Below are 72,089 nucleotides of genomic sequence, written 5' to 3'. Positions count from 1 at the left end.
CATCATTAGAAAAAAAAAAAATAAGAAAAACTATAAAAAGTAAAACAGAGTTTCAGTTTAATTGGGCTTGTCTGTGTGTTAAAATAATGCCTGGTTGTTTGTATAGAGAAGTTGAAAGAGAAGGAGGAATCAAGAAACTCATTGATAAGGTAGATTGAGGCATCCAGGGTTGTGATATGGAGGAGATTGTATTAAAGCGCATGGGATAAGCAGTATTTTCCTAAGAATTCATTTTTTACATGTTGTAACCACAACTGGACAAACCAGCTTACCCCAGCAGCTATGTAGGTAATGACGGGTGGGAGCCCAAGAAACGGTCACATACAGTTTCTAACTCCGGACCTTCTCTTGCCTTGCTTTGTAGCTCCTCTCCATCCCTCATCCCAAAATTCTTTCCTCCTGCTCAATGAAGTGTGAAAAATATTTTCTTGGGCAAATTTAGTCACAGAAGAGCAACTGAAAACTGATTGGATTTTTCCATGGGTTAGGCAACAGAAAGGATGTGCAGCAGTTGGTAAAGTTTTTCTCGAAGAAATTGGTGATAGAAGCAACCATGCAGAACTGCTAGTACATCGAGCCAAAGTCTATCTTTTTAAATAGCAAAACAAGGTCTCATTCCTGTTGTGATTCTCCAGAGGACTCTTAGACAAGTGACCAAAATGAATTTGACATTGAGAACATAGGTGTATGTGTGTATATATATTTTTTTCCTTCTATTAGAACTCTAAATGTTTGCCAAGCAAAGCCATACTGAAATCCATTGTCAATTCAATCTAACTGAGCAGTGACTGACAGCACCTTCTCAACTTAGCTCTTACCTGTTTCTGATTGAGTTATTGCCTGGGCTCCTGGGAGCATGACCTGGATCCTCCCAGTGTACTAGTCTAGTCTCTTGATCAGAGACAGAAACAGTTCATCAGAAAAGAACCACATTTTGCAGAAATGAACATGCTTTACTTCAAGCTCAGTATTACACTCTCGCTATTGGAAATAAATTCACTGACCTGGACCAATGTATCATCTAAATCCCTTTTTTTCTGGAAAGCCAAAGACTCTCTCTCTCTCGGCCCATCTAAGTTGAGCATAATGCTCTTTCCATACCACTAGATATTTTTCACTGTGAATTCTATGAATATAACAGGCAATTATAAAATTGAGTAAATCACTTCACTAGGCAATGCCCGGTCTTATCTAATTCTATGAAAGAGACAATGTTTTGTGAGGTCCCCATTTCTTCTCTCTAAACACCCATCCCTGTGCTGACTTCTAACTATATTTTAGGGAAAAAGACCATTCATTTGAGTTTCAAACCCTAAAACTCTTATATCATGTCTAAAACTCTGAAAGATGGCTTCTATTCACCCCCTCAGATAAAATCCCCAAATTCCACATTTCTCAATACACAAAACTGTCAGAAACCCAGGAATCTTTGATTTTTGTCTTACTTTGGTTTAGCTTTCATTTTTAACCAATTAGGGCTAAAACCCTCTCCTATTACAATAAATCAAGGTACATGGCTCTAAGGAAATGGGTCTTTCTCTCTGAGTTCTAATCATTGGAACTTAATGCTGCTATTTTATTTTCCACTTGTGTCTTGATCTAAAGTAACCTCTTTCGTTCTGTCCTCAGTCCATTTTTAAACTTAAATGCTATGAAAAGTAGATTTTTTAAAAAAAATTTTTGGTTATGTTATGTTAGTCTCTAAAATTCACTACACGGTGAAATATAAATACCATAGTTAAAAATGAATTATTCCATAAAGGGGAAAATATTTAATGAAGGCAATGGAGATATAAATCTGTATTTTAGTGTTAGGTGTAAAATACACAATATTTTACTATAAGTCCTGGGGAAAAGGCAAGTCAGAGCAGTAAGGAGAAGCCTATGAACTTGTATTAGCATCTACCACTCCCAGTTTAATACGGCATTGCCTATTTAGCTCTCCCTTTAAATTTGCAATTCTTAAAAAATATTTTATTTAAACTTTTCCCCATATATTTTAAGAAGGAAGCATATATTTTAAGAAGGAAGAAGTAAAAAAGACAGAAAACATCACATATTATAATAAAAAATTCAGATTTTTTTTCCAGAAACGTATTTCTATAAACAATCTGACCTTATCTCAAGGCTGGATCCTCTCAGTGTATTATTGAGACCCCTTCCTCTCCTTAAATATGTTCTTTATTGGATGAGTTTGCAAATTTTAGACTCACTGATGAAGAGGGAAAAAATGTCAAGGAAGCATATTCTGTTTCATTTGTGATAATATCCAAGCTAAGTCTGAATATAAAGTTGCCACATATTATTGAATTTTTTTAAAGATTTTATTTATTTATTTGAGAGAGAGAGTGAGAGAGAACATGAGAGGGGAGAAAGTCAGAAGGAGAAGCAGACTTCCTGCAGAGCTAGGAGCCTGATGGAGGACTCAATCCCAGGACTCCGGGATCATGACCTCAGCTGAAGGCAGTCGCTTAACCAGCTGAGCCACCCAGGTGCCCACATTATTGAATTTTTCAAATACACAGTTGAGGCATTTAACTGAATTAGGTAAGTGCCTAGATAGATAATAGATAGATAGATAGATAGATAGATAGAAAAATAGATAGATTGATCTAGTGAGCCAGTTATTGTATTTTAAAATTTTCTTATACAAATCTTTGAAGTCAGGAATAAAGCTATCTTCTTTCAGAGGGGATGATCATTTGTTCCTGAAAGATACATGTGGGCATTAGAAATCTGAAAGATACACGTGGGTATTAGCAATTCAGTTATTGACATTATTCTAGGTTAACAGGATAATCTGTACTCACCCATAGTTTATGTGAATGTTGGTCTTCTTCAGGTTTATCCTTTATCCTTACTTCTAGTAAGGACAACCCTTTGGATCCCAAATCCCAAACCAGGGTTTACCAGAACCTTCATCTTTCTTGACCGTACATTCCAATTTCTGTGCTCCTAACCCACAAGGCTGTCAGGAAGTATTCCCAGCCACATTTAATAGATTGGCAATCACTGTAGGTAAAAGCTGAGCTTCCGTTTTTAAATGCTGGTGTCCCAGATATCAGATTAGTAATTCTTACCACCTTGTGAGCTCTCCAATGCCCTTCAACAAAAATTTCATCCAACTTTTCTATATGCCCTCCTTGGAAGAGTTGGTGAACACTACCTAGATCAACATTATATTTGTACTTTAAAAATATTTTCTCTATTTCTAAATTTCCAACAATGAACATGAATTACTTTTTTGGTCAGGCCATGAAAAGCATCCTTCATTTATTTGTTGTTTTTTAATAGTATGTGAAACTTTATATGATAGTAAATTTAAAATATTTTTCAATACATTTATAGGTAGTTACCGTATTTTTTGTATTCAGTAACTTACACCATTTGGGGGGAAAACATGCAATGTGGGCTCTTGTTAGAAGAAAAGGAATTTTTTTTTAAGATTTTATTTATTTATTTGACCCATAGACAGAGATCACAAGTAGGCAGAGAAGCAGGCAGAGAGAGAGGGGAAAGGAGGCGCCCTGCTGAGCAGAGAGCCCAATGCGGGGCTCCATCCCGGGACTCTGAGATCATGACCTGAGCTGAAGGCAGAGGCTTAACCCACTGAGCCACCCAGGTGCCTGAAGAAAAGGAATTTTAATCTGTTGCTCTCTCTATATTCACCAGTAAGAGTACTCCAATGTAGAAGTTGAGCTGCATGAAAGTTATTGACAATTAAAGAGCTATTCGCCATCTATTCCAATCTATTCTCTATGATTCAGCCAGCCACAGTAAAAGTTCTAGAATTAAAATCTAATTGAATTGTTAGCTTGCTTGAAACCCTAAAAAGGGGGCACCTAGGTGGTTCAGTGGATTAAGCCTCTGCCTTCGGCTCAGGACATGATCCCAGGGTTCTGGGATTGAGCCCCACATGGGGCTTTCTGCTCAGCAGGGAGCCTACTTCCCCCCGACCCCCGCCTGCTGCTCTACCTACTTGTGATCTCTCTCTTTGTCAAATAAATAAATAAAATCTTTAAAAAAAAAAAAAGAAAGAAAGAAAGAAAGAAAGAAAAGAAAAGAAAAGAAAAAGAAACCCTAAAAAGGCTTCCCCCTCACTCTCAATAGAAAAATCCAAATTTTTGAGCAGAACTTACCTGGCCACTCCACTCTTGCCTCTTATATTCTTAACCTCCTGCTCTATGTCAGCATAGAGAACTATTGAGAGTCTCCCCAACTTGCCATTCCTTTTGCTCCTGGCTGTTTAAGCTCTCCTGCCAGCAAGGATATGGCAGCAGCAAGAGCAGCTCTCCTAGACCTAAAAGCAAAAGGTACTTGCTGAGAGCAGCTGCCTTACTCAAGCCTCTGATCTCTAGATTTTCATGAGAAATAAATCCATGTCTATCCTGCTTAAGTCACTATACTATGAAGTCCATTTATTGCCAATATTAAATAATATTTCTAAATAAGAGAAACCTTTTTTCCCCCACACTTTCTCATTCCCCACGTTTCCAGTGATCTGTTGCTTCTCCCACGAACTGTTCCCTGTTTCCTTACACAGGTGAGGTTCCTCTCACAGTAACGCCATCACAGGGCATACCACTTGTATTAAAACTTCCTGCTTACTTGTCTGTCTGCAACACTAAGTTGAAATCCCTAAGGCCAGAGACTGTGCTTCTTCATCTTTGTTTCCCAGCACCAAACACTAGGCCTGGCACATAATAAACACTTCATAAATACATTTTAAATTAATGCAAGAACAAGGAAGGATTACAAAGCCTAACTCCACACTATTAAGAACCTATGAAAAGTGATTATAGGATGAGTATCCTTGAAATTTCCCATTTTTATTTACAGACAAATATAGGTGGGGTGTTTTGAAGAGAATTATACCTCCTTGATCACCAGCTAAAAACTGGCTATTTTTATAATAAACTACACAATGGCATATATATAATATGATTTAATTTCTTCATTCTTCTTCTACCCTACTTCCAAATATCTTGGCCTCTGAGACAAACTGAGATTTACAACAAATTAGATTTATTCCTTTGAGCTAAAACAGGGTTCTCTGAAAAGACTGCTGAAATGCAAGTATGTTTAAAGACTTCAAACCATTAGGGCACATATGCCCCTTCATAGGGATTAAATTATCAGAATGCATAGAAGATATCAGAGCCCTAAGGAAATGAGATAGAGAACTTGATGATTTTGATAAGAAGAGGAGATTGGAATGAATGATACCTAAAGAGGGAAGGTATGCAACATATCTGCACCAAAGTCTGTGCTAAAGGTCTGAAGAAGGCACAAAGCATTAGGAAACGCTGGCTCCCACTGGAACAGACAGGCTGGGAGCTAGTAGACCAATGAGCCATACCATATTACTTATTATTTGTCCTGAGAGATTACATTATAGGTTTCTGCTATTGTTTTCCTTGGGTAGAATTACTCAAATGGTTGGATTATATTCACATAGCCAGTATCTCATAGTTTCTTTGTCAGAGGCATTTGTCTTAAAAGGGAATCTTCATTTCTATGCCCAAATAGGTATATCCTAGTAGCCTCCTGGGATCAAAGGGAGAAATTATTCAAGTCCTTAGTTGAAGAGCACAGACCAGATATAGGTTATGATCTATCCAAGGGAATCCTCTGGGGGCTTCTCCTGATTTTGCACTCCTATGATGACACTTTCAACAAGAACAGAAACTCACGCCAAACTTAATGCATTTTTATGATCAGAATTGAAACAAGAGTGGCAAATGTCTCTCATTTTTTTACACTGGGTCATGACTATAATCTCATGGCCCTGCTCAGATTTCAACCTCTTGACTGGAAGGGCAGGTAGATGATACAAGAGTTCATTCTTGTTCCACCTCCAATTTGTTCACTGCAAAGTGAAGAGGGGTGTCTCCATCATGAAACAAGGCATGTGCCTCTCTTTTTGCATTTGACTCCCATATGTGGGCAGTACAGTGGATGGAGTTGACCTTCCCATGCTTTAATCTATCTTTCAAGTTATTTCTAGAGCTTTGGGTCCTGCTGCGTATGTGTGTGCATGCACACACACACACTCCAATAACAATCACAAGCATATTTAGCCCATAAGTATGCTATTTGTCAAACGCAGCTCTCCTGGGGCTTAAAGCAAATAGCATCTCCAAAACCTGGTTCATATGTGCCCTAATCTGAAATCTTATTCTGAACAGTTAACAAGAAAAATTTAAATAAACTTGTTGTAGATACCAGATACAGTGTCCCATATTATTTTTTAGACATGAGGGATTGTGTAAGTCTATAGAATTGAGCAATAGCCCCTTATTTCATGCAAATTGGCACATACATATTTCTTTGGGATAAAAGCCTGCAACACAGGGGTTCTTAACCTTTCTGTCTCACAAAAGCAGTTTTAGAGGTATGGACACTTTCTCTCCCAAATTATAAACACACCCAGACAACTTCTGTATTATATCAAGGGCTTTATTTAATTATAATTTGTACTCTAATGGTAACCATATATTTTGCAAAAATTAGATTTTACTCCTGGTCAAATCCTGTCAACAATGACCTTATAGTTTAAGGTTTTTCTTTCATCCTCAGATTTTATTATTCTGGACATTGTTTGAAAAAAATACAGAAATGACCACTTTTTTGATAAAAAAAATGCTTCACATAATTATGAATGAATGAATAGATGGATGAAGAAAGAATGAATAAGGGGCTGTAATTCATACTATCATTTGTTACCAAGCCATTGCCGGAATATCAATACACATATAAGAATTATAACTGATTTCTCAAGTATGTTTTTGTGTTCTGAGTTGAAACAGAGTTTCTCACAGACCATTCAGGAAACTTCTAGAATCTTTTCCTCAGAGATTTTGATCCATTTTATGAAAAACATTTCAGATGTCTGCGCTGTAACCCAGGGATCTGCTATTACATGGATCACATCCTTTTGGGGACATATCACAGAGTGTCCACCATACTGCTAGTCTCAAGAATCTGGGCCTTTCATTGCTCAGATGTGTGAATCTTGCCTCTTATTAAGAAACAGAAGACAGAAATACATGATATCACATCATAGGCAAAAATGTCAGTATGCCCTCCTGATTACTAAAAACAAGAAACCTACCTAACCAAGATCTCGGGGTCTCCTCCCTCATTCATTGGACAAGGACTTACAGAGTGTCTCTTCAGCATAAGGTCCTAAGCTAGACCTATACAGCACTTGCAATCTTGCAAATCCAAGCAGAAATCCCTGGTGAGCTCAGTCTGGTTGGCATCAGATGGGAATTACAGCCAAGTGACTTCTCCTTATTGTAACCCTATTATCTCTCTCTCCCTCCATCTATCTCTCCTGTGCTGTGCATGGTTGGGCCTTATGGAAAGTTATCATTTGGATGCAAAACAATTATCCTAAAACAGTTAGCCAGAGTGGTCTGGACACACAGATTTATCTTCCCTCTCCTTCAGTGAAGAACATCTATCTTCCATGACCTCTTGATTACTGAAGCCTTCAAAATATATTCTTTGGTCTGTGACACTGTGCTCAGTGCTGGGCTGAGCATTAAATATCACCCTCTATGATTAATTGGAAGTTAATTAAATCTATCACTGAAACAATGGGAAGGCAATGAGCTATGTAATCATTGCAATAGTAAATGAAATGATGTACAGGTCTCTCCATCTCGCTTATTGACAATGATGGAGGGGTGGCAGGCCTCGGATGCCTGGTGAGCCTTGCTGCTTGACCTCACAGGCGGCTCTAACTTTCACAGAGCCGAGGGACAAGGCAACTAAAAGCATGTTCTGACCACCTCTGCTGAATGAGGGAGCCCCTCTTTCTGAGGCCTCCAAAGTATCCATGTCAGGGCTTTTCTGTCTTCAATAGTCAGTGAGATAAGGTATGGGAATGACTGAATGGGCCATGCAAATACTAGTTGTTACCAACTCTGAACAGCTCAAATTTCAGAGCTTCGAATTTCAGGGGACCTTCAAGTGCAATAGAATAGAACATCTACTGAACAGTGAATGTTTTTGTCTGTGTTTAAAACTTCAGAATTTTTAAAGTGCTTTCACAGACCTGATACCGTGTGGCCCTCAGAAGCCCTCATAAGATGGGAGAACTATGAAAAAGAGAGGTAAAGTGTCTTGCCTGAGTTTACCTAACCGGTTAGTGACAGACACTGGAAAAGCTAGATACTAAAATGACAGAGCCAGGCCTAGCCAAATCCTTAGTTCCTTTTTCCAAACTTAATTTGTGGATGTGAGGACATAGGAAGCCATGAGGTTTGGAAAGGTAACCTAAGTTGCCAGATTGCCAAAAGTCCTCTGGGACCCAGACTGGCATGCTTCAGCATTTGGAGTGAATATCACTTTTTATCACAGGGAAGCCATCCAGATATTAATCTTCCTCAGTCTGCTTGAGCTGCCATAAAAAAAATACCAACACTGGGTGGTTTAAACAACAGAAATTTATTTCTCACAGTTCTGGGGGCTGGAGGTCGGAGACCAAGGTGCCAGCAAGATTGTTGTTCTAAGGAGAATTCCTTTCTAACTTGCAGACAATTGCCTTTTCTCTGTGTCCTCACATGGTTGGGAGAAAGAAATTGAGAGAGGGAGAGAGGTGTTCTCTTCTTCTTAGAAGGCCACAATCTCTTCAGATTAGGGCCCTCTTAGGAGCTCATTTAACCTTAACTACCCCCTAAAGAGTTGATTGCCAAGTACACTTACATTTGGGGTAGGTTTCCAACATGTGACCAACATTTTAGAGGGACACAGTTCAGCCCATGGCATAATTTGAAAGTATGTTTTTAAAATTATCACCCAAGAATTATAAACTAGGATAACCTCTTTAAACTCTAGTCACCAAAATTTTAATTTCTTCTTTCTTTTTTTTTTTTTTTTTGGTCACTAGATAGAAGAGAATTTTTAGTCCTCAGAATTAACTTGGAATCACCCTCCCCTTCTTTTCCTTCCATCCCTACTCCTTCTTAATGGGACAAGCCTCAAGTCCTGGTGGCATGCCTTTTCAATTTGATTTGGATTTGGAGGAAGTCCATCCCTACCGTCTTAGATACACACCAGGTATCAGGGGAAAGAAGATAGTTATCAATGTGTCATGGTTCTCATGGACCCAAGGGACCCTTAAAAAGACTAAGGCACTTTTGGGGCATCAATTGAAAACTAATTAATTAAATAAAGGTCCCTTATCACAGTATTAAATTTTAATATTATTTGGTTGAAAGATGTTCAGGGGAACTTCTTATCAATGGTAGTCAAAAAAGATGGGCATCCCCTAAGGCATTTTTCTTTCTCTTTCTTTCTCTCCTGCTGACACACAATCAGGTCCATCTGCCTAACATTGTCTAAGTAAATACCAAAGGCTTTAGGAAATATCACTTTGAATCTGAGTACAGTTTGGTCCTGCTCCAGCCCTCCCAGGAAAACTACTAGCTCACATGTAGTACAGTGGCTATACAGAAAGCAAATCAGAGTCCATTCAAAAAGAGTTTCTAGAGAAGCTAGAGGTGAGCACATCCTGCCTCAAGGCTTTTGCATTAATTCTTTCAGTGTGAAGCAATCTTTCCCCAAATACCTGGATAGCTCTTGTCCTTACCTCCTTCAGGCCTTTGCTCAAATATGCTCCGATCAAGTTGGGTTTTTTCTGACCATACTATCAAACGGTGCCTTCTTTCAGTTGAATTCAAACATGTTACCCTACTTTATTTTTCCTTCAGCATAGTAATCACCACTTAATATTATGTTCTTCATTTACTTAGTTTGTATCTTCCCTCCTAAAATACCAACTCTAAGAGGTCAGGGGCTTTGGCTGTTTTCTTCTGTACCTTGAAGCTTTGCAAACAGCATGGTACACATTAGGATAAATGAAAGAATGAGTGGACTTAAGGGCTAAAGTGAAGGCCAACTGATAGGTCAACCTCACAAGACCATAAAACAGCTATGGAAGCAGAAGACATAATGGAAGTACCTAAGATCTGTTATAAACTGTAATCTTCAGGCTACTACCTTAATCTTCCTGGACCAGAGTTTACTTATCTTTAGTGAGTGAGGTTTGAAATACACATTTTTCCCTGCTCTAACATTCTATGAGCTATGATATAAACTTTAAAATGATGATGTAACATGCTGCCAGTCTCAGGAGTCCTGATCTTGAGCCTGCTAGGAGGGGCCAGGCAGAAGTAGTTAGAATATATGTTTCATGGTTATTTTTTGAGGTTCAGATTTTTTAAAGTTGAGGAGCCAATCTGAGCTATCCCAATTCCTGCAACATAGCGGTAACTAAAATTTGATGCTGCTATTTTTATTGTGAGTCTAACCCTGTGTTTTTCCCAGATATTCACCTTCTTGGTCTTTTGTAAAAACAAAAGTAGTGATTTTGCCATAAATTAAGCAAATAAAGACGTTCAGTCTAAAATTCTATTCTTTTTTTTTTAAATGAACAGTATTAAAGAGAGAAAAAACTGAACAAAGAACTTCCCTATAAATATTTTACATGGTGAAAATGGTATCAAAAAGATAAATATGTATGGCACATTTTAGCTTAAAGAGTACCTTGGACTAATAAGAGCATAATTACATTGTGGATGTCACTCCCAGTCATGACGGAGTATTATAGCCAAGAGAGTATTATTTTCTTTTTAATTTTTTATTTCTTTTCAGCGTAAAAGTATTCATCATTTTTGCACCACACCCAGTGCTCCATGCAATCCATGCCCTCCCTAATCCCTACCACCTGGTACCCCCCAATCTCCCAGCCCCCGCCCCTTCAAAACCCTCAGGTTGTTTTTCAGAGTCCATAGTCTCTCATGGGGAGATGGAGAAGAGAATATTATTAAAATGATTGGAGAAGTTTTTGTTTACTTATTTGGCCTATTCACTTAAAGACTCCGGGCAAATGTACAAAATACTCATTTGAATTGCAAATTGAATCCATCAGCTGAAGTTACGTATTTTTTAAAGTCGGATTTAGAAACCCAGGCCATTAATTCATAAATACTCTTCTGTAGAGTATATGAATTAGCCTATCACATAGATAATGACATAACATTATTGAACAACATAAAATAACTTCCTTTTATTTTCCCATAACATCTGAGTTCCAGGTTTCCTGGCTCTCTCATAATGCCTGATGGTGCCGCAGGGCAAATACGTGTGAATTGCGGTTGCAATATGAAAAGTGACTCCGGAAAAGGCATATTAGGGCTTTCAAGCTGATTCCCTGTCAATAGCCTTTACATCAAACCGCCTCAGTGTCTAGGTCAAGCAATGCTTTTCATAGATGACGGTGCTGTCAGGTCAACACAAGATCTGAGCACTGAGATGTGTGTAGCTGGTCTCTTACATCAGTCTCAGTAACAATAATTTCCTTGGGATGCGGTGGGAGACACAAGGAGGGAGGAACCAACCTGACGTTACTTTATTGTGAGTGTGTAGGATCATAAAGACCTTTCACAGAGAAATGGAACACTTGAGGGTTGATTCTAGGACTGATCTGTGAGAGATGGATGTTTCCAGTCTGCCCTTTTTGATGCTATGATGAGACTTGGAGGTTTGAACTGACAAAAGCATAGAAGTTAGAGAAGCTATTATGTAAGTACACATAACTTCTTCAAAATAACTAGAAGGAAAACAGACACATTTGCCCATGTCCAAAGCAAATCTTTCAGCACTCAAGGGCAAAACAAACTTTGGCAGTCTCCTTAGTCCATTCAGTTAAAACAAAATGATCATGCTATTTGGCATTGTGTGGCCTCTGAAATAAATAAAGGGGTAAAGAGGAGAAGATGACATTTTTCACTTTCAGTAGCATAAGTGAACATCCTGTTGCACATAGTAGGAATCCAAAACGATCTGAGTCATTATTTTTACAATGGTATTTATTTTGAGATATTGGTCCTAGGTCTAAAGCTGAATTCATTTTATCTCAGAATAACCAACTGAAAAGTAAAAATTTGGGTTAAACAACATTTTTTTTTCTGTTTGATGCCAAATAATTAACATGAATGGATTATTAGACCAGATTGACACTGGCATTTAATGTCATATTGACATAGCCATAATCTTCTATCTTGATTTATCTATTAAGAAAATAAAGACAACAAATAAAGATCTCCAGGCTTCCTTTCAGCTATACAACATCTGTGAGACCTACAATCACTTTCAAGCCTCATACTTCTTACAGACATTAATTTTCTCAGATATTAAAAAGTAAAAGAATGTGATTAAGATAAAGGGCTTCAGTGGCAGTCAGCTCTGAGTTCAGAAACTGGCATGCCACAAATTAGGTATATATATATATATCCTTGGACAAGCTATTTAGCCTGTTGGAGTCTCAGTTTTGGGGAGATGATAATATAGGGGATGATACTGGGGATCGTAATATAGGGACATCACAGGATGGTGGTGAGAAATAAATGAGATAATGCAGATAAAACACTTAGCATGGTGCTGAGAGCATAATGAAGGCTCAGTAAATGTTAACTATTTTAATTTTAAAAGGCCTTTAAAGGACAAAGTCAAAACAAAAAATATCATCTTCAAGTACTGCTTCATAAGTTTGGATTTCATCTTGGGAAGAGAAATTATTTCAAGAAATCAGCATTGAGGGACACCTGGGTGGCTCAGTTGGTTGGACGACTGCCTTCGGCTTAGGGCGTGATCCTGGAGTCCCGGGATCGAGTCCCACATCAGGCTCCCAGCTCCATGGGGAGTCTGCTTCGCTCTCTGACCTTCTCCTCGCTCATGCTCTCTCTCACTGTCTCTCTCTCTCAAATAAATAAATAAATAATCTTTAAAAAAAAAAAAAAGGAAATCAGCATTGAATATATAGATTCTCATAGAAAGTTACTATTTTCATAAAATTGAAGAATGAAGATCTATAAAATTTTCCTCCTATGAAAACATCAGACAATGAAAGCTTCCTCAGCCTGTCTCACTTCAATCTCAGTCAGGAAAAATTGTAAATGCCCAATTATGGGAAGTGTGAAAGGGATAAACCTTCCTGTTCCCAAGGAAGTTAAGAGCATGAAAATTTCTTCACAGAGGCCCCTCTTCCCAAGGGACAACTGAACATACTTTTAGATCTTGCCATCGGGGTGATGCTTGCAATGCAACAACTCCATGCTCACAAACCGAGTATTCTTGTTTTGTGTTATTTTGTTGTTTTATTTTGCTTTGTTTTCCAGTGTAATGAGAAAAGACCAAATAGGACCTCACTGGGAATTTTTAAAGCTCCCTGCCATTAAAGATATCACTTCCAGGATGGCTCCAAGGACATGCTGTCTCACTCTAGGCCCACTGGTTTTTAACCCATTATATCAGCATTTATAGCATGTTGGCATCAGACATGCTCAGCGGGGAAGTGGGAGAGCTGGGCCATGGCTGAAAGCACTCTCAGTGATTCTCTGTGCTCAAGTGTTTTCTATAACATTTGGAGCCAACAAATAGAATATTTGACATAACAAACCTCTCATTCTAAAACTATGACCCTCCCACTTTGTTTCTAAAATCAAGCAAAGTCTGATATGGGCTTCCTTAATTTTGATGGAGCACAAAGTTGGAATCAGGAAGATCCAGGTTCAATTTCTAGCTCTTTGCACTGAATGCATAGACGTGTGCACTGTGTGCAATTAATACATACTTTATATGTATTAAGTGATGAGAATGATGCATAGTTAATAACAAACATTGAAGAAATATTTGTTTCTCCTACTATATTACTACTACTATTCAATCTAAAAAGGAAAAAAATTAACTCCTCTAACCCATTCACAAAGCTGGTCCCTAATAAACTTTCATATGGCTTATTATTTTTTTTTCATGTTGGTCTTAATTACAAAGGTTCTTGTCTTAGAGATAGTACTCAGAGACTGGTCCAAGGAAGAACCAAAGAGATTTACTCTCAAATACATCTTTGTAGCTTCATCACCATAATACCTAAGCATTCATGTGGACAACATCATTTCATCATAAATGAGAAGGTCGTACTATTGAACTGTAATCCATCCATTGATTTATGGTCCCAAGTTCCTCCAAGGATTTTCAGAAATGCCTGTGACGTTTCCTAGTGCTGGACTTTGCATTTGGATCTGTGATTTAGATGACAGATGTGTGAAATCATATGTAGCCAGACAAATCCCGGGTGATAACACATTTCAGGGGGCTCAAGCAGTGATGGATTAAGGCCCAATCAACCAGATCAGCTAATCTGAGCCCTCCTCAGTGACATTGGCCCTGATGCTTTAAAGGAGCACCCCCAAATAAATTACTTTCCAGAAATAATACTTTCTGCTCTGCATCTGATCGTACAGTATTTCCTTTTCCACAATAAGTCCCAATACCATTGGAGAAGCCCTACCCATTTCTGGAGAATTGATTATTATGTCTGGTATTAACATTTGCCTCTACTGACTGGTTAACTTTACTTTTAAAATCTAGTATTCCAAGTCAAAATGGGATTATTAATATGGACAGTTTGACTGATATTAACCATTTTTGAAAGTCTGACAAATGTAGAAGCTGCAAAGCCAAGGACTTAATAATAGCTTCTTAGATGCTGGAGAAGTCATTACAAAGGAACCCAGCAACTCACATCCAGATGATACATAAAATCAAGACTTTCCTTGGAAGAAGTTAATATAAGAATATGACACTGAAGCCTTTCTTAAGAGTGAAACTTATGGCACTATGTATAGGCTTATGATCAAAATAGATTATCTTACATATATTGTTATGGAAATAGGAAGGAGACAAGAAAAAAATCACACTTTGGCACAGCAGTAAGAAATATAACACAAGATACAGAGCTATACAAAAATAAAAAGCAAAGAGTGTTCTGAACCCCTCCATAAGAATCTCTCTAAATCTGTGCAGTTCACGCACTACCTCAAGAGTGTGCCCATTTAATTTCATAAAAGGTAGGCTTGAATGCTGTACTATTCTGTCACTTCTCTGAACTTCTTAGTTGATTTTTGCTCTCAGAATTAACTTCAGACATTTTTTCTCTTTTCTCGTTGCTTACGGTGTTACCCAAAATAGCTCCCTGCATACCCCAACGTATGTCAGCTGCAGGCCTCAAAGCAAGTCCATGCTGCATGCCTTCAATCATCAAGAAATTATCTGTGGTAAGGATCTGATGTCATTCATTATGTTTTGTGAGGCTGAGAAGCAAATAAATAAGTGTTTATGCTTTTATCTTTGATTTTTACCTTGTTCTTCATTTGTTTCCTTACCTTTCTTTTCTACTGTGAAACTTCCCTATGCTATTGTCCCTTGGATCCCCTTAATGCTGACACTGCTCAGAACATTAGTAGTAGTTCACCAATCTAAATCCCCTTTTAAAACAAGTCTGCCACATAACGATTTATTTTCTTTGTTGAAGTGCATTAAAACAAGCTTTTACCAGGATGTTTCAAACAGTAGAATCTCACCCCAATAGCTACATTGCTCTCTTCCTCCCTCATCCACTACTGGCACTAAAAACAAAACAAATCAAAAACAAAAACCAGGCTATACCTGCAGTAGTGTAGGTATGAACCTGAATCCTGACCCATAAACTCAAAAGCAATCAGAGTGAACTAAACAGAAATCTGAAAGGGGCAAGAATACAAAGTATTCTCATCCACTTTATCAATCTTGCTTCTATCTGCAGGACCCTCTCTTTGTGGACTTCTTGGAGTTTATATGAAGACAGATGTACGTATTTTTCTGAAACAATATTAGAAAGAAAAAGTAGTGACTAGAAGCAAGAGTAATAATGTGAAGGGAACAAAGGCAAAATTTGTAAGTCAAGTAGAACTATTCAGATTAATTTGGGGGGGAAATATTATCATCTGATCCAGGGATCTGTAAACTATAGCCCAAGGGCCAAATCCAGCCTTTTCCATATCCATTGATCTACTTGTCTCTAGCTGCTTTTGTTCTACAAAGGCAGAAGTGAGCCATTGTGACAAAAACAGTATGGCATACAGAGACTAAAATATTTACCATCTGGCCCTTTACAGTAAAATTTTGTCTATTTCTAATCTTCAGAAGATGACATATAGTATTTAGAAATTAAGCTACATTTGCACACTTGATATTCTTATAATCTTTGAAAAATTACGCATTAAAATTTACCTGCCTATGTTTAATATGGGAAAGAATGGGTGGGGGTGTGGGGGGTACCTGCACATGCATTTTGGGAGGTGTCCTAAAATGAAATATAAAACATGTTTGCTAGGACAGCTTCTTGAATACTGAGAGGTTTAGCATACTCAGAGAGTCATTGGTATAATAATGGAAAGATTCAACTTGGAACCAAGAGGCAGAAGATAGAGTCCCAGTTATATCACCTTGGACAAGTCATTTAACCTCCCCTTTCTCACCTATAGAGTAAGAACTCTGAAGCCTGCCTCCCAAGCCTGTATAAATCAAATGGATTTATCTATGTGCATGTAAATTCTTTATTGAATTATAAATTACAAAAATATAAGTTGTTGTTATTGTGCAGTGCAGTGCCCAGAATGCTTTTCATGTACATGATATTCTGAGCAAGGATATCTCAGCAAACTCATTCACATAGTTACGACTTTCCCTTAACATCAGTTGCCACCCCCTCCCCACCCCCATGAGCTCTCTATATTGTATTAAAGCACCATTTCAAAGAAAGCATCATTTCAAATTAAGAAGTCTATAACCAAGGCTCAACACATAAAATACTCAGTCTAGGTCCACATCTGGGGGAGTAATTTCAAAATCATCTTCATAGAAGTTGGGTCATTTTCTCCCACCTACCATTTGCAGTTCATCTCATGGCATTTCTACACCTGACATTTCCTCCCTTAGCTGCAGCTTCGTTTGTACCTGTCCCTCTTCACTCCGTCTCTCCCCACTGTCCCCTTTCAATTCCACCCCAGTCCCCTTTGATCCTTTTCTCATTTCTAATTCTGAAAGCCCTTTGAGAAAGGGGGAGGGGAGGAAAACAAAAGGTTAATTTTCTCCAGCCTGCCCAGGCCGACTTAATGTAACAGAAGGCAGCAAATTGTATTGATTTAGTGACATGCAACTGTCCAGAAAGAGCTATTTATACATTATTCAGGACAAACACTGTCATAATGGACAAACAGCAGCAGCATCTGGGATGTTAATGTCTACAAATAAGATTATTCTTTGAAAGGATTAGGATGAAGCATTTTGTGTAATTAGATTTCTCCGTTTCAGGAATGAATTGCCTTTTAGCAGTAAAAGCTGTCACTGAGGGAGCCATTAGCTCCTTATAACTGAATTAAATGCATAATTAGTGACATGATCACATTAGGATTTGTTTCATTTTTAACTAATCTGAAGGGGGAGGAGAGGGGGAGTGTTGGGGAGTGGAGGCGGTGCCATTTCCAGGTCACTGCGGCCTTCCTCAGCTGGGATAGGCCTCAGCTGGCGTGCTGAAGTTGGTAAAAGTCAGGCGTGTGTGAATCAGAGCCCAGGCCTCGCCACGGCGACGGCCGGGCTATTCATCACTGGGTGGTGGGTGACAGTGACTGATGGGCTAGGCCCAGGCCTGGCACTTCACCAGTGCAAGAATCATACGAGCCAGGGAGCAGAATGACAGCTGGAGCGCTGTGTCAAGTGGTGGAGAGACCAGAGCTATTAATAATGTGTGCCACATGATCTCGGCCTCGAGAAAACAATGACTTAGACATTGGTGAGAATAAAGATTTTACATTTAGTCCAGGGGTGACTCTTCTCCTTGGCACTTGTAGAATAAATCGCTATGCAATCAGCATGTATGAAAATCAGGCAATGCATATATTAGAGCCCAGCCAGTGAAGGAGGGGACATGGGTGGGGATTTAAAAATCCACACATTGGCTATATGTGCTGTTAATCCCATGCTCCTGACATTTCTGTAAATGCCTTGAGGTAGCAGGAGAGAGTAAGTAAGAAGACAATAAGGAGGGCTTTCATGTTTGCTCATTCACTTGATCCTTCTGCACTTCTTTACAGAAAGGCTACTGCCCCCAGTGCAGCTTTAGAGACTCGTAGAGAAATGAAGCTGTATGGTGCATTGTCTCTGCCCTCAAGGAGCTTAACAGAATTCAAAGGGACTGACTGAGTTTGCCCACTGTAATAAGTCAATCAGAGAAACACAATTATCATATGGTTTCATTCATATGTGGAATATAAGAAACAGGGCAGAGGACCATAGGGGAAGGGAGGAAAAACAGAATGGGGAGTCATCAGAGAGGGAGACAATCCATGAGAGACTCTTAACTATAGGAAGCAAACTGAGGGTTGCTGGAGGGCACATGAGTGGGGGGATGGGGTAACTGGGTGATGGGCATTAAGGAGGGCACCTGATGGAATGAGCACTGGGTATTATATACAACTGATGAATTATGAACACTACATCTGAAACTAATGATGTACTATAAATTGGCTAATTAAATTAAATTTAAAAAAGAAAAGAAAAAGAAATTTTATCATTAAAAAAAAGAATTCAAAGGGAGCTGATACACCAAATGTGTGTTGTTGGAATACATTGACATTTTATTTACTTTGGAGCGCTTCTAATTTTGTTTCTTAGTCTGAAGGTTAGGTTGAGAAGAAATGATCAGAACAACAATGGAAGCTTGGTAAAAATGCTTCCATTCAAATTGCTTGATATTATACGATACTTACCTCAGTAAAGGCAGCACTAGGTTATGGTAACCTGGGGGTGACTGCAGTCATTGAGTTTGTGAAGGAGCTCCCTCCTGGCCTGGGCTGAGCACTCTAGTACTAGGGAAATTAGCAGTTGTTGGTTATTGGGTTCCATATGGTTTCAAGTTTCTGGCTGGAGTGTTGGAAGTTTCTCCAAGGAACAGAGGAGAAGAGCAACGAAAATGCTCCAATCCTTCAACGATTCCCTCCCTTGTTCCCCACCACTGAAGCAGATACAATAACTTCATTTAGAGATCCATGATGGTCAGGATTTACCAGCCCACAATCATCTTTTGATAGGTTCATCTTGAAGCCAAGAGAAAAATTAGAATCCAACAATTAGATGAATCCTTTTCCAGGACCAAATGCTCAGGATTCTGTGATTAAAATGCACTGTTACAGGTGACTAGCATAACACAATTAAAAAAAAAAAATGTGCTGTTACAGAAAGAAAGATTTTAGCTCATGACTGATAAAGATAGTTGCAAGGAAATGTCCCTGGTGACCATGATGATTTGGTGAGATGTTCTTTGTGTCCTCCTAAGGGAAGGCTTGAGTTCTATTAAGTTTCTGTTAACCTTTGCTATACCAGAAACAGACCACATCAAACCACCTTAACTAATGACTCAGCGAAAGTCACAAAAGAGAAGAAAGGAGAAATTCTTCTTAAAGTTACTATTTGACAGAACTTAACTTTTAAAACAGGCTTTTGTGAATTGCTTGAGAAAACAGAGAGCTTTCATGATGTTATACCTAGAAAATGTATGTAAAAATTCACATATAACCTTTATATATTGGTGAGCATTAAGATTTCCTGTTCTTTGAGGCAAATATTGACCTTGACTTCACCTCGGTCAATATTTACCTCTCAGGTCAATAGATCTTGATGTTCACCTCAACAGAAGTCAATATCTACTTATTATCTCATTTCTATCTGTCAGGTAGCAGTGTGTAATCAGTAATGTGAATTTTCTTCCCTTATGCATTTCCTGAGGTTAAAATGGGATTAATTTTGGACCTTATGCTTTCCATTTGCTAAATACCTTCTTCCCACAGGAGTGAATAGAAGTTTTGTACAGAATTTTAACAATGTATTTTCATCTTCTTCTATGGCCTGGTCTCTGCTATCCATCCCAAATTAAGGAAGCACATGGGTAAAATAAAATATTTTCATATGAGAATTTCATTCATTTATGCAATAAATATTTACTGTTCATCATATATCTGATACCAGACTATATCTGGGCATATAGTTGGGATATAGTAGACATCTGGCCCATGCCTTCAGGAAGTGCAGTACTTCCCAAATCTCAATTTGGAAAGATGTCAGGCAGGCTGTAGTAGCATCACTAGAAGAGTGTTTAGGGTCTTTTTGTTTGGGTTTTTTTTTGAGAGAAAGTATCATTTTTACAAAGAGCAGCCACATACTCAATGGTGTGCTGGTGAGCAGGCCTTTACAGAAAAAAAGGGAAAAGCCCCAATTTGTTGCATTTTCTCAACTTCATGGTGTAAATGCTCCCATCATGGCCAATTTCAAGCTACCATTGTGAAATCACTGGTTGCAAAGAGATGGATAGAGTCATAAGCAAATTCACACCAGCTCCAGCAGAGAACTGCCACCCTTTACCTACTATTATCTACCGTTAACATTTTATCCTCTTTGATTTCATACTGTTGCTTTATGCTTCTCCTTCTCTTCCTCCTCATCCTCTTTTTTTTTTCCTTTCTTTTCTCTCTGCATAATTTTTTGGGGAGGAGGGGCTTTCTAAATACACAGAGTCCAAAACCTCAAATCTGTAGAGCTGCGGTGAGTTTCAGGATATGTTAAAAATTCCACAGGTGATACAAATGCATGGTCATGCTAAGCAACACTGGCCTAGTCCAAGCAGATCTCATATAATTTCACTTATTCAATTTTGAAATTTGGAACCTTATAGATTCCACCTTGACCTTTATTCAAGAAAGAACCAGATGAATTTTCCTGGACTCTTTCACCAAGCCATGGCACCCAGCCTTCTATCCATCTGGTTTCCATGTTTGGTTTGGCATAATCTATCCCTTGCCTGATCATTTGCTATAAAATCTGGTTTGAAGTTTTCCCTGTTCACTCTATTCATGTAGAAAAATCACTCCAAAAGGCTCTGTACCTACTCAGAATAACAAGAATCTAACCATAAACTGAAAGTAGTACATAAGGGAATAAGATATATTATTCTGTTCAAATGATCAAGGACTGCCTTTTAAGTCATTGATAAAGAACTTTAGATGGGCTTTGACATTTTTAATGCTTGTTAATTTACTCCTGGGAATGTTTTTGTAACTTCTGGATAAATTTAAGTGTTAAGCTCTGCCTTAATTTATACAGTTTCAGTAACAGGTCTATTTACCAGACTGTTCAAACTATAACTTTTGGTTGACAAAATTCAATTGTAGACTTTCTCCATGAAAGCGCTCAACCACAACCTAGGGATGTACACACTGCAGTGGTGAAGCCACTGTCATGTGAAGAAGTGCTGAGATATAAACATCTTTATCCTGCCAGGTGGGTATGTCCTTTGAATGTCAGGACATCAGGCTGTACTCAAAATGCCTGGCAGGTATACCTTGGAGCAGCATAGTTTTGAGGAAGCACAGAGGTTTACTATTCCAAAAGACTTGCTGGCAATCCAACTATGTTGCCTCAAAAAAGTTACCTAGACTTTTTGAATCACAATTTCTTTATTGGTAAGTTAAGAGCAATAATAATACACACCTCACATTTCTGTTGTGAAGATTGAGATATCATAAAGAAAAATAGCCTAACAAAGTCTAATGGATAAAAGGACTGTAACAGATTTTATTTCCCTTCCCTATGCTTACCACCACTGCAACTACCACCCAGACGGTGATCACACCAATGGCAGTAATGTACATATATTTTAATGTATCACATATACGCACACATACACTCAAATGTACATACAAATGTACAAATATCTTTATAAAGTGGTGACTAAAAAATGTAGAGTGATGAGGAAATGATGGTGGTAATGATGACAATGCTTTAAAAAAGAGAAAAAAGAGGATGAATAGAAAGGGGAGCTTATAGCAACAACAAAAAAAAATCATCTGTTAATAATCAAAAGAACAGATTCATTGCTTGTATAAAAAGGGTGTTACAAAGTTATCAGAATGGTTTAATATTGGAATTCTCTAGGAAACAGAGCTCAATTTTTTTTTTAGAAAACGGTTAATTCTATTTGTTTACTTACAAAACACCAAGACAATAAATATTTTCTCTAGGTAAAGACTGACTTTATGAAAATTTAAATCTCCAGGAAACAACCAAAAAAAACTTCTCAAGTGGTGAAACTAAGGATGGCCACTTGTGAACACCAACCAACTGAAGAGCTATCAAGTCGTTTTCACACTAACATTTTCTTAGAGGAAGGGCTAACATAGAAATGTAATTTTTATGAATGAAATTTAGATTCATTCAAAAACATCATAATACTATTTATACTTTTAAGAAACAGTCTAATATTTGTGTATACTTACTTGACATGGTTGTTTAAAGTTCAATATTAAGGTCCAAACTAAATTCTGCAAAGAAATTCCTTAAAACCTACAACTCTCAGAGATGCTTCTTCCATATACCCTGGGAGGGCTCATTCTTTTCAAGAACTTCAACAACCTAACATGTTTGAGGTGTGTACAGAATGATTTCAGTCTCATAATCTGATCTGCCAGTGGTTTGGATGACTTGTTTCCACTGAGGGAGGACTCAGATATTATAGACATTCCTGCAAACTAACTGTTCTCCCTCCCTGCTCTGCTTCATTTACCTGGAGAGGTAAATAATAGCCACCACAGAATTTCCCAGCTACTTTTCATTGTCTTATTACTTTATTTTTCATCTAAGATGTACAATATAGAATTCAGTCGCAAGAAAAACAGCTTCCAGTGGCAATGATACTCATTTCCAATAGATCTGTTAAGTCCGACACAGTTAAAATGGCGATCATTTCAGTTTTAAACTGACTGTGACGAAAATCAATAGATCTCTTTCACCTCTGAAAAACTGGGTTCAGATCTGAATTTGCTCTCAAGTGAAATCAATTTGGTGGCCTCTTAACCCAGTGTCTGGGAACCACTGGTCCCCATCACACAATCACCCTGTTGCTTTTATTCAGCATGGTTGCCTTTACTCTAGAGAGACGAGGGATCATAGGTGAGAGAAAAACCAAGATGGAGTTGAGGATGAAAGTTGACTTAGAGGAAATCTGACAACTACCAGTCAGGTGACAATAGTGCTTTATGGAAGCAGGTCAGGTTTGATGAGAAGGAGGGGGAAGAAAAATGGATTCTGTAACTTGATGTCAGGATTCACATCTTCACATAGAGCTTTACTCCTTCACTAATTCTTAGTATGCTGCTCATTTTTCCTTTTCTCTTTTGAAACTGAAATGAGACTTACACTTAAAAATTCACAGTGAAAATAAAAAATTTTAAGATTTATAAAATGTTATTTATAGTTTTAAGTCTTCAAGAACCAAAAAGTTAAAAACACATCCCAAATCTAAATTCAGCCAGGTTTTTGTGTGACAAACATGCTCTGACTTGGTGTCTTTGGTACTGATGTATCAAATAACAGGTATATATTTTAAAATATAACACATATTATATATATATGATAATTCTTTTCTTTTGACAAAGTTACCAGCCTCTATCATCAATTTTGAACAAGGAGATATTTTCAATTGGATGTTTCTTTGAAATATTTTAATTCTTTTTGAAATTAAATAATTCAGTTTTTCAATACAGTAAAGTGTTTAACTTGACTTCTTGCAAAAATTATGCTTTGGATTAACAGTCAACCGGTAGCTAACCAACAGAGATACTTATCTTTAATAAAAATAAAATAGGAACTGAAACTGAGAGTTTTAATTTCATTCTTTTGGAATCTCTTATTCATACTCAAAAGAATTTTTTTTAATTTTTAAAGTTGTAAAATCACAATACATCTGGAGATTGAGCTTTTATATTTACTTGCTCTTAACACATTTACTTAAATAATTACTACAATCATGTTCTTTCTCTAAATTGTATTGTAAAATCTAACTACAGTTGATCTTTGAACAACACAGGTTTGAATTGAGTGGGTCTGCTACTATGCAGATTTTTTTTCAATATAGCATAGTATTTCATATGTATTTCCCCGTCCTCATGATTTTTTAAAATAACATGTTCTTTTCTCTAGCTTACTTTATTGTAAGAATATAGTATATAACATGTTTAATATGTAAAATACATGTTAATCAAATGTTTATGTTATTGGTACGGCTTCTGGTCAACAGTAGTAAAGTTTGAGGGAGCCAAAAATTATATGCGGATTTTTTACTGCAAGGGGGTTGATGCCCCTAACCCCTGCATTATTCAAGAATCAAACGTATACAAACCCATTGAAGGATCCTTGTGGTTTTGGGGATAAAGTCTGTTCTTCTTCACTGGGCTTATAAGGCTCATAATCTGTTCTTTTACTTTTTCAGTGTCCCTTGTACTTTAAGCATAATCAATATTATACTTCTTTTAGAGCCTAAAACTTAACAAAGTACTTTCTTGGCTCCTAGCCTTTGCAAACACCATTCCTTGTGGTTCTGATTCTTCTGCCTTTCATATCTTCACATGACCAATACTTATTTTTTTCTCCTTTAAGTATATAATTCAATGATTTTTAGTAAATTTACAGAATTCTGCAACCATCATCAAAATCTGGTTTTGAACATTTTGATCAACTCACTAATATCAGCAGTTTGCACTCAATTGCCGTTCCCATGCCCGGCTCCAGGAACCAATAATCGGCTCACTGCTTCTGCATTTTCTGGACTTTTTATACAAACAGAATCATAAAGTATGCAGTCTTCTGTGTCTTTTGTCATTCAGCATATTTTTGACGTTTATCTATGTTGTGTCATGTATCAGTAGTTGGTTCCCTCTTATTACTAAATACAATATCCATTTTATGTATCACTTTTGTTCATGTATTCACCAGTTGTTGGTCTTTTGGATTGTTTCCAAATAAACTATTATAACTAATGCTGCCATGAATATTCATGGAAAAATCTTTGTGTGAATAGATGGTTTTCATTTCTCTTGGGTAGTTACCTATGAGTAGAATTATGGGTTGTATGATAAATTAATATTTAACTTTTTAGGAAACTGCCCACCTGTTTTCCAAAGTGGCCTTACCATCATATATTCCCACCAGCAGTGTGTGAGGATTCCAGTTTCTCTGCATCCTCACCAACACTTGATATTGTCTCATTTTGATTATAGTCATTATAGTGGATCTAGTACATTGGTATTCATAATAGTCTTAATTTGCATTTCTAGAACTATTGATGTTGAGCATCTTTTCATGTGCTTATTAGCTACTTGTTATACCTTCTTTAGTGAAAAAACTTCAAGTATTTAGCTCCTTTTTGTTTTACTTTAGTTTTGTCACCTGATTATTGAGTTATAAGAGTAATTTATTTATATGTTCCAGATATGAGTGTCCTTTATCAAATATATGCTTTGCAAAAATTTTCTCTCCTGTGCCTTGCCTTTGCATTTTCTTAACAGTTCCCTTCTAAAGCACAAAAGATTTTTTTTTCCAATTTATTTATTTTCAGAAAAACAATATTCATTATTTTTTCACCACACCCAGTGCTCCATGCAAGCCGTGCCCTCTATAATACCCACCACCTGGTACCCCAACCTCCCACCCCCCCACCACTTCAAACACCTCAGATTGTTTTTCAGAGTCCATAGTCTCTCATGGTTGAAGCACAAAAGATTTTAATTATGATAAAGTTCAATTACTAATATTTTTCTTTTATGAATTATGTTTTGGTGCTATATCTGAAAACTCACTGCCAAACCCAAGATCACAAAACTATTCTCCTATGATTTCATTAACAGTTTTATAATTTTTTAAAGATTTTTATTTATTTATTTGACAGACAAGAGATCACAAGTAGGCAGAGAGGCAGGCAGAAAGAGAGAGAGAGAGAGAGAGGAGAAGGAAGCAGGCTTCCTGCTGAGCAGAGAGCCCCATGTGGGGCTCTATTCCAGGACCCTGACTGAGATCATGACCTAAGCCAAAGGCAGAGGCTTTAACCCACTGAGCCACCCAGGAGCCCCTAACAGTTTTATAATTCTATTTTTACATTTAAATCTATGATCCAGTTTGAATTGATTCTTATTTTTTATATGGTGGGAGGTAAGATTCTAAATTCATCTTTTTTGCATGTAGGTATCCAAATGTTTCACAGTCATTTTTTGAAAAGGCTATCCTTACCTACACTTAAGTGGCTTAGTACCTTTGTCAAAACTAACTGACCATAAATATAAGGGCTTATTTCTGGACTTTCAAATCTGTTCCATTGATAGGTTTATCCTTATTCCAGTACCACACCATTTTGATTACTGAACTTTGTAGTAAATTTTGAAATTGGAAATCATAAGTCCTCCAACTTTGTTCTCTTTCAAAATTTTTTTGGCTATTCTGTGTCTTTACATTTTTATATGAATTTTATGTATGAATTTTACACAGGAATATGTCAATTCCTGCAGAAAAGGGCCTGCTGGAATTGTGATAGCTTTTGCACTGAATTGTGTATGTCAATATAGGAGTAATTGCCATCTTAACATTATTGAGTCTTCCAATTCATGAACATGGGATAGCTCATGATTTATTTAAATCTTTTAAAATTTTTCTCAGCTGTTTCACAGTCTTTAGTGTACACATCTGTACCTCTTTTTATTAAATTTATCCTGAAGTATTTTATTCTTCTTCATATTATTTTTAATGTAATTATTTCTTTAGTTTCATTTATGGAGGATTCATTAATACTACATAGAAATATAATTGAGTTTTGTATCAAATAACCTGACTGAACTCATTTCTTAGTTATAGTTTCTGAGGATTCTGACTGTAGGTCAAAATCTCATATGTGATCTTTTAGTCTGAACCATGAACAATTACAGACTTTGTCTGACTGGCCTCGAGGAGGGCAGCTTCCATTCTCATACCAAACTTAGTATACAGCCAGTGCATTGCAGTTTTCTCAATCCTGCAGTCAAAAACTCAGTTCCCCAATCTGAGCTAGCCATGCTCATATGCCTATCTGTTCCTAACCAAGGTACTTCCATGGAGAAGTGTCCTTATTGGGACCTAGAATGAGGCACTTCACTTTCCCTGTACCTTTTCTGAGACCTCCTTATCAGGGGCCTTCGCTGGGGCACTTGGGGCCATTTTGACATTAGTGCCCTTCTATTCCTCGCTCTTTACCTTCTCCTTTCCCCCTTTCTCCTGAGTCAAGGGTCCATGAAGAAGCAGGATCCATTTGTACTCCATCCACCTGACCCCTGTCCAGGGCCATTCCATGAAGAAAATGGAACACTGAGAGCATGTGCCTAATTTTGCCTCTTGCTTGCTAGGTTAGCAAAGACTTGAGTGTTACCTTCAGTTTGTCTAACTGTCCTAATTGACCAACTCCATGTTTTCATGCAAGAGGTTTCTTTGTATATTCATAGGATTTTAAACATATAGGATCATGTCATTCTGAACAAAGAGCATTTTACTTCTTCCTTCCCAATCTAGATGGCTTTTATGTATTTTTTTTCCTGTCTGACTCTACTGGATAGAATATCCAGTATAATTCTGAATAAAAGTAGTGAGAGCAGACATGCTTGCTTTGTTCCTGATCTTAGAAGGAATGCATCCAGTCTTTCATTATTAAGTATGAGATAGCTGTAAACTTCTTATAAACGTCCTTTATCAGATTGACAAAGTTCCCTTCTATTCCTAGTTCGTTAAGAGTTTTTATCATGAATGGATATTCACTTTTGTCTAATTCTTTTTCTGCACCAATTGAAATGATTGTGTCACTTTTGTCCTTTATTGTATTGCTATGGTAAATTACACTAAAGTTGATTATGGATGTGAAATCTGATTTGAATTTCTGGAATAAATTCCACTTGGTCATGGTATATGACCTTTATATACATTGCTGTATTCTGTTTGCTAATATTATCTTGAGAATTTTTGTATCTACATTCACAAATTATGATGGTACATAGGTTTTTTTTTCCCTTGTACTATCTTTGTCTGATATCTTTGATATCAGAATAATTCTCAATTCATAAAATGAGTTGGAAAGTGTTCCTTACCTCTCTATTTTCTGGAAAAGCTTGGGAATGATGGGTATTCTTTATTCTTTATCTATTTGATAAAATTCATCTGTGAAACCATCTGAACCTGGACTTATCTTTGTGGGAATACTTTTGGTATTATTCAGATTTTCTATTCAAATTTTCTATTTTTTCATATGTCATTTTTGATAGTTGTGTCTAAGAATTTGATCATTTTAACTAAGTTTTCTGATCTATTAGTATAAAGATGTTCATAGGATTTTCTTTCAATCTTTTTCATTTCAGTGAGGATAGTAGTGATGTTTCTTTTCTTTTATTCCTGATTTCCTTGAGTCTTCTCTCTTTTTTGCTTGCTCAGTCTTTCTTGATAAAGGTTTGGCAATTTTTTTTAATTTTCTTATGAAAGAACCAACTTTTTCATTGATTTCTTCTATATAGTTTTTCTGTTTTCCATTTTTTGATAGATGTTTTATTTCCTTCCTTCAACTTGTTTTGGATTTAGTTGGCTCTCTTCTTTTTCTAGTCCCTTAAGTTATATTTTGTGATCTTTCTTCTTTACTAATATACGTTTTTAACACTATAAAATTTTCTCTGAATATTGTTTTAGCTATACCATAATTGTGTTTCTAATTTCAATCAATTCAGATTATTTCCCAATTTCCCTTGTGATTTCTTCTTTGGCCCATGGGTTACTTAGATGTTTTTCTTTTTTTTTTTCCACATTACATACAACTCTATTTTCATAACAACCAAGCATGCATCGTTATATCACAGCATTCATGGGACATGGCCTCTTAACCTAAATTTACAGTAAAAAACATTTTCAGAAATAAGTACTTATGAAAATGACAAGCTAAAATATGTTCTTAAGGGAAACAGCTCCAAAACCAGGACAGAAGTCTCCTCAGTTTTTCATCTTCTAGAAACAGCTTCACAAAGCATTTAGGAAATCAGCCTAGAGGTAATCATAATAAACCACATTTCTCACCCATTCTTGAAGCCGATCTTTCTTGAGAATTGATCAAACAGCACCTGTTATTGAAGATAGTAATAAGGCCTGACCCTGGTACTTAAGTTTTGATTCTCAATCAGTTTTCTGGCTTGGGCTGTCAGGAGTTACTTCCTTCAGAATCTTCATCCATGAATTTAAGTGAGTAGGCTTTAACATTATCTTCTCTTGCTCTGCAACCTTTTCAGGCAGAAAGAAGTTGTAAATATCCATCTCAGATGCATTTGCTGTAGCTTTTGTTTTTAAGAGATAGCAGTCCAATTTGACATTAGAAAGGCAGAAATGACCTCTGAAGGCAGCCAGGGTGGTGTGGGTACACACAAATGGAATACAAATGAAATACAAATGGAAACCAAAAGAATCCCATAGGAAGTACAGAATAAAAAGTTGTTAAGGGCCACCTTTGAACAAAGTTTCAACGCCAGCTAGGAAGGGAGCTTCCCAAACCAGGTTATTTGTTACTCTGGAGAAGACCACATCCCTGAGGGACCATGAGAGTCCCATACCAGTTGCACAGATTCAGCGAGCACAGTATGGCACTGTGCACATTGGGACACTGTGTACCTCTTGTGCTATAGGCACAGACTGCCTTTCTGTGAGCCTGACGGCGGTTCCTCACCCCCAAGGGCTGTAGGGTCAAGCAGTGAGAACCCACTCACCCACTGTGTGTCCCACTCCATAGAAGCTGTCCAAGAAATTTTGCCAGTTAACTTCTTAGAGCCATCACAAAAGTCACCCCACTGCAGCTTTGCTTGGTGTGAGCAATGCCATCACAGGAGAGCTGCCATCTTCCTTCAGCCCATGCCTCCATTTCAAGCACCTGGATGTGTTTCCTCTTTGTTTTCCACAGGTTCCTATACTTCCAAAATTTCTTCAGTTGTTGATTTTTTTATTTAATAGCACTGGCCCAGAAAATATACTTTGTACAATTTTTGTCAATTATGCCTTGACAAAGCTGGAAAAAAATTATAGGAAGGCATGACACAGTGACTAAAATATTCATAAAGAGATAAAATTACTTTCAAAGTTCAGTCAATTTATCCTGCTTTTGCTTTCTGCTGGGTCTCCAGATGTCTCCCCTGAGCATTCTCTAGGCTTCACATTGAGCCAGGGGCCAGTACAATAACTAGGCCTTTTCTCCTCTCTCTTAGGAATGTGCATAGCCTTTTATGAGCATGCATCCTCAAAACCACCAGGGATATGTGAGAGCTTATCAAGGCTCACGGTGGCTACCTCATTTACCCAGATCTCCCTATTTAATTTCTAGCCAGTGTGTTGGTCTGTTGCTTACCCCACCCAACTCAATGACAACTCAAGCTAGCTGTGAAGCTGGAATTCTCTGATTGCCACTGAGATTGCTACTGTTTATAATTCACATGCACCTGCTCCAAATCAAGTCAGCCTCCTCAAGTAATTCCTACACCTTACCCTACACTGGTAGAACCTCTATACCAATAGAGCTGAAGAGCTAAAACCCTATTGTTACTTAAATTTGAGTTGTTTTTCTTGGATAAATGTTTCTAAATTTGTTGTATATCTATGGTCAATTTCTAGAGTCCTTAAATGGATGTTTTTGAAAGATTCATCCAGTTCTTCCATTGATTTTTGAGAAAAGGACTTAGCTAGCACCATACTCTGCTATTCCAGAAGTTCCTTTCCAATACCTACCATTTTTGCATGTATCTAACACCAATTCCTTTAATATCATTTCCTAAGACTTAAATCCCTCCTCAAAGTATCTTAACTTACAACCTTGTGCTGTTTCAAAGGATTTTTCACATTAGTCACAGGTAACTGTCTGTTTATTTATATGGCTTCCTCACCAGACTCTAAACTCACAGAGGACAGGGTATATGTCTCTTCTGTTCACTGACTACTGCAGCAGCTAGCATAGCATTCGACACATGGCAGACACTAAATGAAAATAATGGATTTACTTGGATTAATTAAATGAATTTAAACCCATAGACTCATTTATGGAGAGTAGCTATTGTAATTCCAACATGGAGACAGAACTGAGGTCATTTGATGGTTTCTAGCCATAATCTTTGACTCAGACTACTTATCCAAAATGTCAGATGAATATCAATGAATATTGCTGAGGGGAAAAAAAAAGTTCTGTTACTCAAAACCTGGCAGCTCAGAAACATTACAACGCATTGTATTCCCCAGTGGGAGGGTCACATGGATGATCAGCTACACTGCAAGAGAACTTGCAGTTACCACCACTTGATTCATGAAATATAGCTAACATTGACTTATTTGGGCTGGCAAATATCAATATACCTTTGAACATAAGAGTATCAAGATGCCGTACTGATATATTTCAACACACACTAAAAGCACTGCCCTAAATTGTGTAAATATCTAGTGCAGTATCTTCATAATGGTGGGAATAAAACCTGTCAAGGATTTTTGGTCTCATCTTTAGTTTTTAGCTAGGAAGGCAAAAACAGACGCCAGTGTCATGCTTATTTTAGAGCCTCTCAAAGACATGCCCTCTGTTTATTATCAGAAGGAGACTGGACCAGTGACAGAAAAGGACAGAACTTTCTCAATAACTATATGGTTGTATACAGGAAGGACTCAGTGAATGCTGTTTGAACAACATTTATTGAACACTTTAAATTTTATGCCATCAGTTTTCAAACTATGCTCCATGGATTGCTACAGAAGTGCCTCAAAAAAAAAGTAGCTAAGAATAGGAAAAATTGAGTGAACAGGTGCCTGACAGCTTCTATCCTTTCACCCCCACTTTTATGTGTTTTATATATTGGAGTTTTACATATTGGAGTTTCTCATAATGTTTTTTATTGGATTCGTGGCCATAAAATATTTGAAAACTACTGACTTGTATTATGTAAACACAACTGCTTGATATATTAAAAAAAAAAAAAAACTTTCTGATGGCCGGTAGACATATGAAAAGGTGCTCAACATCATTAACCACTAGGGACATTCTAGTCAAAACCACAATGAGATATCACCTCACACCTGTCAAAATGGCTAGAATCAAAAGACAAGAAGTTAAGAGTGTTGGCAAGAATGTGGAGAAAAAGGAACCCTTGTGCACTATTGATGGAAATGAAAATTGGTGCAGCCACTGTGGAAAACTGTAAAGAGATTCCTCAAAAAATTAAAAATAGAAATACCATGTAATCCAGTAATTCCACTATTGGATATTTACCCTAAGAAAATGAAAACACTAACTCAAAAAAATATTTCATCTCTATATTTACTGCAGCATTATTTACGTAGCCAAGACATGGAAGCAACCCAAGTGTCCACTGGATAGATGAAAATATATCATATATATGGATATATGATATATTATATATATATACATAGATATATTCCCCAGCCATAAAAATGAATGAGATCTTGCCATTTGTAACAACGTGAATGAACCTAAAGGGTATTATGCCAAGTGGAATAAGTCAGAGAACATTAAATACCATGTGATTTCACTTATATATGGAACCCAAAAGAAAAAAAAGAATAAACAAACAAAAACCAGAAACAGACCTATAAATACAGAGAACAAATCGATGGTTGCCCGAGAAAAGGGGGTGGGAGGATGGGCAAAATGGGTAAAGGGGAGTGGGAGATCCAGGCTTCCAGTTATGGAATGAGTAAGTCATGGGGATAAAAGCTACAGCACAGGGAACAGAGTCATGGTATTGTAAGAGCATTGTATGGTGACAGGCAGTAGCTACACTTGTGGTGAGTTTAGCATGACACACAGACTTGTCGATCACCATGCTGCATATCTAAAACTAACGTAACTTCGTGTGTCCACTATACTTCAATAAAAATAAACAAGTAAATAAAATAACTTTGTTACTGGATTATTGTGATTATTAAATAAAATGTTATATTTGAAAATACTTTACTAACTCTAAAATGCTTATAAAGCTAGATATTATATATGATTGTTGTCCTTGTGAAATTTGTGGCCCAAGGGAAACCACAGGGAACATATTTACAGCATACATATGTCTCAACCTCTTTGTCATTTATACTTATATTTTTCTTTGCAGAATTTTTTTTCTTTTGGAGGCATTCATAGAATCCAGTGATTTGGTCCATTATTGTCCCTTATTGTCTCTACTAAGACAGAGTCTGCAGGGACAGAGTTTCATTGCCTATAGTGCTATCATAAAACAATGTCCTTCAAGAGAAAATGGGAAGAGCTGGAGTTTTTTAATTAAAATATCATAGTTTTACTCTGTCTTTCATGTTGCGGTAACACAAGTTAAGGAGGAACAATGTTTGTTTAAATCTGATTTTATCTCACAGCCCCATGCCTTAAGAGAAGAAAAACAAGAAACCATGTTATTTTGATAATAAAGAATGTTCTCTTAATTTCCTATTGTTGTGTACAAGATTTAGTGCTTACTCTTTAATTTCAGTGTCAGAATGTGAACTGTAATTAATTTTCATAAAATGGAAAGCAATAAAGTCAGATATTGCTGGCTGTAGAGGTTGAGATTGTATAATTTACATTTAGGGGTGGTGGGGGAAGAAACAGCCCACACATTAAATGAGTAATAACTCATCTTGGCTTCAACTTCAGGATTATGAAAGTGGTCAAGAAAGCTGCTCAAACAAAACCCCCAAATCTATGGAGTGTTTGGAACCTTCTCAGAAAAGTCTACCAAACTTGATGTCACCTCTTCCTATACCAACATTGGGATTGTTTTTATTATCATTAATTAACAATAATAATATGCATGGACTTAAATTACCACCTAATGAATCACCTAAAACCTTTCCTAGGCATTATTTGTAACAAACTATAGATAATAGACCATAACTCTATATCAACCATAAAAAAAAGTCAGCTGCCTACTCATTATAAATGCAGGTTCTCTTTATCTTACCATCAGAATTTCCACACAGAAGGTATGTTTGAAATTGGGAAATATTTGTATGGTGGTTATTTATAAGTTTTAGGCTATATACTAAAACAAATGATGCTATATATAAAACTAGACATATGTAAAACTTTTCCATATTTAAAAGAAAGCATATTCATGTTGGAGGAATTCAAATAAGCACACTTTTCTATCTTCTGTCTTGTTTGATTAAGGACGTGCTTCTTAGGGAATTAGACTATGGATTTTTCATTAGTCATTAGTCATTAAAAGAGCAGAAAGTTAAAACAGAAACTTACTCTAGAAAGCACTGGTACAAACTTTACAGTTTACAAAGACCTTCCACATACTTCATCTCAATGTAATCTTTCTTTTGCTTCTAAAGATGTATTCATTTACTTTAGAGAGAGATAGTACCAGAGTGCAGTGGGGGCCCGGGGGAATCTCAAGCAGACTATGTGTTGAGCATGAGCCTGACACTGAGATCACGACCTGAGCCGAAACAAAGAGTCAGGCACTTAACCAACAGCACCCCCCAGGCACCCCTCAATGTAATCGTTCAATAGCCCTAAGGGGAGAACAGAGTGAAGTCTGATATTCTATGTTTCAAGAAGAACACTGAGAAGTAGAATTGCCCCTCCAAGTTCACACCACCAATAAATGACCAAACCAAAAACTGAATGTAGGTTTAGGACTCTCTAAATTCAGTCCTGGAACCAACAGAGACAATAGCTAATAAGACCAAGAGAGAGTTCATTATTTCATGTGGACCATATCCTGCAGAACTGGGCTTGAATGTATTTTCAAATATAAAGGAAAAGAAGATGGTCTCCAGACACTAAAAGGGGAATAAGGACAGCAACCTCAGGTATTATTTTGAAAATGAAGGGGAAACAAATGATGATGATGATGATGATGATGGAAGAAAACAATAACCAAGTTGCAATTATTTCCAGCCTATTGGAAAGTCCACAGCCATGAGACAGGTTAATGCAGAAAAGACACAGAAACTATATGGATCTTAGTTTTAGGTGCAATTAATTACCCACAGTTTATTTACCCCATAGAAAGGAACAAATTGGACATGTTCAGTTCCCTATGGCTCTTACTGCTGGGAACTGGAAAGTAGGTGACTGGTCAACTGGTGGTTACAATGGAAATAAAAAAGAGCCCCACACTGGAGCAGTGAAAGATTACAAAATAGTAAGTGATTATTTTATATACACATTAAAATTAGTGTATGTGTGAGAAAAAAAATCTAGGAGAAAATTAAATCACATTGTTAATTTCAAATTTACTGAGAGGTAGATTTATGGGAAACAGTCCTTTTCTTAACCTTACATGTCCATATTACTTGATTTGTAATGAACAGTTGCTGCTTTTATAAAAGGAAACTGAACATGAGGATTACATTTTGTAAAGACCTAAGTTGCAATCTCTCTAACTTTCCATGAAATATATTAGTTGAAGTGAGAACATTGCTCAAATTAGGTGTCAGCAGAGGCCTACATTCTAGTCTCAGCTGACATAAAACTTTCTCCAAGAGGCCTCCCCTGACATAGATCACACACCACTGCTCTAAACGGGGTTCCTACACATGCCCCCTGCTAGCCCTCAGTCTTCTTTCTCCATGTTCCTTCTCACAGCCTGTAACTACATATGCATGTGTAAGGTTACCAGCAAGCTGCACTTAAACCCAGGTAAAAGGGATTCTATCCTAGGCCTCTTGCTTTAGAGAACCACACATACCAACTATTTTTTTTTTTTTAGACTCCAAAGAAAGATGGTTGAGAGTTCAATCTACTTTTGAGTGAATTATGGAAGAGGGATGCACTGAGCAAGCTACACCATGCAAAGCATACACCAAGACAAAGCATGCCAGGCTGAGAGCAAAGGAGCCTGGGTTGGTTGAGGAGGAAGAAAACCTTAGCCTCTGCCCTGGGAAATGAATAGCAAGAAGCCCCCTTGTTTGAAGTTGTTGGCCTCAGAACACCCAAAGTGATAGGGTTTCCCAAATGATTATATTCCATCCCTCTCCTCTACAGCTGCCTAAAAGAGGATGAGAAAGTGAGTCCCAGCCCAGTTCCCTGGGCACCTGCACGATGTCTATTCCTATGCCAGTTTCTGATTCAGTCACCACCCTGGACACAACCCACCTTTATTGCCCCATGCCAGAAGCTCCTTGTTGCCACTCAGGGTCAAAGTTGTAAGGACTGACTTGGGAGAGAGCAGGTCTCCTTTAACCTCCAAGTTGCAAGGAAATTCCCAGAGTTTGAGCCCTGAGGTTCCAGAAGAAAACATGAACTGGGCCAAGGTCAGAGCTTATCACTACTAAATATTTAAATATCCGATACATGGCATCCACTTGGCCTTTTGCCCCAGGCCCAACAAATATCAGATGCAGAGGTGATTATTATTTTAATGACTGTCTTCCTTACTAATGGATATGTTCTATAAAATAAAAGATCATACTTCCTTTATTTAAAGCCTTTGTATAGGGTCTAGCACAGCTGACTTATTTTATTTAAAACCCTAGTATAGGATCTAGCATACAACAAAGACATAGAGTGAACAAACAGCTAAAAACAATGTTGATACATAATATAGCCATGTGCCTTGTCCTAAAAACACTTGTGAAAAAAGTTAATATCTATATAAAAATGTTGAAAAGCAAGTAGAACACAATGTGCATTAAACCTATAATTAAAACTGGAATTCCTGTATTCTAGATCAGGGATGACATTATATGTTCTGATCAGCACCTACCACCTTGCAAGCCCCTAATAACTGAGAAATGGTCATTTCAATTCGGCCAGCAGCCAACTTCAGGTAAGTCACTTTCTTACAAGATGCTCTCTACCAATGGGCAAATGAATGCCTCAGAGTTCAGCAAACACTTACTAATGAACACTTCCTTTTCATAAGTTTTGAAATAATATGATGATTCATATGCAGGAGTTTGTAGGTATAAGTTGGATAAAAACAGTGATACATATTAAGGGGAAAACATATGTGAATCTACTGGTGGAAAGAAAAAGTGTTAAGGGCAGCTAAACTTATTTTTCATTTTCAATTCATTTCTAGAGCCTTGAAAAAAACATTTAAGCAACAAAACAAGAAATACTGCCAGAGCACTGGCAACCCCAGAGTAAAAGAAATGGAGCAATGTTAGCAACAGTCTGATTCAGACTAACTTAACTATTTTATACTGCTTTATGATTTATAAAGCTTTCATTACCATTGTCTCAGTTGATCTCGCACATACCATGTGAGGTTACTCACTGTCCTGTTTAATGATGAGAAAACTGAATCAGACTTTTGTTAGAATGTTGGTTGTCGAGGGCATGGCTTGCATGGAGCACTGGGTGTGATAAAAAAATAATGAATAGTGTTTTTCTGAAAATAAATAAATTGGAAAAAAATTTAAAAAAAAAAAAAGAATGTTGGTTGCCCCTCCCCAGTATCTGCCTTCTCTTTTCTCCTTCCCTTGATTTGTCCACACCTCCACCCTCATCTGTATTGCCTTAGATGTTGGGGAAGGTGGGCCCCATCCCCAGCCTAAAGGCCAGTTCTGATTAACCAAGCCAACTATGGTAATCCCACTGCCCTTGCCAATGACTGGCTTAGGCAGTGCTATGTGATGCAATTCTAGCCAACAAGTATAAGGATAAATCTGAGGAACTTTTGTCTCTCTTGGAAACAGACAAAGCATGGAATACCCTTTTCTGCCTATTTGATTGGGATGTTAGAGATTGCTATAGCCATTTCACATAGAGGTCAATGACCCAAACCTGATAGCTCTAGTTCTGATCTTTCCCCCATACTTCAGATAGTACATCCATCTGCCTGTTTGATAATCCCATCTGTATATTTAATTGGTACCTCAAAGTTGGCATATTCAAATCAGGTTACCATCTCAGTAAATGTCACTACCACTCATCCAGATGCTCAATGGTGAATCTAAATCTATCAAGTCCTGTGAATGCTCATCCTAAAACATAGCCTGCATCTGTCCATTTCTATGCATTTTCAGTGTTACCATTCTCAGTCAGGTCCATTGTCTTTTGCTTGTGTTATTGCAACTCCCTGCTTCTGCTAATCTTTCTGCTTCTGCTCTAGCCCTCTTCAAAATTTAGTCTCCATGCACCAGCCAGAACCAACTCTGAGAAAAGTAAATCAAGTCATATCACTCCTTGCTGAAACCCCTCAACTGATTTTTATTCACATGCAGAATAAAATCCGAACTCCTTAAGGCAGCCTATGTGGCCCTATAATACCCCAACCCCATTAGGTCTATAAATGCATCTTCTATCCTTTTCTAGCTACTAGAACACATCAAGCTGATTGCTGCTCGAAGCCTTTGCATCCACTCCTTCCTCTGCGTGGTATGTCCTCTCATTCACATTGTAGAGTCAGCTTCATCTTGACAGGTTTCAATTAAAATCTCATATTTTCAAAAGGGTCTATCAATCTGAACTAGCCCGCACATGCACAATTCTCCATCATATCACTCAGTTGTATTTTCTCCAGAGCCCTAGTATTATCTCATTCATTGATAATGTGCTTAGTACCTTTTCTCCTCACTATAATACAAACACTATGAAAACTGTAATATTTTCTGTCTTGTTTATCAGCTTTACCAGGGTTGAGAACAGTGGCTAATACAAAGATGGCATTCAATAAATATTTGTTAAATCAATGAATGAATGCTTGCCACTTTGTTCAATGCTAGAAATGTCAGAATAAACATTATCCCTTCTATGAACATTCTGCTCAATAATTAATTCTAGAATTTTGCTAGAGATATTAGGCTCAGAATTTAGATAATGAAGTAGGATATCTACCCAACAAGAAACACTTTCATTAAATTATTGTGTAGGTAAAAAAGTGACCTCATTATTTTAATCCACTGAAATTTGAGAGCTTTATATTATAGCTTATACCTACACTGATTAATACAGACATTTGTGGGGCGCCTGGGTGGCTCAGTGGGTTAAGCCGCTGCCTTCGGCTCAGGTCATGATCTCAGGGTCCTGGGATCGAGTCCCACATCGGGCTCTCTGCTCAGCAGGGAGCCTGCTTCCTCCTCTCTCTCTCTCTGCCTGCCTCTCTGCCTACTTGTGATCTCTCTCTGTCAAATAAATAAATAAAATCTTTAAAAAAAAAATACAGACATTTGTGTGGTTTTTTAGAGTAGTTGATGTACCCTGAGTAAGACAGAAGAAAAGGAGGTAAAGAGAAGGTGGGAAGGTTTGAGGGAAGGGCTTGAGGAAGAGGAAAATGTCAAAGGCTTGGGAATGGGAGGGTCACTGACTAGAGAGAAACAAAAAATAGCATGACTGAGTAAAAGTGGAGAGAATTCTGGAGTTAACAGAGGACATACAATTTTGCCTTGAGCATGTTTATGATATACACAAATTTCTTTATCAAGTCTATTTATCGAGACTTCTCTTTAAATACAGATTAATATTGCATAGGCATTTTTTGTAACTACACAAACTTGTCTTTTCTGCTATCAGGCCAAATCTACCCCAATCATATTTAATCAATACACTTTCCTTGAGAATTAAGTATGTAGATTTTTTTCTAATGTGTCTCTACAATATCATTTGATGTTTTCAGTTCTACATTCCATTTGAATCTACCCAGTGTATTGGCTAGCTCACCCAACTTTGTGAGTATTCACAAACTTCCTAAGCTTCCATATTGCCATTTAATATGATGATTAAAATATTAATTAATGCCATGACCATCAAAAAAATCTATACCGAAATGGTCTTTTTAGCATTCTTCACAAATGTTTGCTTGATGAGATAGAAACCCACCTGACAATATTCTCATGTATCCTACATTTCTCTTCCATGTCCCTACAGTATCACAGAAACTAGTAATACTTTACTGAATATAGGAAATATGACACCTGAAGCCGCTTCTCCCCAAGTTTGTTCCATGTAACACTAATCCTGATCAAATAATTTTGAGGGATAAAAAAACACTGCCTGAGTCATAAAACACATTATCTTAAACTGCGGTGACTTTAAATTTTTTTTAAGATTTTTTATTTATTCATTTGAGAAAGATAGAGAGAATGAGCAAGAGCACAAGCAGAGGGGAGGGGTGAAGAAAGAACCAAACTCCCCACTGAGCAGGGAGCCCAACACAGGGCTTGATCCCAAAACCTTGAGATCATGATCTGAGCTGAAGGCAGATGCTTAACTGACTGAGTCACCCAGGCAACCCCCTAAATTCTTTTTTAAAAATCTTACAATAAAGAACCTCATGAATTTTTCAACTATAATTGGTGTGGATCTCTTTGTTTTTCTTCACACAAAACCTCTTGCCTCCCCACAGAATTGGTATAATATGAAGTAATATAGATAAGATTGCAATTGGATTGAATATTGGATATGGGCAGAGTCAAAAACTCCAAATTTCTGAACCTGAGAAATATGGTTGTCATCTGTTGAGATGTACAAAACTAAAGAAGTAGTTTGGGGAAGAAAAAGAGGAAAACCTTGAGTCTAGTGCTGGTCATTCTAAATTTGAGGCACCTGTGAGACATCTAAGTAAAAACCTGAAATTAAAGAATAGTTTTCTGTTACATCCTCTACCACTTAAGCAACTAAACTATTGGCAAAATGACTCTAGATTATGTACATACTCAACTTTTATGGAATATTCATTCATCATTATTGTATTTTGCCTCTGTGTCAAGAAAGCATGATATGTGTCACCTATATGACTAAGCAGTTTATGGTAACTTCCAATGACAATAATAATTCTATTTTTCAGGCGTGCTGCAGAGGAACGGCTGTTGAGCTGCGCCGGGTTCAGGTCCCCGGCTGGTTGGTGACTCCCGAGCTCTGCTTCTCCCCACTGAGCTGCTGCCTGGTGAAGGAGAAGCATGGTGCTCCGGGTCACAAGGAACGCAAAAATTAATTTGGAAAATAAGGCAAAGATCAGCATGGCAGGCGCAAAGCGCGTGCCTCTGGCCACGACTGCGGCCTCCAAGCCCGGGCTGAGGCCGAGAACAGCCCTCGGAGACATTGGTAACAAAGTCAGCGAACAACCACAGGCCAAACTGCCTCTGAAAAAGGAAGCAAAAACTTTGGTTCCTGGAAAAGTTATTGCTAAAAAATTACCTAAACCTCTGGAGAAGGCACCCGAGCCTGTGCCAGAACCTCAGCCAGAACCTGAGCCCGTTAAAGAAGAAAAACTTTCGCCTGAGCCTATTTTGGTTGATACTCCCTCTCCAAGCCCAATGGAAACATCTGGATGTGCCCCTGCAGAAGAATATCTGTGTCAGGCATTCTCTGATGTAATTCTTGCAGTGAATGATGTGGATGCCGAAGATGGAGCTGATCCAAACCTTTGTAGTGAATATGTGAAAGATATTTATGCTTATCTGAGACAACTTGAGGAAGAGCAAGCCATCAGGCCAAAATACCTACTGGGTCGTGAAGTCACTGGAAACATGAGAGCTATCCTTATTGACTGGCTAGTACAGGTTCAGATGAAGTTCAGGTTACTTCAGGAGACCATATACATGACTGTTTCCATTATTGATCGGTTCATGCAGAATAATTGTGTGCCCAAGAAGATGCTGCAGCTGGTTGGTGTCACTGCCATGTTTATTGCAAGCAAATATGAAGAAATGTACCCTCCAGAAATTGGTGACTTTGCCTTTGTGACTGACAACACTTATACTAAGCACCAAATCAGACAGATGGAAATGAAGATTCTAAGATCTTTAAATTTTGGTCTGGGCCGCCCTCTACCCCTGCATTTCCTTCGGAGAGCATCTAAGATCGGAGAGGTTGATGTTGAGCAACATACTTTGGCCAAATACCTGATGGAACTAACTATGTTGGACTACGATATGGTGCACTTTCCTCCTTCTCAGATTGCAGCAGGAGCTTTTTGCTTAGCATTGAAAATTCTTGATAACGGTGAATGGACACCAACTCTACAGCATTATCTATCATACACTGAAGAATCCCTTCTAAGTGTTATGCAACACCTAGCTAAGAATATAGTCATAGTGAATCGTGGACTTACAAAGCACATGACCATCAAGAACAAGTATGCCACATCTAAGCACGCGAAGATCAGCACGCTGGCACAGCTAAATTCTGCACTAGTTCAAGATTTAGCCAAGGCTGTGGCAAAGGTGTAACTTGTAAACATGAGTTGGAGTACTATAATAACTGCAAATAAAATTGGCACCATGTGCCATCTGTACATAAAAAAAAAAAATTCTATTTTTCTCCTTCCTCACACAGATGTTCTTTCATCTTGAGGTTTATGGATTTTCATAACTTTTATTCAATTATATACTTCCTTTGTGGATTTCCATACCTTTGCATTCAATTACAGACTTCCATCCCATTTATCTACTGCCATATATAACAAACTACCAAAATGTTAGTGACTTAAATAACATCCTTGGTGGTGGTGCCATCATTGTCATCATTGTTAAACTGTTTTTAAGTATCTCACAATTTCATGGGTCAGGAATTCAGGACTCAGATGGAAGTTTCTTCCATTCCATATGGCACTGACTGAGGGCACTTGGTGATACTCAGCTGGCAAAGGGGTTAGAGTGGATAACTCTACTTGCATGTCTGGCGTCCTAGAGGTGATGACCAGAAGGCTGGTCACAGTTGGGGCCCCCTTGTAAGACCTCTCCAAAATGACTGTCTCAAGCTAGCCAGACTTTTTTTTTTTTTAAGATTTTATTTATTTATTCAAGAGAGAGAGCATGGAAGAGAGAAAGAGAAAGAAAGCACACGGTGGGCAGGGGGTGCAGACAGAGGGAGAAGTAGACTCCCTGCTGAGCAGGGGAGCCCAATGCAGGCCTCAATGCCAGGAATCCAGGATCATGACCTAAGCTAAAGGCAGTTGTTTAACCAAATGAGCCACCCAGGAGCTTAGTGAGACTTTTTACATGGCCTAGGTACCTTAAAAAGACAGGAAGTGAAAGCAATCAGTCTTTTAAATCCAAGGCTCAGCAATTGTGATATTGTCTCCTACATATTCTACTGAGCAAAGCAGTCACATAACTGACCCAGACACAAAGGGACATCATCATGATCTGACTCTCCACCATTTGCTTATTTAACTTTTCCCTGTCTTGGTTTCCTTGTCTGTAAAATGGGGATAATAAATGTATTCATTCAACAAAAATGTATGGAGTATAGAGTTTGCAGCAGATGGCTGAGAACAAAAAGGAGAATAAGCTGGTCTATGTTTTCAAGTAGAACACAGTCTAGACTAATCGAAGAAAAGATGTGCATTTATTCATTCTTTCAACAAATATTTAATACATACTTACAAAACACCAATAGAAGCATATGTATAAATCCCTGCTGTGTAACGGAATGGAATCAAGGTTGTAAAGGTCAAGTTTTTTTTTTTTCTCAAACTGCATTTTAATTAAATGGGACCTTAAAATCATTTATTTCCAAATTGTGGTTGGTAAACACAGAGACTTGGCCTGAGCATTCTTCTCTCAACTGACATTTAGACAAGAACCCAGTTTCCTTTCTGGGTTCTCTCTTCTTCATACTAGTTAAGAACTATACAATCACAGCCCAGACAAACACATAACAAAAATGGTAGAAGACTCCATTTCTGGTTTTTTTTCTGTAAATATAAAATAACTTTTTCATTTCATTCAAGTTGAATCATTTTTACACGGAATTTGAGTGTCAGATGAGATGCAGGAACAATGGAGAGGCCACTGCTTGATGAGCTTAATAGAAATGATATACACTACCTCAAACCTCTCATCTTTACTAAAAACCCCTTTATGAATGCAGAGTCAGGTGGGCGCTTGCTGACAGGGCCTACTTGGAGTTTTCAGCCTTAGTTTGGTTTTGGCATTTCAATAATCATTTCAACCATTAATAACCCTTACTCTAAATCTTAATGAAGAGTTTTTAAAAGAAAAATCAAAAACTAAAATAGACTTCAATGTCATTGTTTTATTGATGAAGGAGACAGTAAAAGCACACATTGTCAGCATTCTGAAATGATTTTGTAAAACTTAAATGGACATAGATAACTGGAAGTGGAATATAAAGTTATTGATGTTTTTTGTCTCTCATCATCCCGGGCTCATGCATTTGACAAGATACATAAAGATTTGCTCACTTTGTATTTCACTACATTTGTATTTCACCACAGGACCCTGCTAAGACCCAGTTCTTAATCAAAACCTTTATTTTATATAAAATAATAAGTTTTAAACAAATAAATAAATTCTTATTTGCTGCCAAGCAGAACTAAGCAACAAGACAAAATGGTTAGGTATATGCCTTTGAAGTGAGACAGGACTGTGATTAAATCCAAGCTGTGCCACTTCTTAAAAGACTAGAGTTTCTAAGCTCGGACTCCATGTATAAAATGGGAATAATAAAAAGAGAAACCACATAGAGTAGCTGGGAGAATTTAATAATCAATTAAAGCACCTAGCACAGTGCTTTGATATTGTATGTTTCCAGTAAGTGACAGTTGTAATTTTGTCATCCTCATTGTTAATAGGGAAGGCAGTGCAACAAAATGTCCCATTATTATTCCCCTCCCTATTGGTACTTCAACATCCACCCACCCCCATCATAGACATGCTCTTTGGTGATAATCTAAACCACTGCAAAGAAAGACATGGAAGAATGAGACAAGAGTATCAGAGTTCCCTAGGATAGGGCTCTGTCCTATGACTCTTCAAACCAGCTCTTTGAACATAGGAGCTGCTCACTAAATGTTTTTGATGATAGTAACGAGATACTTAATTTTCATGTGAAAAAATTCAACATATTTCAAAGCTATTAACAGCACATTGATAACTTTATGCAAAAAAAGATAATCCCTTTAAAAATTCTTTTAAAATAAAATGAATTTCATGAGATTGCACAGAAATAAAGTATTAAACTCTATTATTAACATGTAAGGAGAAGTTTACTGCCTTTCACAATTTCTAATGACCATTCTCTCAAATCTTTTCAAAGTGTTGTCTCATGAACAGCCAAGCTCTGTCCTGTGGATGCCTGTACCCAGAGCTGCTTTTGAGTTATAAGATTGCAACCCTGGTGAATCATGTCTCAGAGGGAGGCAAATACTAGCCCACATGATAATGCCTTACACTATGAATAAAGTGGTTGAAATCGCCAAAAAAACTACTGATTTTTGAGAATAAGCTGGTAGTAAAGGGTAAAGAGAGGGGTAGGCATTGTGTTAGCATTTTATACAACTCACGTGTCATAAATAAAAGGGAATAAAATCTCTGCCACCCACCCAAACCAGATCCTTCCTTCACCCTTTAACATGTCCTCCTCATGGTATAATTAAGGCTGGAAACCAAGCCCCAGGTTCCTCATGTGGATAGTCCTTTTGGCATCTATTACACATACTTTCTATAAGGAGTAAGAATCTTCTGAACCTTTCCTCTTTATAGGCAAAAGGCCCACACACACGCTTTTCTTCTGCAAGAGCTATCTCATCTCTGAAAAAGCACCTTCAACCTCCTGAGAATCTCCGGAAGAAAAGGCCAATGAACTGGAAGAGTAGATCTGCAGATTCCCAACGACAGCTTCAACTTATCCTTCTCCAAGTCCGCAAGCCAGTCCACAGAGCTGGACACTCTCGGAAGCCAAGACAAGAATTTCGGATGCAGTGATCAAGTCTAAATAGTTTTAGAATCTGTAGGATAATGCAAAGATTATCTAGCACAGTCCAATTTCAGAGAATCCATTTGATGAAGATAAGATTAGATCCCACTTTTAAACCCACTTAATTGCCTTTATGTGCTTAAAAGTGTTTGGAAATACAATGTTTGGTTTGAGAACGCGGACTGTGTCGTGTTCCCATCCCTCCCCATCCTTTACTTGATGGACAGCTCTTCAACAAGGTTTTTGGCCCCAGGCTGGTGACAGAGAGGTGAGGGAGCAGGCAAGGGGAAAGGGGCAGAGAGGGAGGGCTGGCACTTCAGGAGGCAACTTCCAGTCCACTTCCTTTCTTCGGAATTTCACAAACCATTCTAAGAAGTGCAATCCTCCCCAATAAAACCAGTCGCGTCTGACATCCTGGCTGCTCTGTATTAAACTGGCACCCAGGCACTTAACCTGCGGGATCGCCTTTCTCCAGACACCTGCCCAGCAGCAGACTAAACAAACAGGGATTCTCCACTGCGCAAAACTTGGCTTCTTTCACTGGGTCTCCCATCTGTTAAAAAGCCATTGTCTGAGAAAGTGTTCGGCTAGCTGGGGAGCGGGAGCGATTGCATACTGAACTGCCCCTTTTCCCCATAAAAAGTCCTCGTTAGCATTTTCTTTTCTCCCTGGTTTTCATTGCCTGATTTATTCATTGGTTTCACCTCTTCTCCCCTCCCCCTTGGTTCGGGAGGAGAGCCTCCTTGTCTTTGGTTTCTCAGGGGTCATGTCTTTTCAGTCACCAGGACAATACCCGCTGCTGGCATCTGCTTCCAGATCCAATCAGCCATATTGTGAACACATCCTGCCAGAGAATTGTTCCTCCTTTTGCTCGGCTTTGTTGCCAATTTCATGCCATGTATTGCTCCATGTTTTGTGCTTCATGAAGCTGTCACGGGCATAAAAGTGGTCTGACCAGGGTCGTAGTAAAAGGGGTGGGAATGAAACATCCACCAAAATGTTGGGCAGGCCACCCACAGTCCACACACACACACACACACACACACACACACACATACACACATACACACATACACTCAGACACATACAATCCCAACACTCACACCCAGCCCACACATACTCACCATCTCCACACAAACACACACAGTCCACACATGCAGAAAATACAGTCCACACACACTCACAATTCACAGATGCAATACACAGTCACATCCCCACACAACTGCCACACAGTCACAACAGAGACATGAGCACACCCAGATCTGGGACCCTCACACATTTTCTTTACTTTCCCCATGATTTAACTGGCACCCCAGTGAGATACATTATGCTTCTCCAGAGGGGTAAACAGTTTTAAAAGGAGACATAGAGTTTTATTCCTTTAATAATGATAAGGAATATATTAAATTGATGTATGTAAAAGTTAAAAAAGAGTTTAGGGTTTTTTTCTTTTTTCTTCAGTTATTTCTAGTCACACATATATAGTAACAATCCTTTGGTGCACAATCTTAAAAACACACCAAAAAGTGCTTTACAAAGTAAGTTAAACTACTCCAGATTAAAATGGCAACACCATATGGTGCATATTCACTTTTTTGAGATATTAACCTCTCATAAAGAACAATATATAAACAGAGGGAAATGTCAACAAAAACATACACATTAACCACTTGGGTTTGGGAGGAAAGTGTCTGTGAGCTCCCATCTCTCTGAGTTGTGGTCCCTGAATACAGGAATATCCTGATTTATCAAGAAGCTCTTTGTAGGGGCGCCTGGGTGGCTCAGTGGGTTAAGCCACTGCCTTCAGCTCAGGTCATGATCTCAGGGTCCTGGGATCGAGTCCCGAGTCGGGCTCTCTGCTCGGCAGGGAGCCTGTTTCCTCCTCTCTCTCTCTCTCTCTGCCTGCCTCTCTGCCTGCTTGTGATTTCTATCTGTTAAGTAAATAAATAAAATCTTTAAAAAAAAAAAAAAAAGAAGCTCTTTGTAAATCATGGATTAGCCTGCCAGAGCACAAAAGACTAAACTCCATTGCAAAGCTTTCCTGAAACCCAGATTTCAGGAGGAAGCTGCAGTTACCCATCCCATCACCCAATGCCCACAGATTGAATTGGGCCCAACTACTGGCAGCCAGCCAGCTCAAGGGAAGTTGCCTTTCTCCTTAGTGTCATAAGTTAAGGGAAAAGAAGGACAGAAAATGGAGAACGAAAACTCAAAATCCTCACAGTGGAAATTCCACTGAAGTTTCTCATTTTATTTCTACAATGTGTTCTTCACTTTTATTTCAAAAAATCTAAAGATTCTGAATGTAGCTTCTTTGCAGTGTACAATATCTATACTTAGAGTTTCCCATTTTCTATTCCAGCACCATGAGTAGGTCCCCTTGCCATTTTCTCTGAGGGCATTTTCTGGTTGTTGTTTGTCAGTTGTGAATGCCAAAGAGTTTTAGAGAAGAGCAGAGCCCTATGTGTGGAAACAGGAAAAGGCTGCCTGCTGCGGCAATTCTCCTTTTCATCTCCACATCTCTATCAAACTCATGCAGAGGCCTATTCTGGTGCTTAACATTTCCATCCTTGGAGTCCCTTCTCTCCAGAAAGCTATAAGCCATTATCATAAGTAAAATAGATAGATAGATAGATAAACTAAATAAATAAATAACAAAAATGCAAACTTGTAACCCTCAGAGTGCATTAAAACAAAGTTTTTAACATTCATTTCCACCAATAATCACGAGTATGGAATAGATGTTCCCAAATTAATGAAACGAAGGATGGGTAAACTGTGATCAACAGAATGAAGTGTAAGTTGGAAAACCTAAAGACCTGAAGCACAGGTGCCTAGAAGCAAGCCAGCTTTGCTTCTCTGTAGGGAATAGAGGATGGCAGGAGAAACCTGCCCCAGGAATGAGGGAGAAGAGAAGATACAAGGAGGTTAATGCCAAGACAGCCAAGCTGAGCTATATGCAACCTCCTTGGTATTTTAGAACTACTAAAGAAAGTTTCTATACCCCAAACTCTTGGCTGAGACATGATATTCTACTTGGAGCTTTATTTAATTAGCCAAAAACTTTAGTCACAACTTAAGGGCTTCGCCCTGTTATGAACTAAATATTTGTGTCCTTCTCAAATTCATATGTGGAAGCCCTAACCCTCAATGTGGCTATTAGTTGAAACTGGGACCTCTAAGGAAATAATTAAGGTTAAATAAGGTCATAAAGGTAGGGCCCTCCTCCAATAAGATTAGTGTCTTTAAAAGAAGAGAACTCAGAAAATGAGCTCTAGCTCTCCATACACACAAAGAAGAGGTCATGTGAGCACACAGCAAGATGGTAACCACCTAAAAGCCAAGAAAAGACGCCTCAGATGAAACCTACCTTGCTGACATCTTGATCTTGAAGTAGTAGAAGACTCCAGAACTTTAGGAAATACACTTCTGTTGTTTAAGCCACCCAATCAGTTTTCTTTTGCTAGAGCAGCTTAAGCTGACTAAGGCACACTGCAGGGTGAAGTAAGGGTGACTCAAAATTTCAGAGAAATGGTAAAACATATGAGCATGGCATGCCACTGTAAAAAATGGGGTATCCCTTCACAGAATGCCCTGGGACAGGATTGTTTAGAGATAGGTCTTTTCTCTACCCTGACCTACCTCAATCCTTACTAGCCTCCTATCCTTTTGAACCCCTTAACCCCTCTGAGTGACTTCCACTCCCAAAATGTATTTCATCAGGGTTTTCTGAGAAATAGGACATATCACTGCCAAAAAGTAACATATACAAAATCAAAGTGAAGAAAGCCTCACTCAAGGAACTGCTAAAGGCTTACATCTTACCCATCTCCCCTGAGAGTAAATTATAAACTTGGCTCCCATTCAACTTCACTGTCCACTAGACGTTGGTTAAGCATCTACTTACTGTATCTCAGCTGCTATGCTGAACTCTGACAGACAGAGATGAGTGCGTCACAGCCCCTGCATGGAAGAGCTTCGAATCTTGAGGGAAACAGGCACATCAAATGTTACAATTCAATATATTTCACAGTATAAAAACCATTCCATGAAAAGTGAAATGGAGAGTAACTTCCTAGGAAAAGCACTTTCCTTCTATAAAAGCACATTCCTTTTGCAAGTGAAAGGACCTGGTATAAGAATGAAGAGAGGAATGTGCAGTAAGATCGAAACGAAACGTAAGATACAGAGACTCACAGGATGGGACGGTTAGGATACTGGATACCAAGGGATAAAACAGATGAAGGCCATCCTGAGAAAATGCTTTCCATGGCACCCAGGACTGGAGGATGGTGGGAGGAGACAGTAATACCTTGGTGATACCAGTTCTGAGAGAAAACAAGATAACCTCAAATATCCAATTTCTTAACCTAATCCCTGACACCCCAATCCTTTGTTTCTCTTGTGACTTCATTATTTCTAACTTTTTCAAGGTCCTTTTGAAACTTTAAATGCATCCAATGTAACCAAAGTCCAAAATATGTTCTCCTTTTTGTCATTTCATGAATTTTTATTTCTTTCCTAGCCCTATATTACTTTTTATTTATGTTTAATAAGGACATTGAGCCAGCAAGACTCATAAGAGGGCCAGAGCCAGCTTTGTGCTCTGTGTGAGCGTGTATGTGTGTGTTAAACAATTTCATGGACATCTGTCATGCACAGTTAACTTTGCATTGCTGCATTTTAAGTGGTGGGCCCAGGCTTGGCCGGCAGTGATAAAGTAGCTGGCAGTTTTCAAAAAGCCACAGGATAACAGAGCATGAATCATAAAACACACTACTGTGTAGCAATATCCAAGTTCATTCAATGCAATGAAACCATGCAGAGGCCCTTTATCCCCAGCTAATTATGTGGAAACGTCTAAGACAATAAAGCATCTGGTGGTCTTTCTTCCCCATTTCAATTTTTCTCAATATTGTGACAGGGGAAAGTATTGTGCCTTTCCCAGGGTAGTTGCAGTGAAGAGGAGTAAAAGCAAGGGTCAGGGAAGAGCAAATAGATGAATTTATAACTTTCTTTTTATTTATTCCTTTGCCATTGTCTCTCTGGAAGTCTTCCTTGAGGGCTGTATTTTGGGATCACTATTCTCATTGCACTCTGCTTGAATCCCCTTTTCTCCCTCTTTAAAAAAAAAAAAAAAAAAATACCACCCAAACTGCCAGACCTTCTAAGATTCCCTGTTGCCGACGGGGCTCTCTACCCCAATGAGCATCCAGAAATTTAAGTCTAAGATTTATAATCACTCTCTGGACTCAGGTTAAGGGAAGGGTTCATACTTCTAGGAATGAAACCTAATATGTGATGTACTTTCTAAAAAGAGGTGATGAGAATGATCCTTGTGATTAAGGTTTTCCCAGAGAGGGTTCCCTATAATTGCCTTGCACATGGCTCTTTTTGCCATTCTCTGGAAAACACACGCAAATGCCATGTGTTGCACTCCTGGGGGTTTTGATGAAAGCCCCTTTATAGCTAAGCGCTGTGCAATGAGACCCGAGCCAGAGTCTGATGAGGTGACTAATTGGTACCACTAGCTTAAAAAGCTAATAAGTTAATTAGATTAACTTCGTTCATGTTTGCACAAGGCTTTGAAGAGGGAAACACTACAGGAGTCCTAAGCTTCTCTGAATTGAGATCTGATGCAGCTCCATGCTGAGTACAAGCTTTCCTCTGGAAGGACATGAGTCTATTGTGGTTATATTCTGGTTTTTGTTCTATTATTTAATTCCTCAGCCACCTCCCAATCTTTCTCAAAAGCCAAATTAAAGTGACATAATGTGCCTTCAATGTCTTTTAGTGCAACATTTTTAGTCATTATAAATCTAAATTTCATCCATACCATTATGAATGTTTTTATTTTCCCACTTTCCCTATGTATTATTGTCATAACATCCAAACCATTTTAATGACAACTCAAGAATCAAGTCAGATTCTTTTCAATGCAAAGACAGAAATGAATACAAGGCAATTTAACTGAGTAGTATTTGCATTTTCTTTGGATGGTTTAATTATCCCACTGTTTGAAAATCCAGTGACGCCCAGATTTACAGTACCGTTGTTGTTTGTGGAGTTTTAGCATTAAGTAAATTTTGTATACATCATCAATGCCCCCCTTATCTATCTATCTCATGTATTTAGCAAACATTAAAAAGACACTAATGTGATGCTCAAGAGATACATGGTGATGAAGACAGCCCTCAAGGAACTTTTCAACTAGGACATATAACATATCCTCTAGGTAAAATACCTCAGGGCAGAGGAAAGAAAGAGATGAAAGAAGGAGATGATTCTCCCTTGAAGGGAGACTTCAAGGACAAGATAGCTTCTGAACCGTAACTTAAATCATTTTGACAAGTGGACATGGAGGAAAGGACATACTCTGAGTGAAAGAGACTGCATAAACAAAGTTTCTGACAAGAAAGGGCACGTGGCACATCCTATTAGCAGAAAATAGTGCAGTATGGTGGAGGCACACACATAGAAGTAAAGGAAAGACAGGGCTGACAAAGCAGATGAGATTGATCAGGAATAGTCTTTCTCAGGTTTATGGTTTTTGTGTATGTTTGTCTGAGCAGGAAAGGATGCTGGCAAGAAATAACTGGGAAGGTCAGTGAAGGCATTTTTGAGATTGTCCCTTAAAAAGCAATAAAGATCCAAACCAAAGGATGGCAAAAGGTAATAAAAAAAGGAGGGAAAAAAGATGCATCAAACACTCATGAGACTTCCAAATGAAAAAAATTTTAAGAGTGGATCACAAATCAAAATGTATGATTTAATCACATAAAATATTTTTTATTTTAAAGGATTTTATTTATTTGAGAGAGAGAGCACAAGCAGGGGAAGGGGCAGAAAGAGAAGGAGATTATGCTGAGTGAAACAAGTCAAGCAGAGAGAGTCAATTATCATATGGTTTCACTTACTTGTGGAGTATAAGGAATAACACAGAAGATATTGGGAGATGGAGAGGAGAAGTGAGTTGGGGGAAATTGGAGGGGGAGAAAACCATGAGAGACTGGGAACTCTGAGAAACAAACTGAGGGTTTTGGAGGGAACGAGTGTGGGGGGGTTGAGTGAGCCTGGTGCTGGGTATTAGGGAGGGCATGTATTGCATGGAGCACTGGGGATGGTGCATAAAAAATGAATTTTGGAATGCTGAAAAAAATTAAATTAAATATAATTTTTTTAAAAAAAGGAGAGGGAGAAGCAAACTCCTCACTGAGCAGGGTGCCCAACTTGGGGTTCAATCCCAGGACCCCGAGATCATGACCCTAGCCTAAGGCAGACACAGCCAACTGAACCACCAAGGTGCCCCAAAATAACATTTTTTTTTAAATAAAGTTTTATCACCTCTAGATGGTAGGTTTAAAGTGCTTAGGGAGCACCTGGATCAGTCAGTAGAGCATGAGAATCTTCATCTTGGGGTTGTGAGTTCAGCCCCACATTAGGGGAAATTTTACCTTTAAAAAAAAAAAAATGTTTGCCCAATAATTCAGTTAAGAAATGGGCAGAAAACATGCACAGACACTTTTCCAAAGAAGACATACAAATGGCTAACAAATACATGAAATAATGTTCAACATCATTAGCCATCAGGGAGATTCAAATCAAAATCACAATGAGATACCACCTTACACCAGTTAGAATGGCAAAAATTAACAAGACAGGAAACAATAAATGTTGGCCAGGTTGTGGAGAAAGGGATACACTCTTCCACTGTTGATATGAATGTAAGCTGGTACAGCCACTCTGGAAAACAGTAAGGAGGTTCCTCAAGATGTTAAAAATAGATTACCTTATGAACCAGCAGTTGCACTACTAGGTATTTACCCCAAAGATACAGATGTAGTGAAAAGAAGGGGCACATCCACCCAAATGTTCATAGCAACAATGTCCACAATAACTTGTCTGTGGGAAAGAGCTGAGATGCCCTTCATAGATGAATGGATAAAGAAGATGTGGTTCATATACACAATGAAATATTACTCAGCCATCAGAAAGGATGAATATCTACCAATTGCATTGATATGGACAGAACTAGAAGGAATTATGCTAAGTGAAATAAGTCAAGCAGAGAATATGTGGCACATAAGGAATAGTGTAGAGGACCACAGGGAAAGGGAGGGAAAACTGAATGGGAAGAAATCAGAGAGGGAGATTGGCCATGAGAGACTCTGGACTCTGGGAAACAAACTAAAGGTTACAGAAGGGGGAGGGGATAGGGTAACCGGGTGATGGGTATTAAGGAGGGCACATGTGGTGATGAGCACTGGGTGTGATACACAATAATGAATCATTAAACACTATATCAAAAACTAATGATGACTATATGTTGGCTAACTGAACATAATAAAATAAATCAGATGTAGTGATGATGGTCATGCTAAAACAAACAAAAAAGTGTTGAAACTCGAGGTGGTATAGTAGACAAGCATCTCAAGAATTAAAGGTAAAACTGCTTCGTAAAACTACATCACAACATAACTAAGTACAGCTCTGGGCCAGAGCTATCTCCAACTCTATTTTCTCATCTGTAAAACATGGTAATAATTGTGCCTGCTTTATAAGGTTCCTGTTTGGATGAACAGAGTTAGCCCATGCGAAGAGCCTAACTCACATTAGACACTCAATCCATGGTACTCTCCTACCCCTCAAAACCCAGCGTCAGAACCTATTAGAGTGTCTGTATAAAGGCACAGAGAGAGAGCATCAGGACAAAATTTCTCATTATTCACTTCACCTGGGAAACCTTGGAAACCCAAACTGTTCAGGGAAAAGGGACAGTACCAAGCAGCCCTTGCTATTCTGGAAGTCTACTGCATCCTTGCTTCCAATGAGTTGCCTCTTCCTCCTCCTCTTTATCCTCCCAGCATGGAGTTCTCTACTGCATGCAAGCTTGAATGAAGACACAGAGGTACTATCTTTGCCTGTATTCATTGCTAGGGTAGTCATGATAAAATACCACAAACTTAGTAGCTTAAAAAAAAAAACAAATTGATTTCTCTCACAGTTCTGTACTTCCGATGTCCAAAATCAAGGTTTTCATAGGGCTATGTTCACTCCAAAGACTTTAGGGAAGAACCTTTCCTCGTCTCTTCCTTGGCTTGTAGCAGCATAACCCGAATGTTCATAGCAACAATGTCCACAATAGCCTTGGCTTGTAGCAGCATAACCCGAATCTCTGCACGTGGTCTTCCCTGTGACTCTGTGTGTCCTTTTCTGTCTCTACACTCTATTTGGATTTAGGGCCCACCCTAATCTAGTCATCTTGATCTTTATCTTAATTACATATGAAAAGGCCCTATTTCCAAATAAGGTTACATTCTGAGGTTTCCAGTGGATGAACAAGTTTTGAGGGGACACTATTAAACTCACTGAAATGCCTGAAATATTCACTTTTTTTGTTATGTTATGCTAGTCACTATACAGTACTTCATTAGTTTTTGATGTAGTGTTTCACGATTCATTGTTTGCATATAATTCTCCATGCAATATGTGTCCTCCTCAATACCAATCACTGGGCTAACCCATCTCCCTAAACCCCTCCCCACTAAAACCCTTGGTTTGTTTCTCGGAATCCATAGTCTCTAATGGCTTGTCTCCCCCTCTGACTTACCCCTCTTCATTTCCCCTTCCTTCTCCTAATGTCCTCCATATGTGCCCCAATGTTCATAGCATGTCCACAACAGCCAAACTGTGGAAACAGCCCAGATGCCCTTCAACAGATGAATGGATAAAGAAGATGTGGTCCATATATACAATGGCATATTACTCAGCCATCAGAAAGGATGAATACCTAACTTTTGCATCAATACAAATGAGACTAGAGGAGATTATTCTAAGTGATAAAGTCAAGCAATGTTTTAAATCAACTTGGTTTTTCTGTCAGTTGAAGAAGCGTAAAAGAAATTATATCCCTGTAGCAACAAGCATACTTAGGTCCCAGATCTTAGTTTCTTTTTTTTTTAAGATTTTATTTATTTATTTGAGAGACAAAGAGAGCACAAGCAGGATGGGAGGGGCAGAAGGAGAGGGAGAATTAGACTCTCTGCTGAGCAGGGAGCCCAACATGGGGCTAGATCCCAGGATCCTAGAATCATGACCTGAGCCAAAGGCAGACACTTAACCCACCACAGAGCCACCAGGCACCCCATATCTTGGTTTCTAATACCATTCTCCAATGGAAGGAACTAGGACTCCTTACAGAGATGACCAATTCTAGTACTGGAACAGGAAACATACGATGATCTTGGAACATCTTATGTCAGAAAGTAACAAAGTGCTAACACTTACACACACACACACACACACACACACACACACACAGAGAGACAACGATGGAGATATGTCAAAGGAGCATACTAGATATATGAGCGACCCTCATGGCATACCACCTGACCAGATGAACTATCTGCTTAAGTCCACTCAACCCACAGAAATATAAGGAAGAATAAGTCATGTTATTTTAAGCCACTAAGTTTTGGCTTTGTTTCACAGCAATAGATAACAAACATACATAACTTTTCCTCTTATTAAATTGAATATTTTTTTAAATTAAATATATTTAATATTAAATTAAATATGTTTTTAAAGTGTTAGTGCCATCAAGAGTGCATCAAGATACGGTGAGTCAATATTAAAATTGTTATAATTTCTCTGGCAAGAAAAGGAGTATAGAAGCAACTAAAAGTGTTCCCAGAACTAGAAAAAAATTGAACAGCATAATTAAAAAACTAGTATAGAATTAAAGCACAAAGTATAAAATCAATATCCATGAGTAGTCCATAGTGATATACATAACAATTTAAATAATTAATAAATGGGAGACAACACTGCATAATTCAAAATTCATTCATTCAATTCACTGCAGAATTCAAAATCATTTACGTAGATTTATGTATCATTTCTGTAGATACTCCACCCTACAGGAAAGAGGGGGTCATGAGTCTCAGGCCTTATGTTGGCTGCACATAGTGGCTTCTTTCCAAAGCATACAGTATAGAAGGGGGCAGAAAGAGTAGCTTTTCAGTGGAGAAAACTGACAAACACTACATCAGCAAGGTGACCAAGGATCAACATCAACACTCATAAATCATGTTCATAGTATGTACCCCTGACATGATATGATAAAAATGGCACTTTACCTCTGTGGTCTCCCTCTCAATAACCAACAACCCATCTCATCATGAGGAAAACATCAGACAAATTCCAATAATTGGGCATCCTACGAAATATTTGATCTGTACTCCTCAAAACTATCAGTGTCATCAAAAACAAGAAAAATCTGAGAAACTGCTACAGCTAAAAGGACCTTAAGAGACATAATGATTAGATGTAATGTGGTATCCTGGATGGATTCCTGGGTCAGGAAAAGGACACTAGATAACTAAGGAAATCTAGGGATGCCTAGGTGGCTCAGTCAGTTAAGCATCTGCTATCAGCTCAGGTCATAACCCCAGGGTCCTGCAATAAGAGTCCCACATCAGGCTCCTTGCTGGCTGGGGAGCCTGGTATTCCTTCTGCCTGCCACTACCCACCACTTGTGCTTGCCCTCTCTCTCTGTCAAATAAGTAAATAAAATCTTAAAAAAAAAAAAAAAAGATAACTAAGGAACTCTTAAAAAAAAAAAACTCTTGGTGTTAGTTCATAATGTATTAACATTGGTCCATAAATCATAACAAATGTATTACACTGATATATGATATTAATAAAAGAAGAACCTGAATATGAGGTACATGGGAACTTTCTAAACTAGGTTTTCAGTTTTGCTTCAAATCTAAAACTGTTCTAAAAAATAAAATCAATTTTTAAAACGTATCACTCAGAAAAATCAAACTGTGCCCATTCCCCTTAACACAATGGTATAAATTTAAAGAAAGCTAATAAGAACAGAGATTGTGTTTGTTTGTTTGCTTTGTCTACTGATATAACTTAAGAGCTTAAAACATATTGTGGCATCCTGCAGGCACACAATAAGTATTTTTTTTATTTCTAATAATCTATTTATTCCTCACATAGTTACTGAACAACCCCTATGTACAAGCCTTATACCAAGCATTTGGGATAAAACTGAATTTGAAATTTATTTCCAGATCTCTTACAGAATAAATAGTTTTAATAGGAGATATTTCTAATTTACAAGCTCTGTGTGGCATTAGCTCTGCTGTTCCAATCCCACTCTTTGGGATAGTTTTCGTCTTATTGATGGTGACAAAGACACAAGATCCTCCTGTTCTAGGCTTTTAATTGTGTGAAAAACTAGTTTTTTAAATAAGCTATTTATTTATTAAATAAACTAGTTTATTAAATAAGCTAGATGTTTCAGTAAATAGTTTTAAATGAATTAAAATATAAATAAAAATGTATAAAGAAAGTTACAGGGGCTAAATCTTTCTGCTATTTTCTGACTTCCCATTTCTCATTCATTTGTTCTATTTGTTCTTCCTGCCATGCTTCCCATCAGGGAAAGAAATTTCTTTGACTAAAATGTTGCTGAGCATTTTAAAACTTTTTAGATCCTTCAACCAGTTTATTAACAAATGACTCCAAGTGCAGGATATTTCTTTGCATGTAAACACATCTCTTTCCCACCCAGTGTACTTATAGATATTAGCACAAGGACCTCACAAGACACATTTCAGGTCCATTCCACCCAAATATTTCCAGGGGATGAGTGACCTAGACTCAAGCTAACTCTACATAATGTCAAATATCTGATGACTCAGGAATCTATTGACATATTCACAAATCGTTAGAAGCATCTGATTACAAGTTTCAATCTTGCCATTATTTGTGGCTTTCTTCATGGTGGACAATTTTCTATTTAAAATATCAGTTGCCTTGCTTGCATATTTAGAGATGAATAAGGCCTTATACTCTTGTTTTTTTAATCTATATTTTTAAATGTAGGGTTAAAGGAAGGCAATACTTTCAAGGTTTGATTCTTCCAGCTGAGGAAATGCACCCTTTTGACTGAAACTCTGAGAAATTGTAAACATAAGCATCTGAAAAAGAAAAAAGGAAGGCAAACAATGCTGAAATGAGAAAATTTAGAGCACAAGACTTTAAAGGGTTTCTTGAATGTCAAAATTGTAAGGTGCTTGGATCTTTGGGCTGAAATCACTTCCCCAGTGGAGGAGAAAATATTAAAAAGAGTGGTCCCCCGCTATCTAACATTGGTGATTTCTGAGTTAAGAGGTGATCATATTGGGTGCCTGGGTGGCTCAGTGTTAAGCCTCTGCCTTAGTTCAGCTCAGGTCATGATCTCAGGGTCCTGGGATCAAGTCCCACATCTGCCTCTCTGCTTACCAGGCAGCCTGCTTCCCCCTCTCTCTCTGCCTACTTGTAATCTTTCTCTGTGTGTCAAATAAATGAATAAAATCTTAAAAAAAAATTCACTCTTAAAAAAAAGAGGTGATCAGATCATTCTAAAATGTTAATTAGATCTATCCACGTCACTGCAAATGGCAAGATTTCATTTCTTTTGATGGCTGAATAGTATTCCATTGTATATATATAAATATACCACCTCTTCTTTATCCATTCATCTGTTGATGGACATCTAGGTTCTTTCCATAGTTGGCTATTGTGGACATTGCTGCTATAAGCATTCGGGTGCATGTGCCCCTTCAGATCACTACATTTGTACCTTTAGGGTAAATACTCAGTAGTGCGATTGCTGGGTTGTAGGGTAGCTCTATTTTCAACTTTTTGAAGAACCTCCATGCTGTTTTCCAGAGTGGTTGTACCAGCTTGCATTCCCACCAACAGTGTAAGAGGGTTCCCCTTTCTCCACATCCCTGCCAGCATCTGTCATTCCCTGACTTGTTAATTTTAGAAATTCTGATTGGTGTGAGATGGCATGTCACTGAGGTTTTGATTTGTATTTTCCTGATGCCAAGTGATGTTGATCACTTTTTCATGTATCTGTTGGCTACTTGGATGTCTTTTTTGCAGAAATGTCTATTCATGTCTTCTGTCCATTTCTTGATTGGATTATTTGTTCTTTGCATGTTGAGTTTGATAAGTTCTTTACAGATTTTGATACTAGCCCTCTATCTGATATGTCATTTGTGAATATCTTCTCCCATTCTGTCAGGTGTCTTTTGGTTTCGTTGACTGTTTCCTTTGCTGTGCAAAAGCTTTTGATCATGATGAAGTCCCAATAGTTCATTTTTGCCCTTGCTTCCCTTGCCTTTGGTGATGTATCTAGGAAGAAGTTGCTGTGGTGGAGGTCAAAGAGGTTGCTGCCTGTGTTCTCCTCAAAAAATGCCATTTCTTTCACATGTTGCCTTTCTCACAGCATATCATGCAGTCCCTTCCACCCAGGAATCAGTTAATTTTACTTACTAAATGAAAAGGAACCGAGGGGTGGGGTGTATAAATAGAAAAGAAAGGGACATATGATTGTCAATTTGCTTAGGGAATCAGCAGGATTTAGTAACTTTTTAGATATCCTGATAACAGAGAGGAAACAATGAAAGGCCAAGTATTCTTGTCAGGGGATTAAGAGAAGCTGGCACTTTTTTTAGGATTCAAATGTCATTTTCAGCAACTGATTTCAGAAGCAAGAAAATGAATACTGGAGTTGTTTAGTCAAATATCCAAATGGAAAAACTCAGGTCATGTCTGAATGGATGATTCTACACTTGATCTTAGCCAAAAGGCCAAGAAGCAATGGCTGAATGGATGACTCTAGAGCCCAGGAGAAGATTCTGGACATCGCTCTAGATGTGAGAGTCACCTCTAGGAAGGTAGGAACTGAAGATTCCGAGGGAGGTGTTACTATTACAAAGAACATGGGGGAAAAAAAAACAGAGAAAACTTCCAAGATTAGAAACAGTGGCAGGATGAGAAAGGAGAAGATTTAAAGGAGTCTGAGGCAAAGTAATAGGAGAAGATGGAAAGGAGTCTATCTTGAGTATACCAGAGGTAACAAAACATGAAAGGAATTTCTTGAAGGAGCATGTAGTCAACCTTGTCAAACACACCAGGGTCAGAGGAAGTTGAGAAAGGATAAGAAAAAGCCATTGGCTTGGCAGGGAGCATATTTAGGAGCATCGCGGAGCCAGGGTGGCCATTGTGAAAAGCCAACACCTCCAAAAGCCTTAAGAAAATTAAGGGAAGGATTGTGGGCCACTTTCAAGAAGCTAGAGCTGAAGAGAAAGGATTTAACACCTTTTTGTCATCTGAACAAGTGGAGTAATCAAATGAACAGGTCCTGCTGGGTGTGGGTATAGGGAAGCCTTGAGACAGAAAGATGCAGATGGACTATCCAACATCTGACCTGGAAGAAACTTTCAAGACAGCATCAAGTTCAACCCTCCAATGTTCCCTAGGAAGAAACTCAGAATGGTTGGGTAGCTAGTTTATGGTAGAAGAGAGATTCGAATGAAGATCTGCAATGCCCCAGGTGGCAGATTTCTTCACCATACTCTCTTTGCAACATGAATCTTAAGCTTGGCAAGTAAGAAACAAAAAGAAAAGAAACAGTTATACCTGTTCTTGTTCTCCATCCAGTTACTCCTTCTAGCCCATCTATCACCCCTCATGAAGACATAATATGCATCCTTCCCAATTGGTCTGTGATAAACTGTTGCTTGCCAGGGAAAGATGGCAAGTGGATGCTTCCAAGATTATTGGACAGTATAGTTTCCCCTATCTCACTGACTTTCACCTTGCCATGAATACACTAGGTTCCAAGTGGCCAAATTCACTTGTGCAGGGAGAAGTTGGCAGAAGTAATGACAGGGGACCAGGGGAAAGCAATTTTTCCTCTTAGTTTCACACAGGCAGAGCCTACACACACAAAGTGGGCTAGAAGGGAAGACTGAGTGATAATCTGGCAAACTCAGGCAGTGTAAATACCCAATCCAACCACTGGGGCCTCCAGGCAAAGGAAAACATTGTCTCTGACCCTGCCAACTTCCCTTCTCATGCATGAAAACTGCTCCAAGACCTGAGTCTGAGGGATTCATGGATCCCAAACGATGGTAATGCCACGTTGGCATGAGATTGTGTCTGATAGCACACTGGGCTCCATCCTCCCTTCCCCCATTTTATTCCTCTGTGGCACTAAGAGAGTACTTGGGAAGTAACACCCTCTGTGTAGCCATTACGGGACTGTTTAATGCACTGTATGAGTAATGCAGTGTCAGGGTTCTGGCTAACATAGATTCACTGGCAAAGGATTCAGATGCTATGGTTATAGGTGAGTTAGCAAAGCATGGGTAACTACAATGCCGCATTTATTACTTTATGCACTGGCTTCACTTACTGACTGGCTCCAGCCTGTTCTGGTGGAAGATGATATTTCTCATCAGTAAGTCATTTTATGCTTTCCTTGGATTGCCTGTTCCACGAATCTAAGTCCAGACTTTTAAATTAAAATGGAAGACTGTGTTTCAGTATTTTCTCCACATAAAAGGGGACCTGCAGTATCAGGTATTATGAACTCTTCTCTTTATGTCCAAGTCACTAGGTGAATAACTGACAAATCTTTCAGGCCAGCAGGAGCCTTGGAAATTTGGAATCATTTCTTTAGAATACTTACTTCCTTGAGTTTCTCTGGCCCTTCTCTACCTGACTACACCTGCCCCAGCTAGGAACATGACAATTTTGTCAGAGTCACCCTCATTTTCAACATGACTGTATCTATTCACATAGGAATAAGATTTTATGGGGCTGCTATATTTACCTAGCCACAAAAGCAGATTTTACTCAAAAATGTTTTTACTCAGATTTTACTCAGATTTTTCTCCTTTTTATTTTTGCCCACCCCCTAAAAAAGCCCTAACAATAGCAATATTGGAGACAAGCTGGGAAATCTGCCTCTTTACAAAACTGACACAAACACTGGAGGACTAGTAATATATTCAGCAGCCACCTAGTCAGCAATGCAAAATGGTCCCTGGGTTCAAGGCTATGATACATTAGAATATAATTTGGCTGGAGCTTCTCTCTCTATTATGGAGAACAAATGCATTTTTGAATGACTTGAAGAAGAGGTCACGCTATTACTTATGATGGGTAAACTCAAAGAGGGTCAGAGAGGAGACGCGGTTCAGATAAGCCCCTGGAAAGTATATATGCTCTTTTAAATCTAATCCTATTTTTTAGGTCTCTCTCTTCACTTTCAGGGCAGGAAACTTGGCTGCTATCTAGGGCTCTATTTTCAGCTTCTTGGGAGTTTCAGACAACTGCTGAATCTCTCAGTGAGCCCCTAATACTTCACCTACAGAGTATGGAAAACGCCACCAACCTCAGGTTACAGGGAACACTGCAAAGTTGCTACAGCGGCTTTTGCAGTGATTTTTTTCTCAAAAAAACTAAAAACTGGCCAATCTCTGAGAGTTTTAAGATAGCTAGGTGACATGGGTTTTCTTCCTAAGTATAGCATGTATAGCATGTTTAAAAAGATGCTCTAAAAGAGCACACAGTCCCTCCTTGTGTCTGTTTTGTACACAGGCTGATATCCACAAAAGAACCAGTTTAAGTTCTTCACTGAAGAGCTCAAGTTCCTAATTCTCACAACCAATCAGGTAGTATATTTAGAGAAAAGTCAAATATGCCTTCAATATTCTTAGCTAAACTTTATAGAGAAAATTGCTTAGCACTGTATTCTATTTGCAGTCTACCCTTCCCTAATTAAACTGGGTTAAAGAAGGCTTGAGAAAATTGCATAATTACATGAAAAATCAATCTCACTTACTCTGACGGGCCTTGAGTGCATTGTTAGAAATCATGACTAGAAGACATTTTTTTTTCCCTTTGTTCACATATTTTTCCACATGTGCTATAGGTTGAGTGAGCTTCCAAGTCCAGGTTACAGCAATCCCTGTTGGTGCCCATTGGTAGAGGCAGAGTGGACCACATGAGGGCCAGGTTCAGCCCACTCTATGAACAGTCCACAGTACTCAGAGCAAGTCTTGGCTGCACATCCTTCAGCTTCTGCACCAAGTTTCTTTTTCTCAAAAAAGAGTCACAGTCCATCTGCTGTGCAAATACACAAATACAAAACCATCACCCGTTTCATTAGGAGTTAGTCCCCACCAGGATACAGCAGCCCTTTCACCTTTCAGATGAGGAATGAATGTTGTAATTGTGGATCAAGTTTCTGAGGCACTTCCCAGGCAAGGGACGGAGTCAGCCCTGGCTCCAGGGAGCTCCCAGACCAGTGGTGCCCCAGCAAGTTCTATTCCCAGTACAAAGATGACACAGGCCAATTCTTAGCCTACCTCCTCTTGCACTGTTTTCTACCCCAAGAGGTGAGTTTGATAGCAAGAACTGAGGGCCTGAGTGGAGGTGACTTCCAGATATCCACAACACCTGTAGCAGTCCAGAGCAAGTAAATCAGCTCTCTGTATCTTCCTCATAAAGACTATTTTCAGTCAGTTTCTGAACTATAAATACTCTAAAAAGTCAGGCAGACTTTATACAGTTCTGCATTCTTCTAAGCTTCTTAATAATTGATCAGGTATTATTTCTATAACTAGAAAAAAAAAGAATCTAATGTTTGACCTTTAAAATGATTCCTTCCAGGCTTGGGCAGTATCAAAGAGATTAAAGAAGAGCAAAATTTAAAACTGAGTCTCATGTATATGCACAAACTACCTCTGGAAGAGTCCAAAACACCAGAGACAGTGGTTGTCTCTGGGAAGAAAGGTGGATACTAAGGAAAAGAATGTCACTGATATTCTATCCCTGGTAGAGGAGGAAGGGGCAGAAGATGAGAAGGAGAAAGGAGTGGGTGCTGTCATTTTCAGAGAGATGCAATTTTGTTTCACCCAGAAAACAAAGACATTTCCAATTTCAGACATAGGCAAAACTTCCCCAGTTCATTTAAAACAAAACAAAAACCTGTGTTGAGACGGCTATCAGAAAAGATAAATTCCTATAGTCAGCCTATAGTGCGAATGAATCCTTGAATGTGTCATCAACCTATTTTATTTTCTCCCTCTCTGATATGGTCTTCAGCAGTCTCCTCTTCCTCTTTTGGACAGATCCATTGAAAAAACACAAGTTTCCACACCTAAAATCCTGGTTATCCAAAACAGTTTATTCTTCCTTTGCCCTCATCATCCCTTCTTTTCAGTATGTATTCCCTTGCATAACTTTCTCAACCCTCCATAGATTTCCATCAGTTAATTTAACTATCTTTCCTTTCTTCTCTAGTAGCATTTATTGAGTGCTTTCTATATTCTCTCTTTAACATCATTTATTGAGTGCTTATTAGACACCAGTGCTTAATGTGCAGTATCTCATTTAATCCTCAGAACCACTTTATGAAGTACTACTGTTATTGTCATTTTGCAAATGAGAAAGTCAGATATTACACATATGAAGTACATTGACCCAAGTTATGCAGCTAACCAAGAAGGGTCCACTAAAAGCCTACATATTAAGTTGTAAAAGTGTTATTCTTATCTCACCCCTTAATCTTTTTATCCAAATTTCATTTTTTTTTCAAATTCTCATTCACTATCCAATGCCTTCATATTAATTGCCTCTTCCTCTCTTCCTCATTGTTTACCCCTGTCCAGGTGGCTTGCTTGCTTATTTATTTTTTTTTTTTATTTATTTTGCTCAGGTCCAAAAATACAACTAGGGGATTATTTTTCAGGGCCTTCTTTCCTGCCATTCAAAGTCATAGTGAAGGCACAGAAATGGTAGCAATGACTACAGCTATGTTTTTGAAAGGGAGGTGATTTCCTGCTTAATTACAAGTATGACCCTTAGAAAAATGCTTATGCTTGTCTGTGCTTGAAAATGGTGCTTGCCCCCAAAGATGGGTGACCTGTCATCAAGTACCTTAGTAAGGTAATAGAAAGAGAAGGATTGTATTTGACATTACTGTCTAACTAGTGTTGGTAAGTTAGTAAAATACATATTTTCCCATGCAATAAAATGCTTGTGAGAAAAGCAAACAAAATCCTGTCGTGAACAAATGCTTTTATTTTGAGCTCCAAAATATCAATCTTTGCAAAGATGTTAAGCATAAAACAACATTCCATTATTAAGTTGCACTTGTTGTATTCACATCACTGTATTTCTGAGAGGGCTCTAATCCTCATCATTGTTAGTACATAAAAGAGAAGGAGAACTTGAAGGAAAAACATCAAGATTCCAAAAATAAAACTCATATATATGTCTTATCCCCATCTTTGCACCTAATAACTATGGATTAACAAGAAAATATGTGGTCCCACAACAAGAGAAAATCATGCTTATCTAAAATTCATATTCCAAAGGCTAAACGAAAAGAAGGAAAAAATTTCTGTCTAAAGATCCATACACATGTGGACATAGACATGCACAGACTCAACCTCCCCATATCAGAAGGTTGGTCCAGCAGAGCCTATGGCAGAGACTCAACTGTGTGACATCACTGCACATTGGGTAATATGTGGTAATGAATTCATTGCATGGGATCTACGACCAGAAATTCATCCCTGCCCTCCCCCTTGCCCACTCCTTCCACAACAGCAAGCCAATTTTGTGTGGTACCACTGCGCTGCTCAGCCTGTGTGCTTAATGCATTCATTAAACAGGAGACTGGAGATGGTTTCCTATGTTTCTCATTATTTAAAAGAACAAGTTAATCTCCCCTTTGGGGGGCAGCAGGGGAACTGAAAACCACATGATCCTCTTAAATAGTTCTTTGCCTGGTCCTCCCCTGTTGACAGGTCTGCCTTCATAATTTTATTGTCGTGGCTCTGAAGCAAATTTTAGAGAGGTAGAGTTAGCTGATGGAAGGGTGGAAATGAGCAGAAGGAAGATGAGGCTGGGAAACAGATAGGAGGTGAGGGAAAGAAATCCAGCCGCCTGATATATGGCAAGTCTTTTATCAGATCTATCTCCTTCCCTTCTCGAGTGCTTATCATATCACACAAACTGCTCCTGAAGAGCCCTCCATTTACCCTCTCCCCTAATTAAATGTGCACTTCATTAATGTAAATTGGGGGTTTAATGCTCTTGTTGAAATTCTGAAGAAAGTGCTATGGCCTTGCGAAATGCTTAAGCATCATTGCAAATTAGATTAGGGACCAAGAAAGGCAGTAAAATTAGAATGATAATGGCTGATGTGGCTTCCTGACAGGCATGACTATTCAGGGATCAATGGAATGGAGAACAGTTTCCCGAGCCGAAAGTGAAAGGCAGGGACAAACGTCAGCCTACAGATGTGGCTTTTGGAAGCACTTTCAATTAGTTTAATTTGGTAAATGGTGGGGATTTAGAGGCTCTCAGCCAGTCATACAAGACAAGAATACATTGAAATGTTTTTCACTTTTTAACATAAAATAGGATCGGCTTTAGATTTGCATTTCTCGAACAAGAAGATGGAGTTGGGCGGGGTGGGGGGTGGGGGGTGCAGGGAAAGTTTCCAAAGTGTTTCACCAACTCTGCTTTTTGAAAATGGAAATGACTTTTATGAGCTTGAACAGCAATCTCCCAAACAGTGGGAAAAGGGAGAGTAAATGTAGCCCCTCTGGTTCTCAGAGAGGCCTTAAATCCTGAACATGCCAAGAGCCCAAAATGTACTAAAACGTGTGGTCAATAGCCACTGCGGGGGGGGGGGCACTGAGGGTGGGAGGGTAATGGAGAGTGAAATACACTCAAACTCGTTCATTTCCCACTACAAATATGTTCATCTCTCAAAAAAAAAGCTATCGCTCAGTCACAGGATTCATTCTGTTCCCTCCTCTCCAAAAAAAAAAAAGAAAAGAAAAGTCACATTTTTAAAGGTATCACAAAAGCAGAATATTCATCATCTGTTCCACAAATATTCACCAAAGCACGTGTGCGCCAAGTTACATTCTGAGGGCATCAGCACCACCTCCGCAGACACTCACTGCGTGGACACTCATTGAGGCTCATTTGGTGGGTGCTAAGTGTGCCTTTTCCTTTTTGTTCCCTCCTGCTAACTCCACCCCACCCCCCAAACCACGGGTGTCTTCACTGGAAAATAAATTGGCACTAATCTGGTGACCGGGACGTTTACAGGCAGGACAGCTTCTGTGCACAAAGACCTCCTTCAGATTTGCACATTTTGACTACAGGTCCTTCCTTGTGTTCCCAGAATGCTGTCAAGCTCCAGTTGGACCTCCTCCCTGAAGGCGTCTGCATCTTTCATGAGTGAAGAGGAAGGAGATGATGCGTCAGAAGCTCTGGTAAATATTACCAAATCCCCAGTGACTCCCCAAAGCCTGTTCAACCTTGTGAACCTGCACAGTGATTCACCTCCCAAATCCATACCTTCCTCTTCCAGACTCGCCAAATGTTTGCTAATAGGCTCATCTCTCACTTTTGTGAAGTTAATACTGCAAATCAGCAGCAAGCAAGGCAACAGACAAATGAATACAGAACACAGAGTCCTATGTCCAAAAGAAAAGACAGTGATCTCCATGTGCAATGAAAATAAACCAGAGCAAAGGTAAGCTCATAAAATAGTTCACACTGTTAATAATTTGGTGGCTGGAAGGTCTCAGTTCATCGTGGAGATGGTAGCAGATCCTTGGTATTACAAACAACTCCATGATTATGAACTTTATAAGGCTTCATTTCGTAAGGCTATTTGTCTCCTACAAAACATCCAGAGAAGCAGCAGGAAAAAAATTCCAATGAAATGATCCTTATGAAGTTAACACAAATAATAATAATAAAACCTGGGGCGCCTGGGTGGCTCAGTCGGTTGAGCCACTGCCTTCAGCTCAGGTCATGATCCCAGGGTCTTGGGATCCAGCCCCACATCTGGCTCTCTACTCAGCGGGGAGCCTGCTTCCCCCTCTCTCTCTGCCTGCCTCTCTGCCTGCTTGTGATCTCTGTCTGTCAAATAAATAAATAAAATCTTTAAATAATAATAATAATAAAATCTAATATTTGTATAGTATTTTGCTGTTTCCCCAGACCACAGACATATTCAATTATTCATGCGGTCTACAGCAAAGTCTTCTGGAGTAGGAAAGAAATAGACAGTTCTTCCTGTTTTATAATTGAGGAAAACAAAGTTCAGAGGTGTCCAGTTACTTTTCCAAAGAGACAGAGTTAGTGAGTGACAGAGGAGGAATTAACACAAATATCTTCTTTTTCTAACAACCTCAGTGTTGTTGCAAAATTAATAGATGATTACTGAGGAAAAAATTTCAAATAATATACAAATGTACAAAGAAGAAAGTAAAATGTGTTCCAATAATTACTAAAACTATTTTACAAACATAATTTCATAAATCCTTCTTTGCCTATACACAGATAATATTAATAATGATAATAGTAGGAGCTAGCATACATTAATTTCTTACAATGAGTCAGGTACTATCCTTGGTATCTTGGATATTTGCATTTATTCTTTAGGACAACTCTGTGAGGTAGATGTAACTTGTAAATGAGGAACACAGGGCCTTCAGGGATTAAGTAATTCAGCCAAATCCATACAACTCTGAAGGTTACTTATAAAAATATGCTCATAGTGATCATATAAGTAGGCAGCTTGCTTTTTCACATGTCAATATGTCATGAGCGTCTTTTTATTTAGCCACCTCATCGTGTTTCGCGGCCACATACATTTTATTGTATGTAAGTACCATAATTTAATTAACACATCCTTGCTGATTTACTTGAGGTTACTTCAGTTTTTTCTTTCGTAAACATTGCTATGATGAAAATCTTGAGCATCCTTTTTTTCACAAGCAGCTGGTAATCCCCTTTGCGTTCGTTCTTCCACTGAGATTTAGACCAAGACTTAGATCTTCTGATTGCTAGCTTCACAGGCTTGCTCTCACTCCACCCTTCTCACACAGCCTCCTTAATAGTTATCAAATAAACTCAACAGCTGTTGGCTGGAGGTTTTCAGATTTTTCGCAAGTTGGCAAATTATGTCCCCAGTGTGTGCTCATTGCTTCAAGTAAATCCCTGTCTAGGATTCTTCTGCCTCACTGGGCACTCAGAGAACTGCATGTAGGTTTAGCCCAGGCCCCCAAACAATAATGCCATGACACTGCTGTGATGAGGCAGAACTGTCATTTCCTTCCTCCCTGCCATTCCACGAACACTTGACTGGATACCAAGGAAACAAGCCCAATAAGACAGAATCAGTGCCCTCAAGAACCACACAGACATGGGAGACAGAAAAATAAGCTGACAAAGAAGTGTGATAAGTGCTATGACAGAAATATTCACATGATTCTTACACAGCAACCAAGCCGCTCTGGGAAACTCAGGGAAGGCCTTCCTGAAAGGAGATAGCTAGGGAATCCTAAAGGATGAGCCGCAGATACCCAAACAGAAGAAAGATGGATGCAGCCAGTGAAAGTTACTCTTAGGGAACCCTCCCACACAGCTGTTTTCTCTAGATTCCATGACCATTCCTGCCCCCTGCCCTTCAGGTCACAGCGTGGGAGACAATCGTTTCCCATCTGCTAACCTCAGGATACTGGGTTATCCTGTCCTCATTTTCAAAATACTTCCCAGTTCTTTGTAAATAGCTCATTATTAAACTCCCTTACCTGGTTTAAGTGAGAGATCCATTTCCTGTCAGTATCCTGACTGATTCAACACAAATACGCATAAGAGAATGGGCACAAATCTACAGATATTACAGCCCCACCCTTGCCCTCACTCTCATCCCAAAGCCCACCTAAGGAGGCAAGAATAAAAACCCTGCTTCAGAAGAAATGCATAGCACTCAGGATTGGCCCTGTACCCTTACTGGCACAAAGATCTCAAAGGGACATTTCTCTTCTGGCACCAGTTAGAGATGTTCAATTTCATTTCACTTTAATTTGCAATAAATGTGCCTAATTTTATTTTTAATTTCCTAAATAGATTGATTTGGCAAAGCCACTTTGCCAGCTCAAAAGTTAAATTCCTGATTGAAAATGCTAATATGGAATTCATTTTCTCAAACACTGATTCTCTGATATTGCGAAATTGCTCTTGTTTAGATAATAACCAGAGAAGTATAGAGATGGAAGGTTCGGTAGACATGAACCCAAAGGGCACAGCCAGAGCTAAAGGTCTTGCCCGACAAGATACTTGTTAATAACAAGTAATATTATTGGATATTAATATTAATTTAATATTAATATTTATTATTTATTTATTTATTGTAATTATAATAAATATAATAATGAATATAAATATTTATTATTAATAATATTAATATTTAATATCAATATTAATATTAACAAGATACAAGTTAGTGACAAGTAATAACTTGTTAATAACAAGTATTAATAAGCTTGTTAATAACATTCTTCCACCTTCTAGATCCTGGATTGCAGATTGAGACAAATGTTGTTTGCATGGAAAAGTACTGTCTCCTTAGACTGAGTCTTTGTATTTTGTGAGATTCTTCCACCCTTGGCATTCAGACCTCCTTAAGATATGGCCTCAATTTTACTTATGATGTCTTGGGTGAAGGTTGAAGAAGAGAAGAGGGAAGAGAAGGGAAGGGAAGGGAATGGAAGTGAAGGGAAGGAAAGGGTAAGGATGGGAATGGAAGGGAGGAATAGTGCAAGAATAACTCAAGAAGTAATAGTTGCTTCCTACATGAAGAAAGGAGTGCAAAGGAAAATTACTTTTTATGAGTTAATTTGTAATTTGTGACAGCTATGGCATTTGAATTTATTATCTATTTGAAAAATAAGTCCACTTATTCAAAAGATGAGGAGAGCAAGTATGTGAATTTTGTTTAGCAAAGAGGTATTGCCCACCTACTGCATGTTGTGAAACGTCCTAGGCAGAGCAGGGGATGTAAAGGTAACTAAGGCATAACTCTAGACTTCAAAGAGTCTATTACGCTGAGGAGGAGACAGAAATGCCCAGAAACATTGATAATCCAGGATGGAATATGTGAGATCACGAATCCAGATGGAATGAGGGTCATTTCAACTCAGTGCAACTGAGTTACATGTTAACAGACGGTTAGAACTGGGGAAAGATATACCAAGTGGGGGAACTGTCAGTAGAAGCTTGAGAGGGGAAATTAAGGAGGATATAAACAGCTTGCTTCTGGTCACACTGCAGCAGGTGAAGACAAACAGTAATCCCCAGTCCCTCCCAAGGCCCAGCCATGAGGATACCCTCTATTTCTCACAAAGCCCTATTTGTAATAATTATGTCTTACATGAGTATGACATTTTAGTTTTTAAAAGGTCTTCTCAAGTAAACTATCCTATTTAAACTTCACAATAATATATCCTTATATATTGTTGGAGAAACCAGCTATGAAAGGACAGCAAAGCTGAATGGAATTTTGAAGGAAACTGTCATTTCACAGATAGGGAAACTGAGGCATCAAAGGTCTATGTGAGATTCAGTTCAGAAAAAAGCCAGAAATTTCTGAGGTTGTTTACCTCACACACTCAGGGAACAGACAAATCTCTCTTCTGGTCAAACACTGCCTGCATCTGCAGTGGCATTTAACTGTATACACCTTTTGTCTGCCTATATATAGAAATAAACATATACACTTCAAGTGTCCATATCTATCTACCACCTAGAAATGTATTAGAAAAAAGTGATGACTATCACTAATATTACCAAGCCTTATCTTTCAGTCATATCTACTGTTAGATATGACTACCTGTATCTACCTGGAAACTCCATACCTTGGGTGTGGTTATGTATCTGAGTGTGGCTGCAGAACGAATTAGGGGAAGGCAGCTCTAACAACAGGACAAGTGAA

General features: G+C 38.4%; 1 protein-coding gene and 2 pseudogenes across 1 annotated transcript; 1 reads left to right on the top strand and 2 right to left on the bottom strand.

Annotated features, from left to right (window-relative positions):
- Nucleotides 1-28,941: 28,941 nt before the first annotated feature.
- On the bottom strand, nucleotides 28,942-40,649 carry LOC122890290 (annotated as a pseudogene).
- On the top strand, nucleotides 40,648-41,981 carry LOC122890497 (G2/mitotic-specific cyclin-B1-like). The gene has a single exon (XM_044226151.1). The coding sequence runs from the start codon at nucleotides 40,648-40,650 to the stop codon at nucleotides 41,917-41,919; it is 1,272 nt and encodes a 423-aa protein (XP_044082086.1). The 3' UTR covers nucleotides 41,920-41,981.
- Nucleotides 41,982-59,947: 17,966 nt separating this feature from the next.
- On the bottom strand, nucleotides 59,948-60,084 carry LOC122890582 (annotated as a pseudogene).
- Between the last annotated feature and the right edge of the window lie 12,005 nt (nucleotides 60,085-72,089).

Source organism: Neovison vison, chromosome 11 (genome assembly GCF_020171115.1).
Source record: "Neovison vison isolate M4711 chromosome 11, ASM_NN_V1, whole genome shotgun sequence".
NCBI classification, from domain to species: domain Eukaryota; kingdom Metazoa; phylum Chordata; class Mammalia; order Carnivora; family Mustelidae; genus Neogale; species Neogale vison.
The sequence above is the reverse complement of the archived record's forward strand: the minus strand, read 5'-3'. Positions and strand labels throughout refer to the sequence as shown.

Excerpts from the sequence above, each read along its gene's own strand:
- LOC122890497 (XM_044226151.1), top strand. The coding sequence starts at position 40,648 with ATGGTGCTCCGGGTCACAAGGAACGCAAAAATTAATTTGGAAAATAAG.